The sequence below is a fragment of the Mus musculus genome, chromosome 2 (genome assembly GCF_000001635.26).
Source record: "Mus musculus strain C57BL/6J chromosome 2, GRCm38.p6 C57BL/6J".
NCBI classification, from domain to species: domain Eukaryota; kingdom Metazoa; phylum Chordata; class Mammalia; order Rodentia; family Muridae; genus Mus; species Mus musculus.
This window is the reverse complement of record NC_000068.7, coordinates 25405747-25458960: the sequence shown is the minus strand read 5'-3', so window position 1 is coordinate 25458960 and position 53214 is coordinate 25405747. Positions and strand designations below refer to the sequence as shown.

The 53214-nt window shown below is 52.9% G+C and overlaps 5 protein-coding genes and 1 non-coding gene across 31 annotated transcripts in view; 1 reads left to right on the top strand and 5 right to left on the bottom strand.

The window, feature by feature from the left end:
• Positions 1-3841, top strand: part of Paxx (non-homologous end joining factor) — a 7535-nt gene extending 3694 nt beyond the window's left edge. For all 4 annotated transcript variants that reach the window (XM_030249617.1, XM_030249618.1, XM_006497865.4 and 1 more), the window contains one exon: positions 3313-3841. In XM_030249617.1, the coding sequence (XP_030105477.1) occupies positions 3313-3461 (149 nt within the window). In that variant the 3' untranslated portion in view covers positions 3462-3841. The remainder of the gene's footprint in view (positions 1-3312) is intronic.
• Positions 184-2118, bottom strand: Clic3 (chloride intracellular channel 3). Of its 2 annotated transcripts, NM_027085.3 has the most exons (6): positions 2047-2118; positions 1191-1300; positions 987-1112; positions 740-846; positions 482-657; positions 189-396 (listed from the first exon to the last, which is right to left on the bottom strand). In NM_027085.3, exons 1-6 carry the CDS (start codon positions 2080-2082, stop codon positions 238-240), a joined length of 714 nt encoding a protein of 237 aa, NP_081361.1. In that variant the 5' UTR covers positions 2083-2118; the 3' UTR covers positions 189-237. The 2 variants fall into 2 exon arrangements, with proteins under 2 accessions (XP_030107910.1, NP_081361.1); XM_030252050.1 differs by lacking the exon at positions 2047-2118 and having other exon boundaries at positions 184-396; positions 1191-1529.
• Positions 3842-10416: 6575 nt separating the features above from the next.
• Abca2 (ATP-binding cassette, sub-family A (ABC1), member 2) lies at positions 10417-30362 on the bottom strand. Of its 10 annotated transcripts, none has more exons than XM_030246727.1 (49): positions 30126-30262; positions 26872-26965; positions 26506-26577; positions 25752-25863; positions 25504-25667; positions 25152-25279; positions 24887-24997; positions 24434-24652; positions 23704-24071; positions 23303-23462; positions 22465-22593; positions 22208-22372; positions 22035-22131; positions 21543-21716; positions 21371-21473; positions 21182-21296; positions 20878-21068; positions 20580-20730; positions 20299-20503; positions 19996-20160; positions 19714-19894; positions 19422-19634; positions 18240-18436; positions 17969-18151; positions 17589-17773; positions 17362-17482; positions 16850-17086; positions 16564-16770; positions 16209-16311; positions 15807-16126; positions 15519-15732; positions 15327-15432; positions 15124-15235; positions 14974-15034; positions 14717-14891; positions 14521-14636; positions 14292-14439; positions 14024-14147; positions 13757-13889; positions 13536-13653; positions 13233-13411; positions 12850-12991; positions 12616-12750; positions 12420-12523; positions 12254-12346; positions 12068-12170; positions 11846-11983; positions 11561-11761; positions 10417-11120 (listed from the first exon to the last, which is right to left on the bottom strand). In XM_030246727.1, exons 4-49 carry the CDS (start codon positions 25814-25816, stop codon positions 11085-11087), a joined length of 7095 nt encoding a protein of 2364 aa, XP_030102587.1. In that variant the 5' UTR covers positions 25817-25863; positions 26506-26577; positions 26872-26965; positions 30126-30262; the 3' UTR covers positions 10417-11084. The 10 variants fall into 10 exon arrangements, with proteins under 10 accessions (XP_030102587.1, XP_006497677.1, XP_006497678.1 ...); XM_006497614.4 differs by having other exon boundaries at positions 26575-26577; positions 26872-27021; positions 30126-30253; XM_006497615.2 differs by lacking the exon at positions 30126-30262 and adding an exon at positions 27550-30119 and having other exon boundaries at positions 26575-26577.
• Mir3087 (microRNA 3087) lies at positions 16127-16182 on the bottom strand. The gene has a single exon (NR_037270.1). It is a non-coding gene; the product is annotated as a microRNA 3087 (primary transcript).
• Positions 30363-32586: 2224 nt separating the features above from the next.
• On the bottom strand, positions 32587-36610 carry Fut7 (fucosyltransferase 7). Of its 12 annotated transcripts, none has more exons than NM_001289453.1 (4): positions 35625-35719; positions 34993-35215; positions 34183-34267; positions 32587-34075 (listed from the first exon to the last, which is right to left on the bottom strand). In NM_001289453.1, exons 3-4 carry the CDS (start codon positions 34193-34195, stop codon positions 33060-33062), a joined length of 1029 nt encoding a protein of 342 aa, NP_001276382.1. In that variant the 5' UTR covers positions 34196-34267; positions 34993-35215; positions 35625-35719; the 3' UTR covers positions 32587-33059. The 12 variants fall into 12 exon arrangements, with proteins under 12 accessions (NP_001276382.1, NP_001276385.1, NP_001276383.1 ...); NM_001289456.1 differs by having other exon boundaries at positions 34993-35079; NM_001289454.1 differs by having other exon boundaries at positions 35653-35719.
• A 12856-nt stretch (positions 36611-49466) lies between these two features.
• Npdc1 (neural proliferation, differentiation and control 1) overlaps positions 49467-53214 on the bottom strand; it is a 6445-nt gene continuing 2697 nt past the window's right edge. Inside the window, exons 2-9 of one of the 2 annotated variants that reach the window (NM_008721.4) lie at positions 52600-52746; positions 51225-51365; positions 50947-51120; positions 50781-50847; positions 50614-50701; positions 50275-50354; positions 49960-50056; positions 49467-49862 (exon numbers count right to left, since the gene is read on the bottom strand). In NM_008721.4, the coding sequence (NP_032747.2) occupies positions 49770-49862; positions 49960-50056; positions 50275-50354; positions 50614-50701; positions 50781-50847; positions 50947-51120; positions 51225-51365; positions 52600-52746 (887 nt within the window). In that variant the 3' untranslated portion in view covers positions 49467-49769. Of the gene's footprint in view, positions 49863-49959; positions 50057-50274; positions 50355-50613; positions 50702-50780; positions 50848-50946; positions 51121-51224; positions 51366-51418; positions 52747-53214 lie in introns of both variants that reach the window. The other variant, XM_006497777.4, reaches the window with a different exon arrangement.

Here is a 53214-nt window from a genome sequence, read left to right as displayed (position 1 = left end):
GGGCAGCTGTAAAGGGCCCCAGGCCTTTGTTCCACACCATGGAGGAGGGTGAATTGTGCTTTGTCCAGTGGACTCTCTTGTCTTCAGCATTTGGGGACACCACCTTTAACTATGTTTCTCACCATAGGGTTGAGGTGGTGTAGTTGTGGGTCTCTGGCCATTTGGACGTTCAGGACACAATTACTTGGGGCAGAGATGCTTTATGGGGCTGCAGATGAGTGTATGGAAGTAGTGGGGCTAACGGGGGTGCACAGCAGGCTGGTAGGCAGCCAGGATCTCTGCGCTGTGTGGACACGTATACTTGAACTCCTTCTTCTGCAACGCACTGTCCAAGTAGCGACGAACGCAGGACAGTTCCGCGGGGATGGGCAGCTGGCGGAAGTGTGCACACACGGTCTGTGGGTGCAGCAGAGCGTGGTGAGGGTCTCACTCGATGGCCCCACACCCACACCCACACCCTACCCGCTGGTCCCTCACTCACATCCACAATGTGCAGCTTGGGTAGTAGACTGCAGTCAGCCAACGTGAACTGGTCACCATCGAGAAAGCGGCGGTGGGACTCACGAAGATGTGGCTCCTGTGCCAGTTCGTGGTCCAGTGGTGCACGCAGGTAGCTGTCCAGCCTGGTCAGGGCCCGGAGCAGCTGCTGATACAGGGCTTGGGGGCAATGATAACCATGAGGACTCTGTCTTGACCTTGGGTTAGCCCTCCTGCCTGGACCTGCTGGCCTGTGTCTCACCATTGTCCTGTGTAGGCACTGGGTTCTTGATGAAGGCAGAGAACTTGTGGAAGATGTCATTGCCCGCTGTGTTGGACTCCCTGTACCTGGGTGCCAGGCTAGGGAAGCTATAGGTGTGAATAGTTTGAGAATTCCAGTCAGACCCTCAAGTACACTGTGCCTCAAAGCACCCTTCCTAGGCACTCTCCCAGGTGTCCCCCAAGGAGGTCCCATCTTTGCCCTCCTGCCCACCCCATCAGATGCTCACTCAGGTGGCCCCAACGTCTCCTCCAGAAACTCCTCGATCTGCAGTGTGTCTGTCTTGACATCCCCATCGTACAGCAGGATGGGCAGCTGTGAGCCTGGTGCGAAGTCCTTCAGCACATCCAATGCCCTGTGAACACCAGGCAGAAGGGAGGTGGCTGGCCCGAGGTGGGCAGAGGCCAGGGAAGGGTCCAGGGTGGTGTCTCACCTTCGAGTGTCCACTGTGGTGAGTGTGAAGGGCACACCCTTGAGGAGTAGGACCATGAAGAGCCGCTGACAGGAAGGGCAGTGTCCTACGCTCTCGCCATCCTCACTGGCCTGGGTGGGTGGAACAGAGGTGTCAGGCTCTGAGCAGACCCAGGAATCCTGACACCTGGCTGGGTGGAGCTCTGCCTCCCACTGCCATTGGCTCTGGAGGCAGGCTAGGGCTCTGGCCTGGTTGAGCATGGCATCTACAAGTGTCTAGTGAGGGCCCTTGAACTGATCGCTGGAATGGGGAGGACAAAAGAAGTTGGGAGCTTAGAGGCCTAGGCTTGGGGTCCTGCCAGAGGGTTCCAGTCACAGAGACTGGCTGCAGGGTGGGGCAGGCCAGAGATTCATCCTCTAGTGATTAACCCACACAACTGGGTATTGAGGCTAACAGCTCAGGGAAGGGAGGGAAGAGACCAAAGAGGAGGCCAGGACCTGCTCCCACTCAGATCTGAGCACTGGCCTGATAGCTAAAAGGGCCATCTCTGGCAAGCCCCCAGTCTGGCACATGACCCTGAATCTCTACTAAATGCCAGGTGCCAGCTACCAGACTGACATCTATCTCCTCACTAAGAAGCTTTCTCCCAGAGCTGGGCCAGGTCCACGAGCCAAAGTGAAGAGCGGGACCCAGGCTCTCTGATCCTCCTTATGGTAGCTCCTCACCCAGGATGCCTGGCTCTCCTCAGCCCTGTGTGGGGCAACTCAAACCCACCACAGGGATAGGGACTTGGGCACCATTAGGAAGACCCACCCCTCCTCCCAAACAACAAGAAGAAAAAAGCCCAGCTCCTCTTCCAGCCCAGCCTGCCCAGAACCTTCACAAAGAGCTGGAGCTTGGTGGTTTCAGCCATGGTGGGAGCCGAGGCATCCGGCGGCAGCAGCAGCCCAGGGCACAGGGTGTGCCTTGGGAGCTCTTTAAGTCTCTCTGATGCCCCACCCTCCCCAGGCAGTGGGCCCGCCCCAAGGAGCCACCTAGGCAACAGACAGGTTTCCAGAGCAGAGCCTGTATAAGACCAGAGTGTCCGTGCTACCAGTGACCACAGGAGGCCTGAGTCTCAGGGCCAGGTGTGAGTATGGGAAGTTGGCTCACAGCAAAACACTGAAGCCTCAGTGTGGTTGTGAGGGGAGCTAGTGTGGTGAACGCACACTGGGTTGATCTCAGCTCAGGAGTTGCCTCACAGCCTTCTGCGGCTCATTCTCCATTGTCAAGTCCTTATCCCAGAAAGCCAGCCAGGGGGTGGGAATGAGTGGGAAATGCCTCAGTTTACCTGTCTGTGTGACAAGCCGAGGGAGATGCCCCCTCCCTCTGACAAAACCCAGTCAGGTAGGGCGGACCCGCATTCCAAACATGTTCGCGGCCGGCAGGCTGATAAGCCTGGTTTTGGTGTTTAACCCATCTGAGCAGTGGACTCCGTGCCCCCATCCTGTCCACACAGGCTCAGAGCAGCTTTCTTACTCTTAACCTTGACCTTCAGTTGGCACCAGGAAGGGTTAGAAACTACTACCTAGTGGCTGAAATGGGGATGAGGTCCCCAGCAGGAAGGAAAGGGCCAGTATGGTCTGACCCTACCAGGCACAAATCTGCCATTGGGCCTTCCCAAGCCCACTGGGCTTCACAGTGGGAGTGCCTTTGGCATTCTTTGTATCTCGGCCTGCGTTTCACAGCAGCAGCCATCTAGGAGAGCTGTTCTTTAGAACCTGTGCTCACAGAGGACCAGCACTGCCCACTGGCTAAGACCAGGACCTAGGGATTGCTTTCCTGTCTCTGGTAGGCTGGTGCCTTCCAGGCTACACCGTGCAGCCAAGGTGGCTCCATACCTGCCCACTCACCTGCTCACGTGCCTGACTCCTAGTCAGGGCCTCAGCTGTGCCAGGCTTCCCTCCTCCTTAGCCCTGCCTTGTCATTTCCCTGACCTCAGCCAGAGTTGAAGTGAAACACAGCTCTGATATCCTTGGAACCTGGATTTGTGTTGGAGGCTTGGTTCCTCCTCTATCCGACTCTTGACTCCTAGAGCCAGTTTTATTTTGGCTTCTTACTGACATGGTCAGCTTTCTGTTTTGTGGTTTTCTGTCCTTTGCAGATGACAAATCATCACTGTGGGGCAGCCCTGAAGCCTTTCCCAACTGCCAGTGGTCACCAGACACACCGAATTTATATATTTTTGCAAAGCTGACCTTACAAATCCACAAGGAAGGGATGAAGTGGACATACAACATGAGCATGGCTTAGCAAGAAAGAAACAAGTCAGAGTGACGCCAGCTGGCTCTTCCTTGCTTCAGGGGAGCTGTGGACATGTCCTGTGTCAGTCTGTGCGTAGTAGGAGCCATCGGTGCCCCACTCCCATGCTTGCAGCTTCCTGGACTCAGCTACAGTTTGCCTCCCAAAATCCAGGGTCAACACTGCACCACTGAACTGTGTCCCCCAGGGTACCATCACAGAGAATGGACAAAAAATGAGCCCACATATGCATGCCAACAGAGTCTGATATTATAGGCTTGTTGTTTTGGAATCTTAACCCCCTGGATCTGTGATTTTTGTCGGGGGAGATAGTGTCCATAAAGAGGCAATCAAATAAAAAATGAGACCACCCAGTAGGCTCTAATTCAAAATGACTATGTCTTTTCAAAAGGGGAGTTTTGTGGCTAGGGTATTTTTCAGTGGTAGGGGAGATTTGAAGCCAGAGGCATGTGCACAGAACATCCTGTGAACATTATGACAGAGGGGGCAAGATGGTATGCTTATGCTCCACGGATTGATTGTCAGAGTGTACAGCAAAGTTTCAGGTAAGGGAAGGGCCTGAAACACATTTTTCCTCAGGCTTTTAGCGGAGCCAGCCTTCCCTAAGTCCAGTCTCTCTTCTCTCTGTCTGGTAACCACAGTAAACCAATACAAACGGAAAACACAGAGAACTGAAAAAAAGATTCCAGATCACGAGCCTCCACAGACTCACTGAGAGCAAGAGGCCTCGGTAGGTAACTTCTGACAGGAAGAATAGATGCCAACTTTTGCTCTGTCACACACCATGTACACTTTCCAACCTGAGAATTTTTTGTTTTGTTTTGTGTTTTGAGTCAGGATTTCTCTGTGCAGCCCTGGCTGTCCTGAAACTTGCCCTATAGACCAGGTTGGCCTCGAACTCACAGAGATCTGCCAGCCTCTGCCTCCTGAGTGCTGGGACCAAAGATGTGTGCCACCACTTCTAGTGGTGGTAAATATTCTAAAAGAATGAGAAGAGAGTCAGGCCTGGTAATGCAGACCTGCCATCCCATCTACTTAGGAGGCTGAGGCAGGAGGATCAAAACTTCAAGGCCTGCCTGGGTGACTCAGTGAGGCTCTGTCTCTAACAAAGTGGGTTGAATAGAGCTAGCTCAGAGGTAGAACAATTCCCTAATGTATGAGGTCCTCACTTCAACCCCAACTCCACCAGTACCCCACCCTCCAAAAACCTTACTGCCACCTGCTTTAGCTGAGCCCATGACTTACCAGGCCATAGGATCTCGCCCTGAAATCTCTAATACATGCAGAGCATCCTCTGGAAGCTGACAGACTCAAGACTGGCTCATGTCTCTTTCCTTGTACATTTCTCTCCTGACACAATCAAGAGGGTCTCATCTAGAAATCCTGTTCCTGTACAAAGTTGGAACGTTTTTGTTTTTGTTTTTAAAAGATACAGCCTCATGTAGCCCAGGCTGGCCTTGAACTTCTAATCCTCCTATCTCCACTTCTCAAGTGCTGTGATTAAAGGTGCATTTCACCGTGCCGCTCCTCTAACAGCTCTGTGATGAAAAGAGACACAAACCGGTGAGGGACTAGGGTGAGGGGGCTGGGGTACACTGGAATATTGGTAAAGACTTGCTCAGGTTTCTGAGCTCTGCCTGTAGAAAATACCTATGTGTGGTGACACTCCCATAGCAGTAACAGAGCCTTGATCCCCCCGCAGGGTTCTACCATAAACTGTCACATCTCCCCAGATTCATGTGTTGAAACCCTCATAGTTATGGTACAGGGTTAGGAGGTAGAGTTTATCAGAGTGGATCTGAGTTAAGGGCAGAGCCCTCATAAGTAGAATCTATAATCTTACAAAGGAGACCCATCAGGAGTCCACATAGGGAACACTGGTCTTAGACAACTAGTCTCCACAACTATGAGGAATCAACTGACCAGTAGTGCATGGGCCCCCAGCCCTCTGAGTTATTAGAGAAGCCCCAGAGGGGAAGGGAGAAAGGTCTGGTCTATGTGGTGTTCAGAAAGCAGGGGCAGCTCAGAAACTGTCAGGGCAGGGCAAAGGAACACAGGCTAAGCCAAGCCAGACATGGTGGTTTATGACTATAATCTCAGCATTAACCCTTCGTGGGGGGTGGGGGGACGACAAGGTTAGTTATGTCTTCTGGGAAAGTCTTAGTGAAAAATAAAGAAATATTCTGTAGAATATTTGTAAAAAAAAAAAAAAAAATCCCAGCATTTAGGAAATAGGCAGCCTGGACTTCACACAGAGATCCTGTCTCAAAAACCAACAACAACAATAAAAATCAATGGCCAGCATTGATGGCTTAGTGGTCAAAAGCACCAGCCATTTCAACACAAGCCTAAATCCTGCCTCTGACGCCTGGAGCTGATGGCTGATGTACAAACAACTCTAAAGGCATGGAATGTGCAGGCCTCAGCACACACATTCACATGCCCACACACACCCACACACTCAAATAATAAGGAAAAAATTAAGTGCATTAGGTCCACAATGACATTATTTTAAATAGAGGAGGATTCCATGAGAATGCCAATGACACATGCAGAAAATGAAATAATCACAAGTCCTGGGCAACGGACTGCCTCATTGTCTCAGTCCTAAAAGAGAAAGGTCCTCCCAACTCCAGGACCCACCGACCCTCACCAGGACTCCTGGCATTGGCATATCACAACCCACAGTATTCTTCCCAAAAGATGTCCAACTGTATCACACCCACTCAAATCTCTCCACTTGTCAAACCTGTCCTGGTTTAGGGACAGGAAAAACAAAAAAACAAAAAAACAAAAAACAACGCTGCCAGAGACTCAGCTGGCATAAATAGAGGCAACTAACTACTACTCTAACTGGGCCTAGAAGAAGGTTTTTTTTTTTTTTTTTTTTTTTTTTTTGCTTTTCTGTTTTGTTTTTAGACAGAGTTTTACTTAGCTGGTGTTGGCCTTGAACTATCGATCCTCCTCCTGTTGCTCCTGAGTGCTTCAGTATTACCACCAAACTGGTTAGTTCTTTGTTAACTTGACAAAAGCTAGAGTCATCTGGGAAGAGGGACCCTCATTCAGAAAATATCTCCTTTAGATTGGCCTGTAGATAAGTTTGTGGGGGCATTTTCTATCATCTATCTATCTATCCATCTTTCTTTTTCTTTCTTTCTTTCTTTCTTTCTATCATCTATCTATCTATCTTTCTTTTTCTTTCTTTCTTTCTTTCTTTCTTTCTTTCTTTCTATCATCTATCTATCTATCCATCTTTCTTTCTTTTCTTTCTTTCTTTCTTTCTTTCTTTCTTTCTTTCTTTCTTTCCTTCCTTCTTTCTTTCTTTCTCTTTCTTTCTTTTCTTTCTCTTTCTTTCTCTCTCTTTCTTTCTTTCTTTCTTTCTTTCTTTCTTTCTTTCTTTCTTTCTTTCTTTCTTTCTTTCTTTCTTTCTTTTCTGAGACAGGGTTTCTCTGTGTATCCCTGGCTGTCCTGGAACTCACTCTGTAGACCAGTCTGGCCTTGAACTCAGAAATCCACCTGCCTCTGCCTCCCTAGTGCTGGGATTAAAGGCATGCGCCACCACTACCCCGCTTCTTTTCTTTTTAATACTTATTTTATGTATATGAGTACACTGTAGCTGTCTTCAGACACTCCAGAAGAGGGCGTCAGATCTTGTTACAGATGGTTGTGAGCCACCATGTGGTTGCTGGGATTTGAACTCCAGACCTTCGGAAGAGTAGTCGGGTGCTCTTACCCACTGAGCCATCTCACCAGCCCTTCTTTTCTTTTTAATACTTATTTTATGTATCTGAGTACACTGTAGCTGTCTTCAGACATTCCAGAAGAGGCATCAGATCCCATTACAGATTGTGGTTGCTGGGATTTGAACTCAGGACCTCTTGAAGAGCAGTCAGAGCTCTTAAGCACTGAGCCATCTCTCTAGTCTGGGCATTTTCTTCATTAATGATTGATAGAGGAGGGCATGCCCAGCCCAATGTGGGTGAGGTTGCTCCTGGGCAAGTGCTCTTAGATTGTATGAGAAAGCAGGCTGGAAGGAAGCCAGGAAGCAGGGTTTCTCCATGGCTTCTGCTTCAGTTCCTGCCTCCAGGTTTCTGCCTTGAGTTCCCTCAGTGATGAAGCGAAAGAGGAAACACATTTCCTTCCCTGGGGGATTTTTGGTTGTGGTGTTTCTCACAGCAATAGAAAGCAAACTAGGACACCTAGCTTTTCTTCCCCTCTACTGCATAGTATGTCCCTCGTTTAGTCCCAACAGACCTTTCACTAGGTTGAAAACTTCAGAAAGTGAGTCCTTCCTAGTCCCAGCTGCAGACCGGGCCATCTCCAATGGCCGTAGACTTGGTGGGCACTGGGTAACTGCTCAGCCGGTTTGTTGTAGGCTGGTCTGTTGATGGTTATCTTGTGACAAAGTAAGGCTAAGCGCAATAGTGCCAGCCAGCTCTGTAGCCCTGCAGGCCGCATACATGGTTGCACTAACTGGCCCCCAGCCTGCAGCCTGTGGCTGTTCCTGTAGCAGAAACTTCTGGCCCATGGCCACCCAGATGTGTCTGTCCCTTCCAGCCCTGCTCAGCTCTTCAGCCTGCTCGGCCTGAGTTGGGGATGGTGGTGCCCTCATGGCTCCTATGTCCTACAGCTTTTAAAAAAGCTATGTAGGAAATGCCTCAGGGTTCAGGATGATAGCACTGTCTGTGTTGTTTCCAGAGAGAGGTCCTTGCATATGGTGGTGGGGAACAGTGGGGACAGGGCACAAACAGCTTGGGGGTAATGTAGTTGCTACTTCTGAGTTACTACTTATTTCTGATGGGTAAGCTCAAGAAAAGTTGTGCCAACAGCCATAGGATGGGTGTGGTGACACACACCTTTTGTCCCAGTACTGGGAAGGAAGATTTCTGAGTTCAAGGCCAGCCTGCTCTACATATTAATTTCCAGGATATCCAGGGCTCTACAGAGAAACCCTGTCTTGAAAAAACAAAAACAGGGTATTCCAAACCATGAGCTCGTGCAGAGGGAGTGGGGTACACACTGTTCTTTTCTTGCAACTGTTGTGGAGGTTTCAAAATTAAGATGGTGGTGTTACACCTTAGGATTGTCACAAATTCAGAAGCTTAAAGCCCTTCATCCAAATCCATGCCCTGTCTTCACGGCAGGAATTAGGATCCTGTTGTATGTGTGCAGGCAAGAGAACAACTTCAGGAGCCATTGCTCCAGTGCCTGCCAAACTTCTTGTTGTTTTTATGGTTATTGTAGCTTGTACCTAGAACCTCAGGCATGCTAGGCAAGTGCTCCACCAAAGTGCTCCACCACTGAGCTGTGCTCCCAAGCCCCTTCCTACTTTTGTTTGCTATTTTTGCAATAGGGTCTCATTATGTAGCTCTGGCTGGCCTAAGCTTGTTATGTAGACCAGGCTGGCCTTGAACTCATAGAGACCTACCTGCCTCTGCCACTGCCTCCAGAGTGCTAGGGTTAAAAGTGTGTACCACTGTGCCAGTTTATTCTAGAGGCAGGATATTCATTAAGTGGTCCAGGACAGCATTGACTTGTTTTGTAAACCAGTTCTGCTTCAGGGCCCCAATAGCTGGGATTTCAGGCCTGTGCCAAGAGCCTAGTATTTTAGGTTTGTTTCTTATGATTTATTCTTAATTTGCGCACGTGTGTGTGTGTGTGTGTGTCAGGACACAGGATCCTTTAGAACTAGAGTTACAGGTGGTTGTGTGACCTGAGAACTAAAATTCAGATCCTCTGAAAGATCAGGAAGTGCCAACTGCTGAGCCATCTCTCCAAACTCCTAAATTAATTTTTATTTGTGTGTGTGTGTGTGTGTGTGTGTGTGCATCTGTCTGTGAATATATACCACATATATATGTGTGGATGTAGGGATCTGTGGAAACCAGAGGTGTCCGGTCCCTGGGAGCTGTAATTACAGGCAGTTATGAACTACCCAGCATGGGTGCTAGAGACTAAATTCTGATTCTCCGAGAGACTATCAAGTGTTCTTCCCCAAGAGCCCTCCTTCCCAGTTCTTAACATGCCCACCCTCACTCTCCTGTTTTGCTTCTCAGGCCAGGGAAACCTCAGCTCACTGCTGGGGCACCAGCTCTGGTCCCAGCCTCTGGGACCTGTAATAGGCCACACAGTTTCTATAGCCTATAGGAACATAGCACCTTTCACCCCTGACTACCACCACCCTTTCCTCTTCCTTCACTCTTGCATATGGTGCCAGCCAGCCCTCTATTCTCCTGCCTTCTGTGTCCCTAACCCCTAAGCACTTGAAAAGTCTGAGGTGTTCCCAAACAAGACAGACATGTGTGTGAGTCCTGTTTCCCTAACTCACACCTGGCAGACACAGAGCCCATGTCTAGTTAAGCTCAGAGCTCCCAGGTCCCATTTCTCCTGAGCCCTATGCTTCCTGGGTCCTACTTCCCACTGGATCTTATTTTCCTAAGCTCCATGCTTTAGGGCCTTTCCATACATTGGCCTACTTCACCACCCGGCAGGGCTAGTATGAGATATGAACTTCATCTCACTAGATACCCACCAGCATGGGCCCATCACCTTTAGGAAGTTCTTCTTATGCACCCAGACTCCAGTGCCAACCTGGAGGTCTCCTCCCAGGACCCTCCTCCACCTTTCAGGAAGTAGAGACAGCCTAGCACAAACGGACTCACTGTGGGTACTAGGCCTAGTGGGGGAGGCTGGGATGAGACACGCAGCGCCTGAGAGATAACAGCAGTGTGAACTGCACTACCCTACCCTTCTATAAGCCCACTCAGGACCTACCCACAGAACCAGGGTCTGGGCTGTGTGGGCAGGTAAGGGGAAGCACAATGGATCTCCCCGTGTGGAGCACCCCCGCCCTTCATATCTGGTTCAGTCAGACCGGGCGGCTGTACCCTAGCCCAGTGGGCCTGCCTTCACAACTCCCTCCACCACAGGCACAGGCTCCCACAGGTAGGTGCTTTTTGCTTATTTATTGAAAACAAACATCTGTGTGCTATATACAAAGTCCTGCTCCCATGTGGGTGGCAGGAAGGGCCAAGCTGGACGGGAGAGCAAAGGCAGATTGAGGGGGTAGGGAGGGAACAGTGGCCCCTCCCCTAGCCAGCAAGCCCAGCTTCTCCGTTCCTGTCATTCCACCAGGGCTGAGGCAGCCACATTCACGGCTTCCCATGGTAGCCTAACTTCTGTACCACAGCCAAGTGAGGGAGGCTCTTAAAGCAAAATAAATAGGCAAGCTGCCCCATCCCCAACTGCAGTCAAGGGTGTCCATGAAAAGACATCTGTGCAAGATGCTGGCCTGGGTAGACTTGCGGCCGCTGCAGAGAAGAGTCACAGGATACTTGGGGCAGCCCATGTCACCCTGGGAAGGTGGATGGTGCTGGGCAGGGTAAGGGGCTGGGCCAGGACCCAAGGCTTTAAGGCAAAGCAGGGTGAGGGTATGTGCAGCCCAGGGCCAGGCCAGCCTTTGGCACAATTCGGGGAGGATGGTAGTTGGGAGGAGGGCAGGAGCCCTTTGGTCCTGAACCTGCCTTTCCAGGGCCTGGCATGTGTGACTAGGGGCCACGGCCACCGCCTGACATCTGCCCCACACAGCTGCATCCCTGATGTGGCTCTTGATGGTCAGCAGAGCGTATCAGTGTTGAAGGAGAGCTGGGCCTGGTGAAGAGCAGACAAAATGGGCTTGGGAAGGCATCTTCAGCGCCCAAGTGGGAGCTGAGGATATTCACGCTCTACCTGACTTCTCGCTGGGCACTGGCACTCCCCTGAGCATCCTCCCCCCACTAAGTACTCGTTGGTGTCTGTTCCTCTTGGCCAGCTTGGTAGTCACTCCCCCTAGTCTTTGGTTTCTTGTAATCCCCACCACTGATCTGGGGTCTTCAAAGCTTGCAGTGAGTTCTGGGCTCTGCATTCGGTTTTTGCCCATTCCAGCTTCCCCATATCCACTCAAGGCCTCGACATGCAGACGACCCTCTCTGCTCCAGGGCCAAGCAGCAGAGAGAAGGCAGAGCTACAGCTGCCCCTCTCATGTAGGTCCTTCAGTGTGAGCCTCGGGCAGCCGGAGCGGCAGAACCGCCCGGAGGGTGCTGACCACTCACCCGCTCTTCCTCGAAGCTGATGAGGCCTTCATCCTCTGTGTCCAGGTCCTCTGGCTCATCAGCCACCAATGCCCGGAGCTCTGTGGGTGCGGGGCGGGGCCTCAGCAGGCTGAGCAGTCCAAGGGGGGACGGCAAGGACGAGGGCTCAGCCTCTTGCTGCTCCACATTATCACTCTGCTTCTTCGCAAAGTTCACAAACACCTGGGGACAGGTGGGCGGGGCCCGCCGGTGAGTGGTGCAGGCAAATCCAAGAGGGCACACCCCAACTCCACGCAGCACACTCACGTTATCCAGGGTGGTCTGGCTGACTGAGTAATCCTCGATGCCCAGCACACCCACCACCTGCTCCATCTTGCTGAACACCTGAGCCAGCGAGATGTGCTCTGACTTGAGCTGATACTGCACCTTCGTATGGTGTCTTTCCTGGAGGAGATCGGGGAACCATGGAGGTCTGGGGCTGCCAGGGCAGGACATGCTCTCGCCCTTACCCCATTTAACCACACCTACCTTGAGCATGGCCTCTGGGAAGTTCCTGTTGAAGAACCGCACCACGTCCTTCACGTTCTGGCTGCTTTTGGTCCTTACAGTAATCATGTAGCCATCCCCAAACCTGGTGGGACACAGGTGTGGCCGGGAGCCCCGCGTGGTGTGGTCTGACAGCCCTCCCACCTCCTGCACCCCTGCTCGGCTCACCTGTTCTTAAGGTGCTGGATGCTGCCCAGGCAGCGCAGCCGCCCGTTCACCATGATGGCCAAGCGTGTGCACAGAGCCTCACACTCCTCCATGCTGTGGACAGACAGCTCAGGCTGGTACCAGAGGGGCTGCCAGAGGCCCACGGAGGGGTGGGGGAGGGGCACACCTGTGTGACGTCAGCACCACCGAACGTCCCGTCTTGATGAGGTCCAGAATGAGGTTCCACAGGAAGCGCCGGGCCTTAGGGTCCATGCCAGTGGTGGGCTCATCCTAGGGCAGGGGTCAGTTCAGCCAGAGACACAGCCCACCCAACCTGGTTTTGCCGTCCTTGGCTGACCAGGAATCCTACCCCTAAGACTTACTAGAAAGATGAAGGCAGGGTACCCAATGAGGGCAATGGCTGTGGAAAGCTTCCGTTTGTTGCCTCCACTGTAGGTGCCAGCTGGCTTGTCTGCATACTTTGTCAGTTCCAGCTTCTCTAGGGCCCACTTCACTACCTGGCAGGGCCAAGCGAGGAGGTGTGGGCTTCACCTTACAGAACTCCCACCAGCACATGCACACTGGGGCACCCCCAGCTACTTCCCCGTTGTCCTCACCTGTGCCTCATCCTTCCAGGGGATGCCACGCAGCCGCGTGTACAGCTGCAGGTGTTCACGAGCCGTGAGCTCATCAAACAGGGCATCAAACTGCGGGCAGTAGCCAAGGCTCTGCTGTACCTGGAGCAGGTCCTTGAGCACGCTGGGGACAGAGGGTGATCAATACCCAGGACGGTATGCTCACCCCACACCTGCCCTCCTGGACCCTGAGGTCATGGTCAGCACACTCCTAAATCCACACACACACACCTTTGCACCTGAGGGGTGGGGTCTCCCACCCACTCACACCCTAACCCCAGCAGCCGTGCACCTGGAAGCAGTTACACACAGGCACACGCACATCCAATGCTTCCCTGTGTGTATCCAGGGTACAGGAACCCCACCTGTGTCCATTGACAAAGGCCTCTCCCCCAGTTGTGCTCTCATCTCCAGTCAGCATCTTGAAGGTGCTGGTCTTCCCTGCACCATTGACACCAAGGAGCCCAAAGCACTCTCCAGGGCGCACACCCAGGCAAAGGCGGTCCACTGCCAGGATCCGGCCAATCTTCCGAGACTTGTACACCTGACCAAAGAGCCTTCCCTCTCAGCAAAGGGGGGGGGGTTCCTGTCTGGCTTGACTTCATCCCACTGCTGGGACCCACTCCCCGCCCCACTCCCCACCTACTTTCCCACAGCTCAGAGCCCACCTTGGTCAGGTTCTCAATCTTGACCATGTCATTGTCAGCATCGCCACGGAGCACTCTCTGTCGCTCACTAGCCACATCCACATCGTCTTCCACAGGTTTAGTAGACACAGGCAGGCGTCTAGGGCAGCAAAGTTGTCAGGGCTTGGCCAAGCCACACACACACACACACACACACACACCCCACCAAGGGTCCGCAGCATCACCCAACACACTCCACTCACTGTGGCTGCCGTAGGAAGTTATACTGGCACATGATGGTGAGGAAGAATCCCACGAAGCCCTCGACTGTCATGGCCACCAGTCCACGTGTGACAATGTCCCACTCGAACGGGGACTTCATCTTGTCAAACTGGCCTGTGGAACCGCTGGTTCAGGGTTCTGAGAGCCTTAAGGGTCCCCGTTGTTCTTGGAACTTAAGAGTCAAGGACTAGGCACGCCACTCTGTGGCCCCCTGAAGGCCCGTACTGTCCACCCAGAGCCAGACTCACCAATCTTGGCGTAGTATTCGTTGATGTACTCATTGTAGGCCATCTCCATGAGCCCGTGGCCCAGGTTGTAGTTGGGGAAGATGAGGAAGCAGCTTTTCAGGTAACTGTTGACAACCTTCAGATCCTGGGGACAGCCATAGCTCAGCATTGCTGCCCCAAGCCACGCCCTGCTGCCCACTCACCCCCACCTTCAGATCCTGGGGGGCAGCCATAGCTCAGCATTGCTGCCCCAAGCCACGCCTTGCTGCCCATTCACCCCCACCTTTACCTTGTCATGCTCAAAAAGCTGCAGAAGGAAAGTGGCCACCGTGGCTGTGATGCCGATGAAGAGGTTGATGACGATGAGGAACACGTAGGCTGAGCTAGGGACCTCAAACCAGAAGGAGGCTGGGTACATGATGGGTGTGATGGACCACCTGTGGACAAACAGTGGTGGTCACAGGGCACCCCCAGCCACACCCACAACCATACATGCTCCACACCCCTCCCCAGCTCACCCATAGAGCAGGAACAAGGAGAGCACCGCGGGGAAGTTGGTGGGTGATGTGTAGGCAGGTAAGTCAAAGACAAAGAGGATGATCACGCAGCAGGTGGCTGGGACCAGGTAATTGAGCTGCAAAGGTGAAGGTGGAGGATGAGACCCGGGCGTAGGGATGGGAGTCAGGGACAGGGAGGGACCATGCGGGGGCACACCATGTCCCACACGTAGTTGGCCAGCCAGTAGATGACAGGGTTGCACCCGCTGACGAACTGCAGGTGTTTGGCCTTGGTGGATTTCTCTGCCACAAGGAAGACCACAAAGCTGGCTGGCACGAAGGACATGGCCACAATGATGAAGATGGCGATGACCACATCTGTGCCCTGCAGTCTAGAAGGGGACAGCACTCAGTTCCAGGAGGTGTCAGGACGAGGTGGTCCTGCCCCTCCTCAACTTGGTCTGCCTCACTCACAGGTAATCCAGGGAGAGGCTAGCACTGGTCTTGTTCATGGGGTGGTTGGTGACGGTGATGCCTGCACACGGGAAAAGGGTAGCTTTAGGTCCATGCAACCATTCGGCTCAGCTGCATCCCTGCCTGTCCTTCAACCCTGATTCTCCTTACCATAGGCTGCTGGATTGCCCTTGCTTTTGGGTAGGTTTGCACGCAGAATGGCATTGTTGAGGCTGTTGAGGTAGGTGGGCATGCTGTGGTAGCCCTTGTTATTGTAGAGCACCTGGGGAGGGGCAAGGACCTCAGAGAGGCTCAGAAACCAAAAGTTATTAGGCTTAGGACCAGGTGCCCAAAACCCAAGGGCAGCCGCCTACCTGAGCCACCCTCCGCACTGCAATCTTCCGCACCATAGGAGGGACCCGGGCACCAAAGGATGCTGGGATAGACTTCTGAACATTACCAAAGGTGATGGCTCCATATCTGTACAAGACAGGTGGGAGGGTCACTGAGGCTCGGCAGCCATCTGCCAGGCACCCCTTGTTCACAGCCACTTCAGGCCAACTTACCGGTGTAGTCGGAAACGGTCAGAGGTGAAGAGCAGGTACTCAGAAACATTGTGGCCAGTGATGTCAGTCAGGATGTCACCTGTGACCACTCTCATCTGGGGTGGGTGTCCACCCACACTGCTGGGGCATGAGAACCCCGTGCCCTGTGCAGAGCAGGTACAGCGGACTGGCTCATGCACTAGGCGTGGCAGAGAAGGCGCCGACGTCCACGTCTCTGTGGGCACAGTGCAGCACAATGAGATGGGTCACTCATGCCTGTGCCCCCCGGAGCCTTCCCTGAGGTAGTACCTGGCCCAGCAGTAGGTGGCAGGGACATGTTCCAGGCTTGCAGTGAATCCTCATCTGGGGACACGGGTGAGTCAGAAGGGGCGGGTGAGGGCGGAGGTGGCACGAAGTTGGACAGTGGCAGCCCCTGTGTGAAGGACTCCAGGCACATACTGTCGAAGAACCGTGCCGCCAGCAGGCGGGACTCTCCACTGCTTAAGTTCAGCATGGGTCCCAGGGAGCCGTTGGCAGGAGACTTGAGCACACAAGTGGCACCCACACCAGAGGGCAGCCGGAATGTGCTCACCAGCTGCTGGGGGCTGGCATCAGGTGACAGCCGTAATCTGAGGACATGACAGTGAGTTAGGAGCCATAAGTCTCAACTCTTGCCCTGCCCTGTGCTACAGCCCCAGCCCACGGCCTCACCGGTACTCCTGGCGTTCCTCATTGGCATAAGGGATAAAGTTGCCACGGGGCTGGGTGTAGTTGTGGTACTGAGAGGGTGACAGGACCAGTGGAGGTAGGTCACCTGATGGGTGAATACGGAGACCTGAGCAGACTGCAGTTATCTGATGCCAGCCCCAGCCCTAACACAGAGAGGGCTGAGCTTGTGGGGATGACTCCTAAGGAGACAGATCCTCTCATGAGCCCCTGAGTAAGGTTCAGAGTGTGAGGAGAGGAGCTCAGGACTGTTCTACAGGGGGCTGGGAGAAAAATGAAGCCAAGACCCAGGGGCAAGACAGTAGCCTCGCCCCAGACCACATGGGCCAGGCACCCTTACCAATCTCAGGGACAGACAACGCCACAGTCATGGCCACACAGACAAAGAAGGCAGGCAGCAGAATCTGAGAGCAGAGAGCTTTGGAGTTCCGACGAGCACAGTGGAAGCGCTTCACCAGGAGCCCATGGAACTGCCGCATCTTCAGCCACCAGCCCTCGAGTTTGCGGCTGCCCTGGCCCACCTGAGCCAGGGCCTCCATCTCTGCCTCTGTGCAGAGAGGCAGAGGTAAATAGCCAGTCCCACGCCACCCTTCTGGACCCTCCCCAGTTTCCCCATTGGCTTCCACCTTGTAAGCTGACATTGTCTGGGTCCTGCAAGTTGTCAAAGAGGGGACGGTAGTCACCGTAGCCATCAGAGTAGCCGGTGCCCTCCTCCCCACGGGCAGAGCCCACAGAGGATGCAGACTGCAGCGATGCCTGTGACTGTGCCAGCTCTGAGCACCGAGCCAGGTTGCCAGCTTGACCCCCCACAGCTGTCAGGCCCTCTGCCCCAGGCAGCACATCCTTCCGGGACTCCTTCACATCTGCAAACAACAGAGGCGGTGAGGGAGGGAAGGCTTGGGCCAAGGCTCTCCTCTCCAGGACATCTTAGTACCTCAGTCCCTAGTGTCCTCCCATAACCCCAGGCCCTGCCTTGATCCCAGCCTCTAATTCACATACCTACTCACAGGTAGGCAGAGCTACCATACCATCCACCACGAGCCTATCCTGACCCCACTTCCAGAGACTTACAGAGAAGCAGTGTCCCCAGGGCCTTCTGTGGGTAGCTGGACAGACCGCCAGCCTTGGGTGCTCTTACCAGCCTCGCTGTTCTCCAGTGACTGATCTTCTTCAGACACCTTGAGGAACACCTCCTCCAGAGTTGTGTCCATCAGCCCAAAACTGCTCAGATGGAGCGCATCCAGGCTGTGTTCCAGTTGCTGCAAAGAGATCGGGTAAGGCAGCGCCACGGAACGCAGGCAGCGACGTGTCCTTCTTCTCTCCGGGCCCCTCGTGTCCCTAGCCACCACAGCCAGCCCCACACACCTGAAAGAGGCGCTCGAAGGCCCCCTTCTTGACGGCCTCGCTGGGCAGGATGTAGGAGAGCTCGGTGCTCGTGTCTGAGACCAGCAGGGAGGAAGCCACATGCTTGCGGATGAACTGGGACACTTGCGGCTCCGAGCAGCTGCTCAGCCGAGGACAACCTGAGGGGCTGGAAGCCAGCCCTGGCTCTGGGAAGGAAGGGGGAGCAGAAGGGGATGCGTGAGAGGCTGAGGAAGAAGGGGCCTTAGTGGGCAAGCAAGTCGAGATGAGGCTTAGAGGTGTCCCAAGTCCCCATGAAGTGAGGGTGAGGTTGCACCTCTCCTAGGTAAGGAATCATGGGGTACGGAGGACCAGAGGCTGGTTCAAGTAGTCTCAGCACAGACCTTGGGAGGTGCCAGGTTCTGCAGGCTGCTTGACCAATGTGAGGCGGTACCCATCGCCATAGGCTCCCTTGAGGAAGAGGGGAGAGCCACAGCATTTGAGCTTCCCATGGGAGATGATGGCAATGCGATCCCCCAGCAGGTCAGCCTCATCCATGTGATGGGTAGACAGGAGGATAGTGCGGCCTGGGGTAGGCCAAACACCAAGGTAAGTGAACAGACAGGGCAGGCCGAGACACCACCCCCGCCACGGCCAGCCCGCTAGCCTGCTCACCCGGCTTGTACTTCAGAATGAGGTCCCAGATGGCACGGCGAGCATAGGGGTCCACGCCAGCCGTGGGCTCGTCTAAGATAATGGCTCTAGAGCCACCCACAAAGGCAATGGCTACCGAAAGCTTGCGCTTCATGCCTCCAGACAACGTCTGCACCAGTGAGTGCCGCTTGTTAGAGAGTTCCAGGTCCTCAATCATCCTGTGGGCCCGACAGGAAGGGGATGGGAGGGGGAGACCAAGGCTGGAAGGCTGACTGGGGAGAGCCCTCATCTCCCCATGTCCTCACCCCTCCCCCTGAATTCCACATGAGCATCCACAGCACCTCCCTCTGCTCATGCCCTTGTGGGACGTAAAACCATGCCAGGAAGTTTGGTGGGTAGAACCGGTTGAGACCCGGGAGAGTAGGTGGGCAGTCACCGGAGATTTAGGCAACTCCCTGCTCTCTGCCAGACTCCTGACTTGGAATACCTGCCATGCTTCTCACATAAAAGAAATGTGTCCTGTGGCCACATAGTAGGACCAAAACAGAGCTCTCCACACTAATGAGACATCTAGAGGCCCAGAGGGCTTAGCCAATAAGCTTCCCTTCCCAGACATTTCTCCCTGCAAACGGTATTTAATCTCGGGTCAGACCCTGAGAGAGGGCTTATGCATCCATTTTCCAGCTAATAAAGGATAAGGTTAAACATGGGCTGTTGCTTTCATCAAGACCCACCATGAGGAACCTGGGGAAGGCCTTTGTCTACAGACCCACATCACAACTCTCTCATGAAAGGCCCATCTGTGCTTCCAGCCTGCCTCTGGCAAGCTAAGGGCAATCACGGCTGGGGCAAGTCGGAGCTCTTCCCTCCACCTGCCCCCAACCTTGGAGCTAGATGCTGTCCTCAGCCAGTAGGCTCCTGACTCTACTCTCTGCCCTTCTACAACTCTCAGCAGCCGTCCAAGAGTCTGAGAATCCCATGCCCCCACCCCTCCCACCCCCTGCCCTGCTTCATCACAGCCCAGGGACCTCTGAACCAGCGCAGGCTTCCCCACATCTCAGACTGTGCTTATCCCTGCAGTGTGGGATAAGCGCAGTCAAACTGCCTGTGCCCAGCAGTGGGGCAGATTCAGATCCACATGCCCGCCCGCCTGTCCATCTGCCCACCCGTCCGTCTGCCCTGTCAGTCCCTCACTGCGCTCACTTGTCCGTCTCTTTGCGGATCTCCTCCTGTGCCATGCTTTTGAGGCGTGAGTAGAACCAGAGGTGCTCCTCCACCGTGAGCCGGTCAAAGAGCACGTTGTGCTGTGGGCACATGCCCAGGTTCTTGCGGATCTCATCCATCTCGGTGCGGATGTCGTGCCCATAGATAGTGGCTGAGCCCGACGTGGGTGGGAACAGTCCAGTCAGGATCGACCTGGAGTGGGGTAAGCGGGGTCACAATCCACCACATCCTCCCGTTAGCTAATCCCTCCTCGTTGTCCCTAGACACTCACATGGTCGTGGTCTTGCCGGCCCCGTTGTGGCCTAGGAAAGAGACCACCTGATTCTCATACAGATTGAGGCTCAGTTTGTTTAAGGCCATCTTCTTGTCATTCTTATAGACCTTGGTGAGCTTGTCCACACAGACGACCAAGGGCAGGTGGGTGGGCTCCTCCTCCATGCCGCGGGTCTCCTCTGTACCAGGGCCGAGTCAGCAGGCTGGGGGCAGCACCAAGGCCACCCCAGACCCCCAAACCCAGCACCCATCCCAGTCAACATTCTGACCCTCGCCTCACCGAAGTGCCGGCTCTCCATGGCACAGGCCTGGTCCTCCTCCATAACGCTGAGGCGCGGTGTGTGTGCCCATGGCCAGCTCCACTCCCAGGCTTCTGTCCGCCCACTGCCCAGCCAATAGGACTTCTGTAGCGGGAAGTACCAGGGCCGGGGCAGCCCATACATACCTGGGGGTCCAGGAGGGGAGAGCTGACAGGGGGCCTGGAGGTGACGACTATCCACCACAAGGGCCAAATACCACCCAGAGGAAGGCAGAAGCCCAGTGACCTTGTCCCACACTGGTCCCTCCACAGATAGGCCTGTACCTGGGTGCACAGCCTCAATGTACCAAGTGAGCACGCCGTAGACCACCGTGTCCACCATAAGCATGGTGACAGCAAGGAGCAGATTGAAGTCATCTCCTTCCACTGGGGACTGGCTGAACGTGTGCCACTGGATGCCCACTCCTGCCACTTCATACAGTGCAAAGTACTTGGAACCCAGGCCAAAGGCTGTTGTGGACATCAGGGACTGAAGAAAGATGGGTGTCAGTAGATGGGCTGGAGACGCGCACCCTATCCTGGCCCCGCCCGGCCACAAACCTCACCGCAATGCACTTCTCGAAGGCAGTGATCTTGTCATGGGCTACCTCCTCGCGGATCGCTACATACATGTAGGGAACGTAGCTCAGGAAGTAGATGATACCGCCACAGGCTGAGGCCAACTTAGCCTTAGAGTACAGCACAGACACCAGGAAGCTACAGTGGAAGATCACTTAGCCATTAACCCCAAGACCCTTCACTCCTGGCCTGCAGCCCACTTGGGCTGCCCCTGTGGGGCCCAAAGGAGCCCTAAGAGAGAGTCTGCCTATTTTTAACAGTTTCCCCACTCCCTGCAGTACTCACCAAAACATGATAGTGGCCACAGCGTAGACGGCAAGGAAGAGCCAGATAATGAGCACGTGGCTGTGCATGAGCACCTGGCCGTACTTGAGGATGGCGGTCAGAGCTGTCACGGAGATAGACAGCTGCACAAAGCCCGTGATGAACCAGGCCACCCAGTGCACGGCGTTGTTCAGGCCCATCGTCTTCATCACCTGTGGGGCAGGTAGGTGGGGTAGAGACGAGAGGAAAGGACAGCACTGCCGCTCCTCCCCTCCCACGCCGGCCGCCCCTCCCCTAGGGGGCGCCTGCAGCCACCCAGACCCACCTCCTTGAGCCTGTGCTCTTTCTCTGCCACAATATGCTGGATGGTCATGGCCACAGAGTAGACCCAGGAGATCACCATGCACAATGGCATCATGTGTTCAATGACAAACAGGAAGCTGAGGGGAGACAAGCGTGAGGTAGGGCTCGGCCCGAGACACCCCCCCCCCAACCTCTGAAGGCTGGCACTCACTCGTCACGGGTGTAGCAGGGGTATGGGAACATCTGCACGTAGTTGCCAGGTTCGACCACGTCATGCCCCACAAATGTGTTGATGATGGCGCGCTCCATCATGTCTGTGGGTTGGAGGTGGTGTCAGGGCGAGGCCAGGCCCCCTCGAATCCCATCTGGGCTCAAAACCTCACCCTGGATCCAGACGAAGCCATAGAGGAAGTAGAAGCGACCACCGGTGTTGGGCCCTGGACGCCAATAAGCACGGCGGATCTCATTGGTTTTCTCAGTGAAGCTTGAATTCTGGCGAATCTTGTAATGTACATGTGGAGGGAGGGAGCCGTCCTTCCGTGTCTGGAAGATCACGCCTGGAACAGGAGGCTGATGAAGTGTACGGCCAGAGGGTGTACACAGAAGGCGTGGGACACAGTGAGGTGAGCACTCCAGGAGTGGAAATAGGACTGAAGGACAGGGCATGAGGTGGAGCTAGCATGCCGCCTGTGGGAGCAAACTGAAGCAGGCTTGGGAGAAGGTAGAGATGTGAGAAGACGTGGAACTGGGGACAAGGTCTAGGCCAAGGAACTGGAAGAGAATGGGACACAGTAGGGATAGGGTGGGATTGAGCTGGTGAGAGCGTAGGTCTGTAGGAGACAGAAGACCTTGTGGGAGGAGGGAGAGGAACTCACTGGCAAACACTGTGACATTGTCCTGGTAGGCCTGATTGAGAGTGTAGTTCACGATGCTCTCCTCATCAGGAAATCCCTTGAAGATGTCCACACTCACCTGCAAAGCGGCTAATATTGGAGCTGGCCCTGAAAATGACTCAGGGAGGAAGGGCCATTGGGCTCTCCCAGCCCACCTTGGACATGAACTGGATCCAGCCACAGGCTGCGTTGTCTATTGTGTCAAGCTGTTGCAGGAGGGCTGTGCCATTAGGCAGTGAGAAGTCCTGGCGCAGAGCAGGTGGCAGCTCCTCCAGGGACAGGTTCATTGCTTCAGGGTGTAGCTGAAGATCAGCTACATACTAGGGTAGAGGGTTGAGTTGAGGGTGTGGCTCGGACCGTCGTAAGCAGAATCGCCGACCACAGGTGCCCACCCACCTTGTACCCACAGCACCTGCTGTAACCACTGCAGATGCTGCTGCAGCCTGCCTTGCTCCAAGAAGCTTCGGATCTCTGTGGAGATGTTGAGCCAGACCTGGGCGTAGTGTGTAACGTTGCCCACAAAGGCAAAGGTCTCATTTGCCTGCAGAGAATGGAAGCTTGGGGCAAAGGGCTTGAGAAAAGATCCAAGCCAGTCTCAGAGTCCTCCACTTTCTCACATGCCCAAGGGACCAACCCAACTACTGTCCCTACTCATGCCAAACTTCTACCCAGGTCTCTGTATAATTTCCTGCAGTAGCCATGTGGGCTGTGAGTCCATCCCAGCTGTGAGCCATGCATTTCCCAGCTCCTTCCTCATGCCCCTAGAGCGCCTGATGTCTGGCCATGACATCATCTCCCAAAGAAACTTCCAAGGTCCAGGCCTTGCCATACCCACTTCCAGCCCTGGCTTATACTACTCCAACAAATTCTCTCCCCAGGCTCCAACAGTCCTTGTACCCTGTTCATATGATGCTACTGGTGTGTGGGAGGGGAGGGTGTCTCTGAACATAACCACCCTGGCCCAGTCAGCATGGTGAGGGATGAGGGACACTCTAGCCAGACCAGCCAGCCTTTCCAATTCATCTCCACAGAAACTCTCAGGAGTTCCCAACAGAAAAGCTGCCAAGTGCCACTGCACCTCTAACCCTAAAGCTCCCCTCGGCAGGCAGGCACACCAGTACCTAGACCTCGTGAAGTCAAGCTTATCTCTCAGCAGTCCTGCATAGAGTCCCGGGCTTGCAAAGCCCTCACCCAGGCTCCTGCTGGGGAGACAGGCACAACTGTGACCCAAATGTGCCAGACCCACACACCTTGAGGATAACGCGGTCCGCTTCAGAGCCCACTGGTGCGTACAGGATTTTGGGGTTGCTGGTCATGAGGTGCACTAGAAGGCCCAAGTTCCGCTGTTCCTTGCTTGTAAAACCCAGGGAGCTCATGTTGCCTCTCCGAAGCGCTTCAGGCTCGATGGTGCTGGCAGAGACAAAGCACCAGGAACAGGGCAGGGATGTCAGGAGGGCTGAATGTGAGCCCTGGGGCAGGGCGTAGGAACAGAATATCAGGCTAAGGTGGGGCACGGAGTGGACTTAAATGTCAGGGCAGATAGCAGATGGGACCTTCAGAACAGAGTCTATGCAAAGGGCCAAGCGATGGGCTCAACTTCCCATGACCCTCTGCCTCTACCCCTTCCTCTATCCCTTCGCTGCGGACCTACCGGTTGTTGCCACACAAGATGGGTTGCAAGCCAGCCCAGAGCTGCACAAAGGCTGAGCACTGCCCTTGCAGAGTGTCAGGAGAGGCTGGGCTGACAGGTGACTGGGTGCCCTCCTCAACAGTGGTGTTGGAACCTGAATTTGCACCTATCCCGGTGCTGTTGGCCAGGCCATTCAGGCTGCTGGCTTGAGGTGCAGAGGCCTGGCCAGCACAGGCACCTTGAGGCAGCAGCAGGGCAAGGGCTGATAGGACATCCACATCCTGCAGAAGTTTCTGGGCATCCAGCAGGTCCCCTAAGAGTGCCGGCAGGCTCTGTGGGGACGGTGCCTGTGGCTGGGGATCTGAGCCGTTGGGGACATCGAAGCCCAGCTGAGGGGAAGACCAGGCATGTGGAAAATGCAGGCTAGGAAACTTGGTTGGAGGTGACTCAGGGAAGTGACTAAGATCAGGAGTGGGGCAGGGAGGGTATCAGCAGGGGACAGTACTTGAGTAAGATGAGGGAGGGTCTGCAGCTTGGGAACACCTGGCCAGGGTTAGAGGTACAACTTGGGCCGAGAGATGGGGAGGAAAAGGAGCCTGAGATAGTGTAGACGGTACTGAATGCTCTGTTACCACCAGCTCATGCAATGCCTGGAAGCAGGAGTCTCTCCCATCCTCGGGCTCCAACTACCCCAGCACCTCCTCCAGGCTGGTCAACAGGTTTGCTGGCCAACTGGCAGGCAGGGCCTCACCTGCTGAGCAATCTTGGCTGTGTCCAGCTGGTTCCTGAGCTCAGCGGCCAAATCGCTGAAGCGCTGGGCACGAGCTGTAGCCTGCCCACTGCACACAGCATCCCGGTAGCCCTGAAGGTCTACCTGATGACCCTCAGGCATGGTAAGAATCCGGCCCAGTTCCCCAGAACCTGGAGCACATGTGAGCTGTTCCAAAAGGGCAGGAGCCAGCAGCAGCTCCTGTGGGCAAGGCATGGGGGACTGGTAAAGTTGACATTCCAAGAAAGGGGTAAGGCCCTACCTGAGGGAGCACAAGAGCTTGCTGTGACCATTCACTGTGCTGGCTCTATGCTGGGGAGCACTTGAGTCACTGCCAGCCTCCACTTTCCCATGCACACCACAGATCCCCAGAATGTATGTAGAGCTGAGGAAGCGCCTTTCCTTCCATCCCTCTCCTAGGGTCAAGCCCCTCACCTCCATTTGGAGCAGAGGATTGCTACCCAGGCGGCTCCAGGGCTCCTGCTTCCTAAGGAAACCCAACTTTCCATCCAGGTCAGGCAAAGGACCAAAAAGCAAGCGATAGACCTGCATTGTGAGAGGTCTGGCTCAGTAGCGGCTCCAGAGTCCTAAGAGAAGCTCAGCTGCCCTTTCCCACCGTGCAGTGCCCTTCCCCACCGTGACCAGGAGTGATGGGGGAAGCAGAGAGGCATGGCTACCATAGATACATGCTCCGCCTCACCTCGGAAGGGTCCACACGGGCAGCTAGGAGGGCTTGGGCCGTGCTGTTGGGCAGTGACAGGTTCTGCATCAGGAAACGCCAAAGCTCTCTCTGGTCCCTGGCCACCGAGTCCAGAGAGAAGGATGAAACTGGACAGGCAGGAGGATGGGACTGAGGGTCCAGCTCTAGCTAGGGCTAAAATGCCCCAGATAGGCTACGCACAGAGCTAACAGCACTGTACTGGACCTGCCTCAAGCACACAGGTAAGGGACAATGTGATGCAGACACAAGGTCCCAGAGTGATGAGGCAGGCTTCCAGTGACAGCAGCACTTAGGGCCTCTCCACCACAAGCCATCCCCATGCGGTCCACACCTGCAGGTCTGGCTGAGTGACTCTCCCAGGTGCCAGGGCCTGAGCTGAGGGCCTCCAGACGTTGGCGCAGAGCCTCGAGCTCTGAGCCCAGGCTGGGTCGCACTGGGTCGAACAAATTGCCCTCCTCCACTACACGGTGGAGGCGTTCCAGAAGCTGGGTGACCCTGGAACACCGTAAGACATCAGCTGTTGCTATGGGGTAGGGGTGAGGGTACCTGCCTCCCAAGGCGTGAGGTAGGGGTACTCACGTGGAGTTGGCATATTGCAGGAAGCCAAACTCATCACGCTGGCCATCAGGGCAAAGCGACTGCATGACGGGCAGGATGCCGGCTGATGTCAGCGGTGCTGCGGTGTAGAAAGCTAGTGGGAGCAAGAATGAGGGAGACAGGGCCAAGAGTCGTACAGAGACAGTCTTCCTGAGACACTTCAGGCAGACTAGGGTTGGAGCACAGAGCACATGGCCCCAAGCTGTGCTAAGGCAAATGACTCTGCAGGTCAGAGGTCAGAGGGCCACCTGCCATCCCCTCTCCTGTAACACCCAACATATCACTCCTTAGCCTGTGCAGTGCACAAATGCCCCAACTATCTCCCCTTCCAACAGAGACCGAGGTAGCACAGGAGGCACCCCCCTTAGCAGTGACCTCTGACCTCTCAGGCCAACTGGTTAGCAGAGTAAGTGCAACAGCTAAGGAGTCTGAAGGGAAAGTCACTGGCCATCCCAGTCTCATCTCAGGCTAGCCCAGGCTCAGCCCAGGAACCCCACCCTTATAAAGCACGGCCAGGCAACCTCACAGATACCCTGCCAAGAAGTTACTCCAGTGGCTTGAGCAGGATATCAGCTATGACCCAGATGGCCTGGCCCTTCACTGATCACCACCACCCATATCACAGCCCGCCACCCTGAGTCATAAGCCAGCCTTTCCTGACCACGGGCAGTGGCTTCTACAGGACCCAGCTGCTAGAAGGCTGTTAATGCAAGCAGTAGGGGTGCTTAAGCCGCACCAGGAGGACCTGCCAGGCCATCCGTGGCTGCCACCCGAGCCAGCAAGGAGGAGATGGCTGCTCACTTACAGACTGCATGCAGGCCGGGCCGAGGAGGACAAGAGACCATGCGGGGTGGGGGACAGGTCAAAACAGAACAGAGGAGAACAGAGGTGAACGCCTGGCCCTCCAGAAACAGGCAACTCCATCATTCATGGGCACCATGGCCAGCCATGACCTCCATGACCTAGCCATGTGTGGCTAGGATCACATAGGGAGCAGGCACTTGGGGCTGTGGCCTCAGAGAACCTCAGGCGGACTCGTGCACAGAAAGGACGCTGCTCCCTCCCTGCCCACCCACGTGCCCGGGCTATGCCTGCACCTCACCTTCCTTCACAGAGATGGTGGGCTTCTTCTGCCGCAGTCCCAACAGGATGAAGAAGAGGACAAGCGGGATGAAGATCTCAAAAGCCAGGACCCACTGGAAAGGGTGGGCCACATGAGGCCACATGCAGTCTGTCCACTGCCTGCCCAGGACTGGACATGACAAACATGTGCTGGCCTAGGCCCTCCTGATCTCCTAGAAGGACCAGCCTACCCACAAGCACCCAGTGGCCATGAAGGGTCAGCACAGGTTTCTCAGGTCCACCCAAGATTGTAGTCCCTCCCAGTATACCAAGACGGTGAGTGCTATGTGGTACCACTAAATGGGGCCCCTAGGTTGTGCCTGTCAAAGCATGGACCGCCTACTCTCTGAAGAGGTCAAAAGTCAGCCAGTTTGTTGTCAACCGTGACCCATTCATTGACCCAACCAATAGGACAAACGGGTACAATCTTGGCCACATGTGGCCTCTTTGTGCCTGGAGCCCCTACGCCATCTCTCACCTCCTCTGCCGCAGCAGCCTTGTAACTCTGTGCTGACTCAGAGAGGTGAGGCCTGGTATAAGCAAGGCCCAGCAGGTGACCAGGGCACTGAGCCTCTGGCTAACATAGTCCTTGTGGCAAGAAGCCTTTTGTCCTGCCCTAACCTCCCAGGGCCAGGCTGCCAAGGGAGGCCAGACTCACCTCCCATACCATGTGGAGAAAAAGGGGCTTTACCAATTCCTGCCCCCACCTCAGCTCAGGGAGGAAGTCCAGGAAATAGACTGGGAGCTCCTGCCTCTAAGATCCCAGGAAAGAGAGGGTCAGCCCTGCAGAAGCCGTCCTCCTCCATGGCTCTTCCGCCTCAGGTCTCCTTCACCCTCGTCACCATCTGAAGCAGACTCTGAAGCCCCTCCCAGGAGTGGTGTGGGTCCGTGCCCAGCTTGTCCCTGGTTGTGCCCACTGTGCTGACAATAGCTCTCTGTGATCAGAACACCCTGCTGTGTTGTCTATACCCTCACCCGCCTCAGCCTGTGCCAGCCTCCACCTCCTCTCCAGCCAGGATGGAGTCCAGGGCCAGTTGAGGAGGTGGTATGTACACCCAGGGCTGCAGGACACGGTGTCTCACGCATACAGAGTAGCAGGGGTCACAGCTCAAGAGACAGCCCTACCCACACTTACCCGACCACAGGCACATCTGCCCTGCCCTGGGCACCTCTGCCCGAGTAACTGCAGCGCAGGCCAGGCTGGCTCCCCTATCACTATAGCAACGGCTGCGCATGAGCTGCTGGGAGAAAGAGTCCTAGCTGGGAGGCGGAGGGCAACAGAGGGGCATCTGGTTACAGGCTCACAGCACAGGTCCAGCGCTACCTGTCTTACCTAGGTGACCGCAAGTGACCTAGGGATTCTGTCTCTCAAGACAAGTCCCGTGCTTCCACACTGCCCCAATATCTCCATGCTCACCCTGGGCCTGAGCAGCCTTGTGCTCGCTGTGATGGGGGATGGGGAGGGTAGCAGGTGATACCCACGTGTGATGTTAGCTTCCACCACAACTACTCTATACTGGTGATCCTCCTAAGGGTGCCAGGGTGGACCCATGTCCCATGTACTACCCATGTCCCTACAACAAGGCAGGGTAGTACTTGAGCGAAGGAAGCAAGCAGGGCAGAAGTCCTGAGGTCCCCTCCAGATCACAAGCTTTGCATGGGCACACCCCTGACACCAGCAAAAACTGTCTTCCTGGAAGAAGACAGCCACTGCTGGTAGCTCAGCCATAGGTTATGGATCTCCTCTGTGGTCTAATTGGTCTCTGGGAATGTTGAAGCATGCGAATTCAGGAAAACCCAACAGATCCACATAACAGGCAGGGGTCAGTCCTAGGGAAAAGGCAACGGGCACCTCCAACTGACTGTCACACAGCTGGACTCTTCTCCCAACTTGCTGTGGCAGGAACTATGTTGTGGCCTCTATTCCCAAGCCCTGAGGGGTGTTCCTGATAAGCAACTTTGGGCTAGCTAGCACTAAGGCATGCCTACATACACTCTGTGTCCCTTCTTCCCAGGGACTCAAAAGCTATAGTCACAGGGCTGCCCCTTCAGACCCCACACCAGCCAACCAGAACAGAGAATGTACCCAGTCCTGGCAATCAGCCAGGGCCAGGTGCCCACGGGAATTCTGCCAGGCTGTGGTGATGACTGCTACCCACCCTGCCTACAGACCAGAGTTTCTTATTATGAATCTAAAGTACTCAAAGAACATAGGTGGAGTGTTGCTGCCCAAGGGGTCCCTGGGTATGAGCTGGTTAAGGCCCTTCTTTTAGGTCCTGCACTCTCTTGTCTCCATCCTGGAAAATCCCAAGGGCCCTCGGACACTCTTGCTGGCCCAGGACTCTCTGGATGCCCTTGCTCTTCCAGGGACTGGGATGAAAACCAACACTGCAAACGCCATCCGTGCCTGGCATCCTGCTCCTCACACAGGACTCGTACCCCAACACTCTTTATACCCTGCCTGGCCTAGACAGGTACTAAGAAGCTCAGCAGAACCCAGCCCCAAGAGAGGCCCAAGGCAGGAGAAATCAGAGGAGCAGCCTCAGGAGAAACTGGCCCCAAAGGGTGCTGGGATTTAACAGGTTGAGTCCACACAACAAGGACATTCCCAGGGATGAGAAAGCAGGAGTAAGGGTTGTGACTTGCCAGGATGGGTTAGGAAAGGAGATGAAGGGAGGAGAAGGTGGTGGTGGTGGTGGTGGTGGTAGTGGTGGAGGAAGAGGAGGAGGAGGAGGAAGAGGAGGAGGGCGGTAGCAGCGGCGGCGAAGGCTGTTTGGTACCAGCTTCAGCCTAAGGTGCTTGCCCAAGGGCAGAGTACCAGTAAAGGGAATGAAAAGACAGGTTCCTATGGGGGCCCCAGAGATGATGGGACCAGGGCTCTGAGTCCCTAAGCTGAATGGTGTGTCCCAGCTAGCGCTCTGGACCAGGAACCTGCACCTAGCTCTAGCTGAAGTCCAGGGACCACCTGCCCCCACCCCAGCCTGCCAGAAAGCGCTGCGGAGGGCGCCGGCCCGTGACTCAGCCGTGCGCTGCGAGTGTCAGCGGACCAGGGCACAGCCGAACCCACTGCCGGAGGCCCGGAAGCCCGCGGAATCGTCCGGCCCCGAACAGGGTCTCCGGTGGCGCCCTCCCGGGGTCTGCGCGCGCCTGGACACTGCACGTGCACGCGGAGAGCGCACCGGCAAATTGGGCGCGCGGCCTGCGAGCCCCTAAGGGCGGGCGCGGCTCGCTCACCGGGCTCCGGCGCTTCAGCGTCACGTTCTTCCAGAGCAGCAGCTGCAGCTGGTGCAGGAAGCCCATGGCCGGGCCGCGCTCCGCCGCTTCAGCGCCGCGGCCCTGTCCTCTGCGCGCCCCGCCGGGCCCCGCTGCCGGCCGCGCCGCTCGGCATCGCCCGCGCGGGGGCGGGGCGCTCGAGAGTCCAGGACCTGCTGCTCGCAGGCTCCGCCCCGGCGGCCGCAGCTACAGAGACTCGTCGCGCCCGCGCCCGTCGCCCCCACTTAAAGGCGTCTCTGCGCCCGGGTAGCCGCCAGGGGGCGCCCGCGCCCGCCTGCACCTGCGCACAGCACTAGGCCTCGCTGCTCACTGGACCCATAATGCAGTGTTTCCAAGATCCCTCACAGCCCCCATCTAAACCAAGATCCCGGCTCGCACCTTTCCGAGGTCTAGGGAGAACGCAGGTACCCTATGCTTCTCCCAGGAGATTCCAAATATGAGTCTCCAATTGAGAGATTTACGCAGAGGGGTACCCAAGGTGTTTACTGTCCTGTTTGGAAAACTGAAGGAGGCTTGGTCACCATTAGATTGACCCTCCTCACTTGTAGAGACAGGAAGCAGGGTCAGTCACTCATTTAGAGGAGAGACATTGGTCCGTTAGGAGAATCCCATCGCGGCTTGAGGTGCAACAACACGATGTGACTTAGATATTTTAAAGAGGAGCCTGATGAGAGGGACTGCGGTAGTTCGACCACCTTCACAAAAGCATTCTGTGTTCCTCATAGACGAGCCACCACCTGCTGATGAAATGGCGTTTACCTAGATTATCAAAATGCAGAGCAACAGCAGGTCATGGCAGATTTACCTTTAACCCAGCGCTCAGCTCAGGGAGGCAGAGAAAAGCAGATCTTTGTGAGTTCAAGTCCACACTGGTCTACATAGAGAGACCATATCTCAATAAAATAAATAATAGAGAGCAACCACGCACGTGTAATCCCAGCATCAAAAAGGCAGAGGCAGAAGGGATGAAGTATTCAAGGTCATCCTTGGTTATATAGAGAATTCAAAGCTAGCCTGCGCAACATGAGACCCTGTCCAAAATACTCTCTCTCTCTCTCTCTCTCTCTCTCTCTCTCTCTCTCTGCAGGTGGAGACAGCTGTTTTGAGGTCCAGGGTATCATCCAAACACATTTCTTACATAGTTTTAACTGAATTTAGAACACGTAAGGTGCATATGCCTGGGGTCACTGCAGTCCACCTGCGATTTCCATGCAGGTGAGGCAGATGCCCAGCGGGCAGGGCAGCAGAAATGCTTACCAGGTATGAAGAGCTAGACACACCACGTGAAGGGCTGGGTGTGCATAACCGGAAACTGCTACAGGTCAGAGAGCCCTAATTCTGACCTGAGAAAGTTAGGTTTATATTCAAAATGATGCTGAGACATCACAACTGTGAAAATTTACCACAGTCATCCATTGTGACTACCAGATCAGGCCTCCCTGCTCTAGCCAGACTGCACAAAAGGGGCTGGAAAGCAGGGGTGACTGAGAAGACAGGTTGTCCCTTATATAAGAGGTTTACTTGCTACCCCAACACCACCCACCTCCCCACCTACTCCATATTCATGTAAGCCTAGCATCTTTCTGCTCTTAGAGCCTGGCCTTTGGTGGGTCCTTAGAAGTGTTTGAATGTGGGCCTATTGATACTGTCACAGGACTATTTTCTCCAATATGGCAGGCAGGGGGCAGCAGAGAGCCACTAGCTGTGGTCCTGAGGACTGTGTCTGAAGACTGCAGGCCAGTTTGGGTTTCCCCGGCCTATGAATAGGAGGGGGAGGCTGTGTGGTATTCAGCCTGGGACATGCAGTTTGCTCTTAAAGTGAATGCAAACCGTCATCGAGGGCTAAAGCTTCCTGACACTTCCCAGCTCCTCTCCTGGGCTGGTGGGAGAGGACACGAGACTCCACCCAGCCCCAGGCTCAGGCTCCTTCTCTCCAGTTAGCCCATGAGGCTAGATTAGGGCAGGAAGCCATGGTTAGGCCTTTCCCACAAACCACAGGGGGAGGGCAGCTTCCTGCCTGTACTGCCACCCCATCCCCGGACAAACCCAAGCCCCAGCCCATCCCAGGAGCTCAATCTGTCATACACTCATAGCCTCACCTCTCATCTCCTCCTGGCCCACCCAGTCCAACACAGTGGGCACCTGCAGCAGGCTCTTCAGTGAAAGCCCTAACGGATACATCACACCCCATCACACAGGACACACCTCCCACTGAGACCTATGACATGTGGCACCTCAGCCACAGCTGTGTCTGACCTCAGTTCTCAGGTCTGTACCTGCCGTGGGCTTTGAGTTCCTGGTAAGGTACCACTCAAGCAAGGCTCTCAGACAGAAACGAGAAACCCAATAATGGCTGCCGGAGGGAATTGAGCAGAGGAAGCTGGCTGGTGAGCTCTGCTGCCTAACAGACTTGACCAGGAGATTTCTGTCAGTGTTTTTATTAGTAGTGCCTCTTTCCCTGGGGGAACTGTGGTGTCAAAAGCCCAGAATCATCTGCACTGTCCTTCCACAACCCCCTGCGCCCAGTGTACAGTCTGCACCCAGAGTACTAGAGGGTGCATCTGCAACCTTGAGGCTAAGCACCTTGACTATAGAAGTGTAGGGTCCCAGCTCCAGCCATGGGCATGGAGCCTTCAGCCATGGGTCAAGGTAAGTCAGGGACCCTCAGCCACCTTCCCCATATGCTCCTCATTAATTCATTGTCTCTTATCCTGGGCCCCTACTCTAAAGCCCACCAGGGCATCTCAGCCCAGTTTTCTCCTTATATCCTGAATTCCTGCTCACTGAACAGGAAAAGCCTTGGGGTAGTGCCATGGTGACCAAAAGCCTGGATGCCCAGCTCTTTGGTTTCAACATCAGTCTCCCACCCATCCAGCCTCTCCCAGCAGCAGGAGTTCAAGCCTGGAACCAGCTTTCAAGGTCTTCATAGACCTGGCTGCGGGGCAAGTAAGGGTAGCGGGCACAGATGGTGCAGAAGCGCTCCCTCCAGTCACCCAGGAGCCGCACACGGAGCCGGTCTCGCCAAGCAAAGAAGCCACGATAACGACTCTCATTCATGCTGACGAGGAAGACAGCCAGTTCACGGGCAGAGCTGAAGTCGTCCACGTGTACAAAGGCATCTGGTGGCACAAAAGCCTCGTAGGTGGCCCGAGGAGGTCCCAGCGCCACGGGTACAGCACCAGCCGCCAGGGCATTGCGCCAGAACTTCTCAGTGATGTAGTCCCGATGCTGTGAGTTCTCAAAGGCCAGGTAGAAGCGGTACCGGGCCAAAGTGGGCAGCAGACAATTAGCGCATAGGGGCCGTCCGCTGGCGCGACCGAACACATCCACCTGCAGATGAGGGGCCAGCTGCCGGTACAGCTTTGCACGCTGCTGCCGCTCCTGGAAATTGCTGATCACCCAGGCAGCCATCCTGCTTTTGGCCGGTAGTGGGGATGTGGGCCCAGAGAGAGGCTCCAAGCGACCGTAGGGTACAAAGATATCTGAATCACGCCGATAGCTCAGCACCCAGTTGAAGATGCCCCGGAAGCGATGGAGACCATGGGTATTACTGGGCGATTCCATGGAGGCCCAGACCCAAGGCTGTCCGTGTGGCCTCTGGTCCAGGGGTAGGAGAGATTGCCGGGTTTGCAGCTCACGGTGGTGGAAGACCACAGCATCAGCACTGGCTAGCAGGCTCCGGTTAGCACTCAGACGGCAGCTGGCCATGCCATAGCGAGTGCAGGTGTCACCAGGTAGCTCTGGCGGCCGGTTGGTGAAAGGCCAGTGCCAGATAAGGATGGTGAGTGTGGACTGAGGCACAGGGGCACTTCCAGGAGCTGATCCCCACAGCCAGAAAAACCAAATTACCATGAATGTTGCTCCTCCAGCTAGGCCGCCCCAGGCCCGCAGCCTCCTGGTGGGGTGGTACCCTGAAGCAGAATAAAAAAAAAAGGAGAGGCCCTGTCACCCTAGGCTCAGGGACACCCATAAATCCCCATCATCCCCAGCTGGGACTGCTTAAGGGCCAGGCACTCACCAATACAATTCATCTGGAGCCTTCTGGAATTGTCACCAAGGAAAGAAGATTTTCAAATCACAGCAGCCTCTCCAACAGAGGCACCCTGAAATCACAGCTGCTGCTCAGCTCAACCTCTGGGGCTCCTCACCATCTACCAAGGTGAGGAAGCCAGGGACCTTCCCACTTCTGCCCCGCCCTACCCCTTCAATCTTTGGCATCAACCACTATCCAACCCTACCCCACCCACCCCGTCTTCTGCTCAAAGAGGGAATTGAGACAAGAGGAAGGCCAAGACAAGGCCCCCTTCCCAACCATGCTGGTCCCTAGAAATGACCAGCTAGGCATATGGAGAAAGAGGAGGAAGAGGAGAAGGAGGAAGAGGAGGAGGAGGAGGCCTGCTTGCCTTCAGGAAAAGGAAAGGCCCTTGCGAGCACTCTGAGCAGAAGTGATCCCTTCCCCCAATGAGCACCTCCGTCCTCTGCCCACCACACAACCCCAGGCCACCCAAAGAGAGCAACTGCATTTTCCCAGGAGGCCACAGAGGCCCCTCCCTGTAATGATGATACCCACTTCCTCCAATCCCTCATTAAGCTGGACCTGTGCTCCCAGATCCTCGGGCATCACAAAATGCTGTTCTGCCACCTCTAGAAAAATGCCTTGTTCTCAGAATTGTCATCCTCAGAAAAGGGCCCCATCACAGTCTGATGGAGCGTCAGCACTTGCCCTGAAGGGCAGACCCAGGAGCTACCTGCAGTGGACTGGGGGGCGGGGGGGAGGGTGCCCTGGGGATTCTTATCTTTCCCTGCCAAGACCTGTGAGCATACAAACCTTGAACTGTAGGTTCAGCCCAAGGTCCAGGGCTGGAAGAGTTGCAGGTTGCTTCCTTCCTGCTCTCCCAGGAGGGGGCTTTCCAGTCTGGAAAGGGAAGGAGTCTGTGTGTCCCTGGCGTGGACAGGCAGGCTGGTGGGCAGGGGGTTGGCATCCACTCCAGAAACAGGAAAGCTAGTCCCAGCCTCAGGTCCAGGCTTGTTTGATTCCCCTCCAGCAGGCTCTGGTGGGCAAAGCTATAGCTTGTAGCCAAGGTTCCTCTCCATCTCACCAAGCCTTCCAATCTGGGGATGCAATGACCCAGCCCAGACCAGGGTAGGGTGGCCCAGCAGGGTCACTCAGAGCTTCAGCCTATACAAAGCTTTTAGCTAAGCTTCCTCCATCCCCACCAGATCCCCCACTCTGCTGAGCCAGACACTATGGAGCCCTGTATGGAGAATAGCAGGCCTGGCTTGTCCATGTCCCAGAGCTCCAGACTGGGAGTTTTGAATGGGAGGACAGTGTTGGCCAGATCGTCCCCAGCATCCCTTTGGGGATCACTTCCTACACTTCGCTCTGCCCGACCCGACCCTATGTCACTCCTGTGCTTCTAGGATTCCTGCCCCCACCCCCACCGCCAGCCATAGTCTCACGTGACAAGGCTGCTGTTGAGACAGGTACCAAGAAACTGACAGCAGTGCCATGGCCAGGGCAGAGGCGAGTGCAGGCTGATTGGCACCTCAGAAGTGCCCTGCCCATCCCCTCGCAGGGTATAACTTCCAGATTGTGGTGGAGAGCTTGCGCAATGCCTAAAGGGGAAGGGAGGGTATGGGTGCCATCAGAAACTATCTAGCTGGTTTGAGGTATAACGTAAGGTGGGCACGAGGTGGGCAGCGGTACCCTTGCTTTTTCAGTTACTCTGTGCTTAGTAAGATAACCATAGTGATATCTGCCCCTTTGTTTCCGCCCCGGCATCTTTCTTCACCTCTCCCCAAGCTGGTGACCCCAGGAGAGTCACATTTTGGCTTCAGAGTTCACTTCACCCCGCCCCACCTCTTCTCTCGTGTCAGGAACCCAGAAGGCTGTGGGGGACCTGCAGGAAGGGGGCCATCCTGCCAGCTTGGGGCCACAGGCTTCTGGCTGCCAGAGCCTGCTGTCCTTCCTGTTTGTGCCGCCAGGCTGGCTGGGGCCTTTGCCCCAGCCTCACCCACGCCCACATGCTCTTCCCTTCCTGGGTGGATTTGAAGGAACCTCCCCCACATCTGCCTTGCTGTTATACTGACCCCCTCCCCATGCCAGCTCAGTTTGGAGGAGGGTCCCACAGGGTCTGTTAACTGTAGGGCACCTGACCATGAGAACTTGCCAACTGAGGAGTCAGTTCGGAAATTTAGCTCAGAAATGGGGTCAGGATGGAAAAGGGGGTGGGGGGAATGTGAGACATCATGAGTCAAAGGGAAAGCCAGGGGACCTCAACATACCACCTCACCTCACCAGGCCTCCTCACTCACAAGGGCACCCAAACCCAGCTTTACATCTGGGGTTCCAGGATCAGGATCACACATTCTATTCTACCCAGCCTAAGAGACCTTGTGGACCCTCGTCCAACCAGAGCAGGGTAGGTACCACAAGACACACACACAGAGAGAGAGAGAGAGAGAGAGAGAGAGAGAGAGAGAGAGAGAGAGAGAGAGAGAGAGAGAGAGAGAGAGAGAGAGAGAGAGAGAGAGAACACCTGGGGCAGCAGGATTTTAAGGAAAGTGCCTGCTTAGCCTGCCTGATCTGGACCCACTCCCCACCCCACCCCCCATCCCCCAAGACTGGTCAGATGTGTGTCTAGAGGTCCCCCTGGTGGCCATTCTCCAGAATCACTTGATCCTGCTAAGAAAGGCACTAACCCACTAACAGTGGGGACTTAGGGCTCTAGGAACCCTCAGGCAAGGCTTGTCTTTGGAGAAGCATAGAGACAGAGCTTTGTAGGCTTGCCGGCAGTAAAGGGGACACCTAGGTGAAGGAGCACGCTGCTGAGGGGTAACATGGCAGCAGGTTGGCAGGGGAAAGGTGTGGTCTCCGTAGTCTAGTCTCTCCTTTCCCATACTCTCTCATCAAGCCTGTCCTTATACTTGTCTGGGTGCTGTTGTTTGATGAGCTACATATCTACCAAGAGCTGGTTCTCTAGGGACTCATGTACCACAGCCCAAGTTTTGCTTGTCCTTTTCTGGTTTGCACCAGGACAAGCTCCTCTGGAATGCACAGCTGTTGGGAAGTTGAGGCTGGAGTACCTAGAATCAGGGGCCACACCCTGGTGCCCCAGGCTGGGAGGGGCTGAAGGACATCACCTCCTAGGGGATTCGGGGATGAAGCTGGGAGGACTTTGTTTCTTTCTTTCTTTCTTTCTTTCTTTCTTTCCTTTTTTTTTTTTTTTTTTTTTTTTTAGTGGGTGTCCTCTCCCCTCTCTCCTCTCTGGTCTTGGGGGTCACAGACACACACCAACACTCCTATAGAGAGGTGTTTAGCTGCTCTCCTAGAGGATATGGCTTGATTTCCAGCACCTATGTGGTAGCTGACAATCATCTGTGACACAGTCCCAGGAGGATCCAACACACGATTCTAACCTCTAAAGGCACTGCACATATGTGGAAATAAACACATTTTTTAAATTACTGACATTTGGGGATGGTGAAAAGGATGAGGTTACAAGCTCATGCTGCTCTTGCAGAGAACTCAAGTTCAGTTGCTAGCATCTATTTTGGATGACTCACAGCCTCCTGTAGCTCCATCTCCAGGAGCTCTGACACCTCCTTCTCACCTCTGTGGACAAATGCACGCACATACCCACACAGAGATGCATGTACATGCTAATTTAAAATAAAGTATTTTAAAATTGCATTTATTTATTTATTTATTTATTTATTTAGGAGTGTGTGTACACATGTACTGTACCATGGAGCATGGTGTGTGTATGTGTGTACACATGTACTGTACCATGGAGCATGGTGTCTGTGTGTACACATGTACTGTACTATGGAGTATGGTGTGTGTATGTGTATACACATGTACTGTACCATGGAGCATGGTGTGTGTATGTGTGTACACATGTACTGTACCATTGAGCATGGTGTGTGTATGTGTGTACACATGTACTGTACCATGGAGCATAGTGTGTGTATGTGTGTACACATGTACTATACCATGGAGCATGGTGTATGTGTGTACACATGTACTGTACCATTGAGCATGGTGTGTGTATGTGTGTACACATTAACTGTACCATGGAGCATAGTGGGTGTATGTGTGTACACATGTACTGTACCATTGAGCATGGTGTGTGTATGTGTGTACACATGTACTATACCATGGAGCATGGTGTATGTGAATACACATGTACTGTACCATGGAGCATGGTGTGTGTATGTGTGTACACATGAACTGTACCATGGAGCATGGTGTGTGTGTTTGTGTGTGTGTGTGTATACACATGTACTGTACCATGGAGCATGGTGTGTGTATGTGTGTACACATGTACTGTATCATGGAACATGATGTGTGTATGTGTGTACACATGTACTGTATCATGGAGCATGGTGTGTGTATGTGTGTACACATGTACTATACTATGGAGCATGGGGTGTGTGTGTGTGTGTGTGTGTGTGTGTGTGTGTGTATACACATGAACTGTACCATGGAGCATGGTGTGTGTGTGTGTGTACACATGTACTGTACCATGGAGCATGTGGAGGTCAGAAGACAATGCCATAGTCACCTCTCTCCTTCCATCATGTGGGTTTTGTGGACTGAATTTAGTCCATCAGGGTTAGAGTTGGTAGAAAGCACATTTATTTGCTAACCAATCTTTTTAGCCAAAATCTTTTTTTTGTTTTTGTTTGTTTGTTTTGTTTTTTCGGGACAGGGTTTCTCTGTGTAGCCCTGGCTGTCCTGGAACTCCCTCTGTAGACCAGGCTGGCCTCAAACTCAGAAATCTGCCTGCCTCTGCCTCCCAAGTGCTGGGATTAAAGGCATGCACCACCACTGCCTGGCTAGCCAAAATCTTTTAAATTACATATTATTTATTTGTGTGCATGTGTGTGTTGGAGTGGTGTGTGTATGGAAATCAGAGGACAACTTGCAAGAATTTGTTCTCTCCTTTTTCTATCATGTGGCCAGGGGTTGACTCAAATAGTCAGGCTTGCCAGCAGCAGCATTTTACCCATTTAAGCCATCTTGCTTAAGTCCACTCCCTGCCTGTTATGTGGCTGCTGTGAACCCCAGGTCCTCGTGCTTGCAAGGAAACACTTTGCAAAATGAGCCATCTCTTCAGCCCCTGAACTAGGAGAGCCTGTTTCCTAGAATACTGACAATACATTCTGTACCATGCTTGGTCTCACCCTGCAAGAAACTTGTTGATTTAAGGACATCTTTCTTTTTAAAGATTTATTTATTTATTTATTTTATGTATGTGAGTACACCATTGCTCTCTTCAGACACACCAGAAGAGGGCATCAGATCCCAATACAGATGGCTGTAAGCCACCATGTGGTTGCTGGGAATTGAACTCAGGACCTCTGGAACAGTCGGTGCTCTTAACTGCTGAGCCATCTCTCCAGCCCTAAGGGCATCTTTCACATGGATGGGTGTTATCCCAGGTTTGTGCTGGGGTAGAGATGGTCACTCTTTGGCATCTGTGCTGAGTGACATCAAGAGGTTCTGTTAAAAGCCAGGTGTTGGTGGGAGGAGCATGTACCATGGGAGGCAGAGCCAGGCTGATCTATAAGTTTGAAGCTAGCCTGGTCTACAGAGTGAGTTCCAGGACAGCCAGAGCTTAAAAAGACAAAGCAGCTGAAACACAGATGCATCCTGCTGGCCTTCCTCTCACAAGAAGCAGATAGGATAGCTAGGATCCTAGGGGCCAGGCCTGCAGAAAGCTGAGGTGGGCTCAGGCCTCTGGCAAGTCAGCCCAGAAGACTGGCTTCTTGTTAGAGCCATCAAGGCACCCCTTAGCAGGGGCCCTGGGACAGAGAAAGGACAGCAGAAATATTGGCACAAAGAAATGGAGCAAAATGGCTCTGAAAAGGGTGAAGCTATGCAACTAGCCTAACAGTTGGATCACCAAACCCCCACGGACCCCAGAGTAGGCAGCCACAGACCCTAGGAACACACTGAGGATATCCAAAATGCTATGGAGGTGAGCATCGAGAACAGACCAGCAGAAAGAGCATTGCAAGCATTGTGGACCTTCCCCTCTAGACAGGCTGAACCCTGGGAAGTCCCCAGCTCTGGCTCCAGTCCCACCAGCGAGACAGGTGTGCTGAGTACCAGGTCTCCCTTTGTTCTGGATGTGGTCTGCATCTCTCTCTATCCCAGTCCTCTGTGGGACCTCTGCAGACAGAGAGGTGCCAATGAGCACCCACTGATATGCCTGGTGCTCAGCATCCTCCCTGCTTTTATCCCACACGTTAGCCCAGAGGGAAGCAGGCTCACAGTAACGGCCAGCTCAGGGCCACAGGCAAGTGAGACAGGAATTTTTGCTGTGGGGGACTCTGGCTCCAGAAATGTGCTGCTTTGGATAAACCAATAGCTTCAAGCAGTGTTGGCCCCATTTCCCACTCATCTTCTTCACCACTCTTCAGGGACATGCTGGTGTCTACACAGCTCTCTTTGTCTTCCCTATTGCAGGGCTGTCTAGGGCCTGTATACTCTCTACCCCAACAAATACTTATGAGTTCTGAATACAAACCTTTGTCTCTCCATATCTATTGATGGCCTGATTTCAGCACCTTTAGCCACATTATTACACACACACACACAAACACACACACCACACCACACCACACAAAAACACACATGCACATAAACACACACACACATACATGCACATAAACACACACACACACTAACACACACACATGCACATAAGCACACACACACACACACACTTACTTTATCCCAAGTGTGTAACTATGCATTATATTGGTAAATTGCCGCGTGTTATTTGAGTTCGTCTAAGAAGCTGTTTCTGGAAGTGGAGTTGCCATCTCCTCATCCCCTCATTTCAGACTCAGGCATATTTAATATTTATCTTAAAGTCTCCTTTGAGATCACTTGTCTAAGGATGGTATGCAGCCCCCTAACTCCATGACAGGAAGAGAACAGGAGAGAGAGAGAGAGAGAGAGAGAGAGAGAGAGAGAGAGAGAGAGAGAGAGAGGGAGAGAGAGAGAGAATATTGTATTCTTGAGAACAGCTAGCGAGCTAAGCCATTTCCAACTGAGGTTACTATTGTTTATCCTGAGGAAGACAAAGCTGAAGTGTGGCCAGGAGCTAGGCCACCAAGGAAGTCCAACTGGGAGGAGCCCCAACTGACCGCCACACCCTCCCCAGCTGGGACCTTTTCTTTCACTTGGATGCCTCCTTCTGCTCTGCCCAGGACTTGGTCGTGAACCCAGCTGACTGCCCCACAGGGCTTCCCCAGTAAAAATGTGCTGCACTGTTTGTTGGTATTTATTGTTTTTCAGACAGGCTGTTCTGGAACTTGCTCTGTAAACCAGGCTGGCCTCAAATTTACAGAGATTCTACTGCCTCTGCATATTGAGTGCTGGGATTAAAGGCTACCATACCTACAGTTTCTGCTGGAGGCTATGAGCACTTAATTTGATTGCGTTTTGTAATCTATCTGTGTGTCTACCTCCTACCTATTCCTGTGATCTGGCTTGCTGTACACTTAATACACTCACCCATTTGAAACAGAAAGTATGGTTAGGATAGGTCATTATTCCAACTGTTCAGAACATAATTAGCAAAGATAGCAGGATGCTATTTCTGTTTTTAAGGAGTGACTGCTATAAAAAGTAGAAAGGGACCTAAGAGATAATGAAACTGGAGATGAAGGGAGTGCTCCCAGAGCACTCAACCTTACATGCAGCCACTGCTAGAACCAGAGGAACAAATGTCATCCTGGTCACCCTGCACTCACAGGGTTAAAGTACAGAAAGAGCTCTCTGCAGCTCCTCTCTCTCTGCCTTTCCTTGCTAATGAAGGCTGCAGCAGGCCCACACCTTAGCACAACCGACTCCATGGTGGAAGTCCCTCTCAAATTGTACAACTCACTGTCAAAGTCCATAGTCACACGTTTCTGTCAGTTTTGTTCCTCTGGCTTAAGACCTGTGCCCCCTTCTTTTGGGGATGTGAGTCCTCTTGGCTTTGCCAAGTCACCCAGAGAATCCCCCCACCCCTAAAAGCCCCACACCTGCCCCACTCTGGGAGCAGCAGGCCTTGCTTGTTGCTTGACTGTTGCTCAGTCAGGGTTGGCCCCTGTGTGGAGTGAGGAGGGGCTAAGCCTCTCCTCCAGGGACCCTTGCCATCTAAGTGCCAATCGTTCTCTCCAAGGTGAGCATTTTCTCTATTCAGTGCCTGCTCTACCAAGTCCCAGAGAAGTTCCTCTGAGCTGAGCCCAAGGAAAAGAGAAAGTTTTTCTTTCCCTTTCATTATTTACATCATTTTTAACCAATGATCCATATAACTGGAAAACTCAAAGCCCACCATTCTCTTAAAAACAATTATAAAAAAACAAAACAAAACAACAACAACCCAGCTGTGCAGTGGTGGTGCACGCCTTTAATCCCAGCACTCACAAAGCAGAGGCAGGTGGATCCCTGTGAGTTTGAGACAGCCAAGGCTACATGCGGGCGCCCCCTCCCCCCCACACACACACACATGCAACTTGTCTCAAAGAAAACTGAGAACGATGCCAAGCAATGGAGCCTAACCAAGAGACTCTAAACAATTTCCACAGGTACCTTTTAGAAAGAATCAAGACAACTGCCAAAAAGATTTCCTTTGTCACCAGTCAGCCTCAGATAGTAAATAAAAAATTATAAAATTTAAAAAGAAATTATAGATAGAACTAGGTCCCAGTTGCTGGATGTGTCTTGAAAGAAAGTCAGAGAGCTGACTGTATAAATTGAAAGCCATGGTCACCTTCTCTGGTGATGAGAGGCAGTTAGACTTACAGAGAGAGGCTCAGCAAAATTTTGGTGTCTCATCCTCTGCCAGAAGAAACCGGCTCCCCAGGACTGGCCTCAGACCAGGTGCCTGAAATTGTTCAACTAACTAGTACACCTTCCTCCCTCCAGATCAAACAATCCCCAATAACCTGGGAAACAAAGGGGAATATTGTAGTCCATATTTCCTGACTTTAAAAAAAAACAGGCACTGGGCTGGTGAGATGGCTCAGCGGGTAAGAGCAGTGACTGCTCTTCCGAAGGTCCTGAGTTCAAATCCCAGCAACCACATGGTGGCTCACAACCACCTGTAATGAGATCTGATGCCTTCTGGTGGTGTGTCAGAAGACAGCTACAGTGTACTTATGCATAATAATAATAAATAATAATAATAAAAACAGGCATTCTGGTGCCCTGTCAGTCACGCTGGGTCACACCTCTCCTGCCCGTGAAGAACTCTGGCACCTCTGATTCTCCTGAGTCTGATTCTTCCAGAGAAACAGGTGTGCACTGCTAGGACTGGAAAGCTGGACTTCAGCCTCCCCTTGGCAGAGGCGAGCCAACCTGTCTTTGCTTTTGAATGGACAGACCCAGAGGCAGGCTATACACCTAAATTAGGTAGCACTAGGATGTAAAGACAATAAATGCTGACCTGCTCTTCATGAGAGGCTTTCCTGGGGGAAAAAAAAAACCACTCTAAGAAGACCACTGAAGGGCTCCTGCTAGGGCTACAGACAAAACATCAGCTAAGGAAGTCCAACTTTGCACACCAGAGGCTACTTAGCTTGCCTACCAGCTGAGGGGAGGCAAACTGTCTCAGAGTAGCTGCCATCCTAAACTCTAAGACTAGATTCGCGTTTGAGAGTTCCTAGGTGCAGTTAGGTATCCCTGCCGCTGGACACTAGAGTTTGGGAAAATAGCAAGGCCTCTACACACCAACACAACAAGGGGCACTGAGCCCTAGTCTGGGCTGAGACTAAACAAAAGGCTTTGGAGGCTTTAAAAATAGCGTGAACCTCAGTTCCAGCCCTAGTACTTCCAATTGGCTCAAAGCCTTTGTCCACAAGACAAAAGACAGAAAGTTTTCACCCAAACTTTGGGACCATGGAAACACCCTGTGACATACATGTCCAAATGACTGGTGCCTGGAGGCAAAGGATGACCCACTTGTTGAAGAGCTGAGATGGTTACTGCTAGTTTAATAAAAGAGGGCAAGCAAGTTAACTCTGGGTCAATATCTTATATTCATAGCACCCCAATGCACGGCTGAGGCCATCCTCTGAGGAACACCAGGAAGCTGGCTCTCTACTGACTGTGTGACCCAGTACCAGGCCCTGCTCCTAGACCACCCTTGAGTCCAGTCTGAGAAACCTACTGCCATCAATTCAGCACCTTCTTGTCTATCATGCAGATGCTCATCTATGTCTGTCATAAAGATAAAACCAGATACACAGGAGCTGCAGTAGTTACTTTATCTGAAATGATTTGGGCCCAAACTGGGTACCACAGCACAGAGCGCAGACCTGATAAATCTGACCCAGAGGGATAGATGGAGACTATTACCATGGGCCATCACCAGTCGGTATACTTTTACTACAAGGCACATACATGGAATGATCTATAGAGAAAGTAGGCTTCTCACCCCTGGAAAAAAGACATTAAAAAAATCCTGGCTATCCCAGAGGCTATTTAGCTTCCAAATTGTTGGGCTACTAACCTGGCTGCTCAGCAAACAGCCATAAGACCAATGGGGCCTGTTGATATTCTGATAACGGCAACAGTTGGTGCTGTCTGAAGAAGAAATGGACAGCTCAAATCCAAAGGTTGATGGAGGAGACAACTGGAAAGACTCTGGTAGCTGACCTTCACCAGGCTATTCATCTGTGGTCCACAAGATTATCGGAGTTGCTCAGACCAAGGTATGTTATACCTAGACTAGACTAAATGCTGGATTTGTGCTCAAATGAATCCAAAACTTATCCAGAAAGTGTGCAGATGAGAGACTAATACCCTGGAAAACTCTGAAAAAACTGACTTGACCAAGATCTGGCTCACTAGAGAAGGATAAAAGTACTTGCTGGCCTGGAGAGATGGGTCAGTGTTTAAAAGCACTGGTTGCTCTTCCAGAGGTCCTGAGTTCAATTCCCAGCAACCATATAGTGGCTCATAACCATCTGTAATAGGATCTGATGCCCTCTTAGGTGTGTCTGAAAACAGCTACAGTGTACTCTTATGCATTAAATAAATAAGTAATTTTTAAGTACTTGCTAGTTTTGTTTTTAAAGATGCATGTATGTATTTATTTATTTATACTTATTTATTTATGAAGGCTCACTCTATCTGCATGTACACTTGCATGCCAGAAGAGGGCATCAGATCCATTATAGATGGTTGTGAGCCACCATGTGGTTGCTGGGGATTGAACTCAGGACCTCTGGAAGAGCAGACAGTGCTCTTAACTGCTGAGCCATCTCTCCAGCCCTGTGTTTTTATAAATACCTTTTGGGGCTGGATAAAAGTGTTCCCACCCAGATAAAATTGCTCAAATAGTGCTTTAAAAGCTCCTCCAGGAAATTCCACCCATCCCGAAAAAACATAGCCGGGCAGTGGTGATGCATACCTTTAATTCCAGCACCTGGGAGACATAAGCAGAAAGATCTCTATGAGTCCGAGGCCAAACCTGATCTACAAAATGAGGGTTAGGGTCCAACCACCATTGCTGTCAGGCCTGGACCTGGGTACTAAGAAAGACAGATACAGGGAAGGTATTAGCTAGTGTCACTACAGACCAGAAACGCATATTCATTTTGACCTTTGCTCACTAATGGCCACTTTAAATATCTGGTTGTATGAGAGAAAGGAAAGATATGGGAGTTTATCTCTGATAAAGGAATACAGAGTTTACAATTCTATGCATGCCCTGTGGCTGAGCCCCTTGGTTGCCCAGAAACAGGGGAGTTTCCATTGCAAAAGTTGGGGTTTTAAAACTAACACTTCCTGGGGAAAAAAAATCCTTTAAATAAAAGTTCTGGCCTTTGAGAAATTGAGAAAACTTGGGGAATCAAACTCTATGCCACAAAAAAGGGTCTTTGGGGATAGATTTAATCAATACTAGCTAAAAATCAGCCAAGATTGCTGTTTATGCTTAGACACGCAGACCCACACTACCTAGGAATAGAAACTGTCAACCCATTGACTGATGATGAGCTTCACTGTGACTCGGGGCAGCCCAGATTAATGCTAAAGGACTTACAAAGAACTTGCAAATATCCAAACCTCTAACCTAGGTATTTCTCCTTACTCTGATACCTGCGATTCAGTCCTGTGAGTTAACTCATCTGGATAACAGCAGCATTACCAAGCCCCTGAGACTATCTGCTGCTGTCTGGTGCTAATGGTTTGCCTAAATGTGCCTCTTCTGATACTTTCCAAACTAAATAGACAGGTTGGTCAGGACCTAGAGGTATTAGAAAAACAGTTAGATTCCCTTACAGAAATGGTCATACAAAATTAAAAAGATTTATTTTATTATTATTTGGGGGGGGGGTCAAGACAGGGTTTCTCTGTATAGCCCTGGCTGTCCTGGAACTCACTCTGTAGACCAGACTGGCCTCGAACTCAGAAATCCGCCTTCCTCTGCCACCTACCTGAGTGCTGGGATTAAAGGCGTGCGCCACCACGCACCGCTAGAAGAGATTTAAACTTCTCTTGAGATTTAAAAAAAAAAAAAAAAAAAAAAGCTATGGGCTGGAGAGATGGCTCAGCGGTTAAGAGCACTGACTGCTCTTCCGAAGGTCCTGAGTTCAAATCCCAGCAACCACATGGTGGCTCACAAACATCTGTAATGGGATCTGACACCCTCTTCTGCATCTCAAGATAGCTACAGTATACTTAGACATAATAATAAATCTTTGGGGGGAAAATGCTATGCATGGCTTGAAAAAAAAACATGTTGCTTCTATGCTAATTGATAAAGAGAAATTTTTAAAAAATTGTGCCATGATGTGAGTTGGGACTCAAAAAGAAAAAGAAACAAAGATATGAATCGGGTAATTGATACCAGTCTCTGTCTTCTTGGTCCCCTGGCTAACTACTCCACTATCAGCATTGACTGAGGCTGGGCAGGCCCCTTCATTTTAAACTATATGGCCAACTGTATGGTTCAGTAAAATTAATGGTCCTTAGGACCAACTAGACCTCTTTAGGGCAGGATGAGCCCATGATTTGACTCATTCACTAAGTTCAGTAGGGAATGTAACAGGACCCCAGACCTTAGCACAACTGACTCCATGATGGGAGGGCCATTCAGGCTGTAGAACTCAGCATACAGACAGCATCATATAGCAGAACAAAAAAAGACCTAATCCATCAAAGTCCACAGTTGTAGGAAAGTCTCAGAATGCCCTAACCTTGCTTTTTTGGCCTCTGTATTTCTGCTCCTGGCTATGTGTTCTTGTTAACTGAAGTATGTCAACCCAGGGCGTGGTTTTCATGCTTAACAGCTCATCCTGAGAAAGGCTCAAAGCTACACTGGGATCCTGAGGACCCAGTGTAATCACTGGATGAATAATAAAGACTTTCTATTGGCTTAAACCCATGTCCCAGCAGTCTTCTCTAGTGAATACCCCACAACAAAGGTCACTGATAATTCCACAGGCTCTGGCTTGTATGTAAAACAGGAAGAAACTTAAAGGCTTAACACTATGGACAGATAAAATCTTCATTTACAACACTGTGCATATATGTGTGTGTGTGTGTGTGTGTGTGTGTGTGTGTGTGTAATTTTGATTGAACTCTTGTTTATAGAAATAAGAGACTGTAAGTAGATGAGAAGTATATAAATTAGATTGTATTTTTGGTCAAAAAGAAAATAATATTGCAGACAAGGGTAGGTTTTACCGAATAGAATAAGATGTTTGTCCTGAAACTGAAAGATGAGGACAAAATTTAAAAATGCAAGCTGTAGCACTAAGTTGCAGAAGGCCTAAGTGAGTTCTATGAGAGCTGTGGACAGGATTTAAAGATGGTGTATGTCTAGTCTAATCAAGACAAAGACTAGGGTTGGGGGGGTAACTGCTTGTCGAAACTGAGTCATAGCAAAATCAACACTTACTTAAAATTGTTTTGTTTTTGTCTAAGCTTTCTCTAAATGTTACACAGAACTTAAAATTACAAAGCTAAAAAGAAAAAACAAAAAAACAAAAACCCGGGAGTGGTGGCAGATTTCTGAGTTCTAGGCCAGCCAGGTGTATAAAGTGAGCTCTAGGACAGTCAGGGCTACACAGAAAAACCCTGTCTTGAAAACACAAAATAAAAGAAAAAAGTTACAAAGTTAGTAGAGTAAAGCCATCTTTTGGGGGATAGCCAAAGCCTTGAGCTCTGCACCCATGAGAATTAGAAGGTCAAAAAGGTCTTCCAACATTTGACCCTTGCCCTGAATGGCCAGCTAGGACCCAGGGAACACTGGGACCCCTCCCTCCCTCTTTGTTACTTAGAGCAGGCTGACCATGAACTCATAGAGATCTGTCTGCCTCCGCCTCCCAAGCATCCAGCTCACCTATCTTCTTGACCAGAGGCCACAAAGTCTCCAGAGATCAGACTTTAACCAGCATATGTCCTACTGGAAGGGAAGTAATGAAGGGACATGCTCCCTATGCTTTCAAAGGAAGTCATATGGTCAGCAGGACTCTGACCCAGCCCTACGGACAGCACAACTTGTAGAGAAAAAAAAAGGAGCCAGGATGCTTCTCTTCATTCATTCAGTTAGCTGGGCACTCAGAAGACAGAGGCAGAGGCAGGCAGATTGCTAGGACAGCCAAGGGGGCAGGTGCACATGCTCGCACACACAGCACTTTCAATCATTCAGAACGGAAAGTATGGCTGCTATCATGGTTCCATTTCCCAGCTCTGCACATGGTTTGGGAGGCAAGGCTCTGTGTACACCTTACCTAGATCCCTGCCTCATGCACCTTGCTATATGTACACTGCATTCCCCAGGTCCATCTGCTTGGCCTGTCTCCCTCCCCCACCAACACATTACATACAGAGGTCCAGGAGTCTGTCCCTGAAAGAATCCTACAGGCCTATATGCTATTCTCTTGGGGGTTTGTCCTAGGTTGGTAACACGCAGGAATGGAGATACTGGGTACCCACAGAGAGGCATATGCAAACCGCTCCTTTTCCTAACTCTTTTTATCCCACAGAAAGGGGTCTTCAGAATCTGGCCATCTTTGGGCTACTCTAGCCTTATGCTTATACCCTTAATATTCCTAACCTGTAGGGCAGAAGAGTGGGTAGGTAGTAAGAGTGAGTGCCCACTGTAGATGATGAGGTTGTCCTGTGTTTGATTTTCCTCCAGCCTTCAAGCCCCTTTCGGAGGTACCACCTCTCTCTGGAATTGCAAGAGAAGGTCCCAGTCCCTCATTGAATGTCTATCCGCCAAGGCTTCCCAGGGAGGTGGGTGACTGTGGGCTGATCACACCATCAGTGAACCCAGAAGCCACTCACAGGTTTGAAAAAAACTTTAATTGGCTTTTGTCTCCAAAACTCTCTATCCATGCCTGGGCTCTAGGGTTCCTGGACTTGGATCTCCAGTTTGAGGGTTCATACCAGACAGAGAATGTGCAAGCAGATGCTAGATCTCCCACATAAGGCGGAGAATCTCCCTGGCAAGGGAGTCCAGGGGTGGCGCCTCCCTCCTGCCAAAAGCATGCGGGGGTCACAATGCTGCTCTTTTCCATGGGGAACACCAGGACTCGCTCGTCCCCACTGGTGGGCTGTGGGCTGCAGGCATGTGGGCCTAGGAGTCACTGCAGCGGCGGCAAGGAATGGGGACCAGGCACTGGTGCTGACAGCGTGGAATGGTCAAACAGTGGGTTGCGCACCTCCATCTCCCCTGTCTGTGAAGATACTGGGTCAAGCTCCTGGCAGCAAGGCCTGAGACAAGATGAGAGGAAACCCAGCAGAAACCCCCCTCCACACCCCTGGGGCACTCACTGGCGCCAGGCCTGGGCATTCATACACAGTGAAGTCGCCATCTTCATTTTCCTCATCGGAGGAAGCTGACTCTAGTTCCTTTGGAGGTTCCTTATGCCTGGTGGGAGCAAAATAGCTGGGTCCTCTGTGCCTCTCCAAGGAACAGGGGCCCAGAGGCGGGTGCTCAATGTATTGCTGCCCTGGGTAGGGGCCGTGGGCTGGGGTGCCGGGGCAGAGAGTAAGAGGTTTCGAGCAGGTAGGGACGGATGGCCAGGTGAGGTGTGGGTGGGGCACAGGTGCAGGAGAAAAGCGGCCACTTCAGACCAGGACGCTCACCGCTCCAGGCACAGCATCTGCTGTCTCTGGTGCTGATAATGATACATCTCAGCACTGTGTGCCAGCCGCTGATCCCCAGGCTGTGGAAGAGGCAAAATCTTAAGCACTTGTTGGGATGCACAGAGTAAAAGCGTGCCTGTGCCTGCCGGGTGGTAGCAGCACACGCCTTTAATCCCAGCACTCGGGAGGCAGAGGCAGGCGGATTTCTGAGTTCAAGGCCAGCCTGGTCTACAAAGTGAGTTCCAGGACAGCCAGGACTATACAGAGAAACCCTGTCTCAAACAAAAAAAAAAAAAAAAAAAAAAAAAAAATCGTGCCTGTGGAGGCAGAGCTACGCACCGAGATTCGTGGTGTTGAAGGTGAAGTGGGCCCCTTAGCTGTGGCAGCATAGTCAGCCTTCTGAGTCAGGCGGATCTCTCGCTGAAGCCTGAAGTAGTTTGAGGTTGAGAGTGTTGTTATGGACCTGAAGGTCAGATCCTACCCACCAACTGGAGTCTGAAGCTCACCTACACCAGCAGAGGGCTGCCACAGCCAGGGCGGCTGAGCTTGCTAAGCAGAAAGCCAGGATCAGCACTGTGGGAGAAAGGGGCAATATGGAGGAGCCTGAGAGTCCCCCATCTACCTCCCCTAGGGCCATCACATGTCTATACTTTGTTGCCAACCTGGACCTACCAAGGGTGAGGCCATTCCCATGCCTTCCCTGGGGCTCCAGCGGGGACATCTGCACAGGTCCAGAGGATGCTCGGGAACTCAAGGAAGTATGGGGTATAGGTGAAGAGGTTCCATGAGTAGAGGGGAGCCCGGGCTCCAGTCGTTGACCCCACTGTGAGAATCCCAGGGTAGCTGCTAAAGTCGGGTATATACATGTAGTCAGCAGGACTTGGCCTTTGGTTAAAGAAACAGGATCAGGATAGTGTGCATGGGGTGGGGGTGGGGGTGGGACTCCTTACCAGGCTCCAGGAGCTTCTGCGCAGCCTCAAGCAAGGGCTGTGCGGTCAGCCTTGAGTGCCCCGCCTCCTTCTCCTTCAGTGCCAGTTCCTGGGCCAGAGAATCGATCTCCTCTTCCAGTCTGGGCTGGGGCAGGCCCTCCCCTGAGGAGTGTGATGGGCCAACATATACAGAGGCACCCGACCCTTGACAATACCTGCAGCAAGCAGCCTCCGGAGATGGAGGGTCCCATCCAAAGTTTCACTATCTTGGTTTCCATGGTGACAACTGAGGGATCTTCTTTGACTCAGAGGTGGGGGAGGAGGAAGGAGGGGGTAGGGAAGAGGAGAAAAGTGGAGAGGAAGGCTAGGGTGTGTGCAGAGACCCACAAGAAGATAAAGGAATGGACTCCTCATCCTAACTAGTGTGCACAGAGGGGTGGCCAGAGTACTGGGAGTCACTACCCATCCAACCTCTCCCACCCCCAGGCACCTTCTCTGCCTAAGAGAAGAAAGGAAACCCTGAGGGGATAGAACAATGCCAAAGCACACCTGAACATCTAGGCTACTCCCAGGCCTTCAGAAAAGAAGTTGCCTACAGGGGTGGGGTGGGGGTAGGGTGGACCCTGACTGGTTCTCCCTTAATACCCCACAGTCCAGAGAGAAGCTCCCAAGCTCAGCGCACTGTGGCATGGTACATGCCCTTTAATCCCAGTATTTGGGAGGCAGAGACAGATGGATCTCTGTGAGTTCCAAGGCCAGCCTGGTCTACAGAGTGAGTTCCAGGATACCCAGGGCTACACAGAGAAACCCTGCCTTGAAAAACCAAAGCCCCAAATAAAAAGCTCCCACACGGGACTCAATCTTCAGCCTTCTTCCCAGGAAGCATGGCTGGCCGCATCCCCAGCACCTCGCAGGTAAAGCCCTCATCACTCCTGAAGAGGCATCTGGATACACTGAAGGACAGTGGCCACCACCACGGGGCTGGCACCTCCCAACATGCTGAGTGGGGAGTGAGGGGGCGGGATAAGTGATCAAGAGAGAAGAGCAGGTTGCCTAGAGGGTGCAAGAGTAGATAGCTGGAAGGACATCGGGAGATCTATCATGGTCCAAGCCTAACAGTCTGACCTCTCCGCCTCCTCCTGGGGTCATCCCTTACCCTGGAGGACCCAGCAGCCATAGGGCTCAGCCTAGTCCAACACTGCCTCAGCACCATCTTGAAAGGATGGAGGGGCTTGTCACTCTGGTCTTGGATTTGAGCATTCCATGATGCTCAGAGGTATGGGTGGCCACTATCACAGGGCTTTAGGATCCTTAGGTATGGAGCCATAGGGCAGGGGAGGGAGGAAGGAAACACATGCCACACATCCATTTCCCTTAATTCTATACTCTGCCATACCAGAAGATAGGTGTTTCCTTGGCACACAGAACCCTCGCTGGTCTTCCTGGAAGGACTGAAGGCATGGTCCACAGGCATGTGCCCCTGGTGGGCATTTTGCCCGCCTCTTCAGTGCACAATCCAGGCTTCCAGGACAGGTGGTAGCATCTGAGTAAGAAGCAGAGGCAGGGCCCATCATAGCCCATTTGGCCGACCTCCCACCTCCTACAGCAGCAGCTCTGCTTAGAACCCTTCCTCCACAGAGCTGGCCAGGTTGAGCTCTAATCATTGCCCTGGGCAGGCCCTGGTTTCCTATTGCCACGTCTCAGAGTCAGGAAGCATCAGTCCCAAATCTTATGGGAACTATCCTGCCCCACCCACTCCCCACGGTCTTGCTCCCAGGCCTAAGCCTTATGCTTAAAGGATAAACCGACCCTTACTGTCCAGTCAGCTCTCCAAGGCTCAGTTTTGACCTTTGGTGGCCCAGAGCGAGCCAGGACCTTTCATTCAGATCGCCAACTGAGCTCTGTTCTCTCTTTGGTTCTGGAGAAGCAAAGGATGCTGCGTAGACATTCTCCTAAACATTGGTGTTCCTCTCTAGACCCCCAGCACATAGTCCTATAACCCTAGAGTTAG

Bases quoted from the DNA above. Each gene is read 5' to 3' on its own strand.
- Clic3 (XM_030252050.1), bottom strand. From the start codon at position 1,429: ATGCTCAACCAGGCCAGAGCCCTAGCCTGCCTCCAGAGCCAATGGCAG. The intron at 658-739 runs GTGAGACACAGG...ATTGCCCCCAAG, and splicing joins AGTGCCTACACAGGACAATG to CCCTGTATCAGCAGCTGCTC. The intron at 397-481 runs GTGAGTGAGGGA...CTGCACCCACAG, and splicing joins CCAAGCTGCACATTGTGGAT to ACCGTGTGTGCACACTTCCG.
- Abca2 (XM_006497609.1), bottom strand. From the start codon at position 28,126: ATGCGCAGCCGTTGCTATAGTGATAGGGGAGCCAGCCTGGCCTGCGCT. The intron at 25,668-25,751 runs GTGAGTACCCCT...ACGGTGTTCCAG, and splicing joins CTGCAATATGCCAACTCCAC to GGTCACCCAGCTTCTGGAAC. The intron at 20,731-20,877 runs GTGAGTACTGCA...CTTCCACTGTAG, and splicing joins GTGGCCACTATCATGTTTTG to CTTCCTGGTGTCTGTGCTGT.
- Fut7 (XM_011239022.1), bottom strand. From the start codon at position 35,730: ATGGGCAGGGCACTTCTGAGGTGCCAATCAGCCTGCACTCGCCTCTGC. The intron at 35,216-35,652 runs GTACCTGTCTCA...TTTGCCCACCAG, and splicing joins GCACTGCTGTCAGTTTCTTG to AGCCTGCTGGAGGGGAATCA. The intron at 34,076-34,992 runs GTTTGTATGCTC...ATTCTGCTTCAG, and splicing joins GGCTGAACCTACAGTTCAAG to GGTACCACCCCACCAGGAGG.